We start from the raw sequence: 66,609 nt of genomic DNA, 5'->3' as shown, positions 1-66,609 counted from the left end.
CTGCATGACAACTCTGCACAGAGGAAAGGACCTGGATGGTATTTCTGCCTCCTCCTGATCTCTCCCGCTGCTTTCTTGTCCCAATAGCAGCTGGCTCTCAGCTCCAAGGACTTCTTCATCTAGTCTGGCAGGACCATTAGGCACTGGGCCTTACAGCAGCCTACACATATGCCAGCACTTCCATTACTTGCTGGAACAGACCTCAGTCCACTCCTAGCAGCATCCCAGTGACCTCCAGACAGCCCCTGGAGTGTAACATTTATTATAATCATTTTGTCCCTTAATTAAAATGTCTTAATTGATTTGTAATAGTTCCCCTTTGGAGAAAAAACAAAACAAACAAAATCAAATAGTAACTCCATTAAGGCCATTTTGTTAGGAAGTGAAGCAGCTCTAGTAGCCATCATGTTCCTGGCTCCTCTCAGATGGTGGGTAGCTGCCAGTCTCCAGCAAAAGGAAATAGGCTTAGATGTGAGCATGGGAACTGGCAGCCAGTTGGTGGATGAAATGGAGAAAAAGAGAAGGGAGTGTCCACTGGTGTGGTGCCAGGACTTGGGTACGGAAGATAAATGGAACAGGCAAGCCACAGAAAAGGCGATAACAAGTGATAAGTAATGCTGGATAATCCAGGTTTAAATCCCAGATGGGTGGCAAGGAGGGAAAGTACAGTCACTGAAAGTGTCCCTGGCAGTTGCTGTTTCCTTGGCTGACCTTACTCTCCTGTCAGTGGGGCTTGCTTAGGGCTGGCTGCAGCACAGGTGTCTGCCAGGGGGTCAGACTCTGCCAAAGAGGCTGTGGCTGTGCCACCTTCCCAGGGCCCTGCCTGTTCCCCTGCTCTGCTTTCCACTGCACCCGCTGTATGGCATGGCTCTGGGCTCCTCTCTCCCATCTTAGAAGCTGGAGCTTTCCCTTGGTCTTTCCAAGGCTGGGGAAGGGGTGTTGTGGAGGTCTGAGATCACCCTTAAACAAACCCAGACCTTAGAAAATCCCCCCATTTTTTCCTCTGCTTCCTACCCTCTAGCAGTAGCTACATGATGTCCACTATCTCACAGTGGCTGAGCCCAATAACCTCATTTACAGGAACCACTGGCATAAATCAGTCCTCAGAGTGAAATGTTAGGCAGTAATTGGACATGGAGAGGGAAAGAGTGCCAGCAGGGATGATTTTACTGCAGGCAGCTCTTCTGCTGGGCCTCTGCAGAGTCCTGGCTTTGCAGCCAGCCAGGCAGATTCCTGGGAGCAGCTCCTGAGGGGGAATCACAACCCTTGCTCTGAGGAGGGCTGACAGGACAAGCAGACGTTTTAGTTTAGGTTGCAATGTAATTGCAAAGCATTCTCTCCTCCCAAGGACAGGCTGTCCTTAAACCTTTGGCTTTCATGGGATTTGCAGGAAGCCCACCAGCACCCAGTCAGCAGGGCTCACATCTTTTCTGGGACAAACCCAGTGGAGCCTGAGAAGATACCCAGCAGCCTGCCTTTAATTCCTACTTCATTTGAGCCCTCTGCCCCCCTTCCTTAGTGAAAGGGCATTTCCCCTCTCTCTGCAGGTCAGAGAAAAGACAGTGCTTTGCTGACCTCCCTGCTTGGGCACAGTGATGACTTTTGCTCACTTCTGTTTAAGTCTGCAGTGGGAGTGGGGCCCCACTCACAGTGCTGGGGAGAGGGGATATGTGAGAGGCCACCCCTCTCCACATAGCCCACAGCAATTCTGAGCCATGGAGCCTGAGGAGGAGCCAGTAACAGAGCTGGCTTTTCTCCTGCCGTGTTTGGATTGTATGAACACCCTGCTGTGACAACACTCTGCCGTTCCAGTGGCACCTAATGCCAGCCAGGGCTCCAGGCTGCGTCACTTGTGGCCCCTGGGGCTCCCTGCTCCCAAAGCCATCCCACGCAGGCATTTGAGCACCACGTGGCAGGAGGCTGATGGATGCTGCTGATGGATTCTGGGGCTCTGGCTCTTGGCCTGTCTGTGCCTGGATGCTCAGCAGCAGCTCTGTGGGAGGCTTGTTCACAGCTTCAGTGGTTTATGCCCTGTAGGAGCTCCCTCCTCTGCTAAGCCAGCGGATGCCTGGGTGTCACCAACACTGAGAGGACAGAGAGGTTCTTTTAGGGATCCTTGGCAGAATGAAGATGGCACTAAATCATGGTGACAGTTAAAGCTTTGTTTCTTTATCAGGGTATTATGATTAGTGGAGAGCAGAATTTATGATTGAAACAGCACAGGATTTCTACAAGCAGAATCAACATAGTACAATCTACAAATAGCAAAATACAGAATTTATAAATAATTTATGATTTCTAATCATGTAAGTAATACGAAATTTATAATACAACTTACAATTTATAATCATCTGGACCCTCTCCAGATTGGGAAAAATCCTAATACATGGTTTGTTGTATCATTGTAACAATCATAATCTAGAATCAAAAATTCTATAAAAGAATATGAGCCACTCACTGAATCCTTGGAGAAAGCACAGGATGGTGAAGGTGTCTCCTGGCCATAGGGTCCATGGGTCTCACTGTCCAGTAGTTCATTACTTAGGACTTGTAACTGTGCTCTGTGTGCTGTCACACTTCCCTCTCCTGTGATGGGGACATGAACAACACCTGGGTGTTGGGTGGGTGCCTGTGGCCTTCAAAGCCAGCAAGGAAGGCAACAACTGCCTGATTCCTGGGAACCTTGAGATTGGCAGGGGAAGGAAGAAGAAAACTGGTTTGCCTAGTTGGTTCACAGGACCTCAAGGGCCTGATAATGAGGGCCAGGGAATGACTATGTGACACATTGGGTCATAGAGATTGGCTCATAAAATGGCACTGGTTGTACTACCCACATTACTGGGAGGGACAGCAGACACTGCTGGAGGGGATTGGACGGTAGCATCACTATCAGGAACAGTGGCAGAAGCTTGTACAGAGGCAGGGGGACAGATATTTTCACCTGGAGAGGTAAGAAATAAGAAACAGAAAAAACCTGGTGCATAATCTAGAAATAAATAAACTGTTATGGGGAGGTGGAGAAGGGCACCTTGACTTTAAGATGCCTTGTTCCTCTCCTTTCCTAGTTCTTAGGGTGTTAGGGAATTTTTGTAGGCAAGTAAATCTCATTCAAAGATGAATGTAACCCATGCTCTCACTTCTGCTATGTCTGTGTTCCAGACCTCCTTCATCTCCTTACAGAAAGTATCAGGCCAGGCATGGGACCATTGGAGGGAGCCAACAGCACATTCACCATGGAGAAGACAGCATTAGATGAGAACCTGCCACATGTCTGGCATGCCAAGGACTTTGTCACTCCTACCCAGGATCTCTCTGGGTCCCGCAGTGTCATGATGGACAGCACCAAGATCCTGGGGGTCCAGGTCATCCTGATTGCTGCCTACTCCCTCATCATTCTGCTGGGGTTCATTGGAAACTCCCTGGTCATCTACATCATAGTGAAGTACAAGACCATGAGGACTGTCACCAACTTCTTCATAGCTAACCTGGCCCTGGCAGACCTGATGGTGGACACACTCTGTCTGCCTTTCACCCTAGTGTACACCCTGCTGGATGAGTGGAAGTTTGGAGCTGTCCTTTGTCACCTGGTTCCTTATGCTCAAGCTTTGAGTGTCCACGTGTCCACTCTCACCCTGACTGTGATTGCCCTGGATAGGTACCGCTGTATTGTTTTCCACCTAGACAGCAGGATCTCCAAGAGGCTCAGCTTCACCATCATAGCTGTCATGTGGCTGGCAGCAGCTGTCCTAGCAGGGCCTCTGGCCATCTTCAGGGAGTATCGATATGAGGAAATCCCATCCATTAACCTCAAAATGGCTGTTTGCTCAGAAAAATGGCCCTCTGGTAACAACAGAGATGCCACCATCTACAGTCTGTCCATGCTCCTCCTGCAGTATGTTCTTCCTCTTGCAATTATTTGTTATGCCTACACCAGGATCTGGTTCAAGCTGAAAAACCATGTCAGTCCCACTTCTAGGAATGAAAACCAGTGCCGGAGGAGGAAAACAACCAAAATGCTCGTGATGGTAGTTGTGGTATTTGCAGTCTGTTGGCTTCCCTTCCACATATTCCAGCTTGCCATCGATCTTGATCTGGTTCTTATCTTCCACGAGTACAAACTCCTGTACACTGTCTTCCATGTCGGGGCCATGTGCTCTACGTTTGTCAACCCCCTGCTCTATGGATGGATGAACAAGAACTACAGGAATGGCTTCCTTATGTTCTTCCGTTGCCAGAACAAGCCCGAAAGCATCCACACTGAAGGGTCAGTTAGAGGGAGGTCTTACATCTTCAGGGCCAACACCCTAAATGGGAGCATCAAACAGACTCCTGGCAATGGAGCACTGCCCACAGAGGTTTAGGGATGGGACATTCACCTCCAGCATTGAGGCTGGCTGGGCCCAGAGACATTCTTGGGTGAATGCTTTCATTTGGCAGAACATTGTGCTGCCAATTATAGCTACAGCAGCCATGTAGAAATAAAAAATACCCCCTGTATCTCTCAAAACAATAAATCTGGTGCATTTTTGTCTGACCAAATATATTAATTTTTCCTTTCACTGCGATCAAGTTATGCATGGAGACACAAAAAAATAGCACACAGAGAAGGCTTTCATTTAGCCAGAAAAATACACCCTTCTTGCTATTTCCATTTGCCAAAGTGGGTTGCTCAACCTTTTACCCCCTGACACATAACACATTACAAATGTGCAGCTGATACTGTGTGTGATTGTTCATCTGTACGTCTCCTACCCAAAAGCCTTAATGATCCATCTTTAGCTAATGCCTCCAAGGGGAGGGAGACCTGCACTCTGTTCTGCAAACACCTGCTTGTTAGTGCCATCACTCCTCTGACCTGTGGAGAGAGTGGGCTGGCACAGATCTAAGCTGGGCAATCTGTGATCTCTTGCCCAACATTTGCATAAATCTGCATTTGCAGCCCACGGGGATGTGCTCAAGTCCTCAGAAAGCCCAGGAGGTGGCAGTGGCACTACTTACCACAGTCTCCTTTACAAGTGCAGAAGCAGGGCTTTGGGAATGCCTCATTAGCCAGGGCTTGTGTGCCAGCACCCTGGAATTAGCAGGGAGGAGAGCAGGAAGGGAAGCAGATATGTTCAAGTTCAGCCCTGTTTATCAGCTGCCCCAGCTCTTTCCTTTCCTAAGGGATTGGCAGAGGCAGGCTGCTAAAGACCCTAAGACGTGGCTCCTGCCATGCAATAACTTGATATATGCCAACACGACCAGAGAGGCAAAAAACTGCCAATGAAACCATTCTCCAAGGCATTCAGAAGTTTAAAGCTTTCCCCTTGCTGAGGCTGAAGGTACTATGGGTCTGTATATGGGTGCTTCATTTCAGAAGACAGATGTAACCAGCTTGCATGGTTGTCACAGATGTGGCAGAAGACATGGAGACTAAGGAAGATGTATTCTTTCAAACCAAATTCTGTGTTCTCCTCTTGAAGGCTTCTGTCAGCTGGGGAGTGTATTTTTAGCTCTGCCATCAAAGAAGCCTTGATTGCTACTGTGATCTTGGTGTCATCTCTAAAAGTCAGTGTTCATCAGATTGGAAAGTAACTCCCAGATGCAGGAAAGAGACTCAACAGACCTCCTCATTAAAAATGAAATGAAAAGAAGAACTTTGATTTGTAGGTCTTCACTGAAGCAAGGGCAAGAGGTAAGAGGACCTACAGTACTGAGTACACGGGCCTGCATCAGGCTCCTGGGCTGTCACATCTGGGTCCTCGAGAGATCAATTGCCAAAGTCTTATTTGAAATTCTTCCTTCTCTCCAGCTTGACCTGCCTCTGGCCTTTGTTCTCCAGCTCAGCTTCCAACTGCCACACTAGATTTTAAGTTCTTTGTTTATTTCTGCTCTCTGATCCTCTGCTCCATTTTCCTAAATAGGTATAAGAAAGTTGTTTCTGGTTCCTTCCCAAGAGACATCAGTGCCAGGGAGGGGCTGCAGACCACACTTCTCACTTGGAACCATAGGCATGTTGATGCCTAATAACCTCCTCAGCACCTGACCCTGCAGATCACAGCCTGGATTTCTATCCAGGGAGATTCAGGATCTGTGAAGATCCTGTCAGGAAGTCATTGGTGTTCTAGTAAACACATCATCTGCTTCCTAACAGGTCAAGACATGATGGGAGAACCAAGACACGTGTGAGTGCTGTGGAGTGGCAGTGGGAGTTTGCTGTTTCATCCTGATGGAAGGGGGAGGATATTCTCCTCCACAGCACTGGTAAATTCTGTCCCTACTTAATGAGCTGGTCATTTCTACAATCCATCCTCCTGAGGAACTCTCTCCACCTTTCCATCAAGCTCCAAGATACAAGGAAATGTTTATGTTTCAAAAGTAGCTCAAATGCATGGAAAGAATTCAACTATTACCAATAAACACTTCAGAAAGTGATTTAACACTCAATAATGTAAGTCAGAGTAAAATAACAAATTTAGCAGTGCAAGCTTGGAAGCCAATCATACTGCCAGGCAAGATGGATGAGGAGCTAAATTGCTCTTCTAGAGGCCACGCCAAAGGTTTTGTCCTGTGACACCACACACAGTATTTAACTGCAGAGCAAGGCAGATAATGACATTATGAATGACTGTTTAATTTTGAGCCCAGATTTTTAAACTAAATATGGATAAATAAATAAACAGATCCAAGTTCTTAAAAAATTAGTACTGGCAGTGGCATGTACAGGGCAGAGGGAATTTTATGCTGGAGCAAACTGAGAGGGAGAAACTATTTACTTGAATGGTAACAGCAAAGTTCTTGTTTGCTCTGTTTAATACACTTGTGCAGCTTCACTGATAGATTTGTGCCAGTGAGCTCGCTGTTTTTTCCTTGCCATTGGAAAAAGTTACAACCTTCCCCATCCACTGCTGGCAAGGAAACCAGTTCTTAGTTGTGCATCCATGTTCCTGTGGAAAACTGTGATGCCTCTATTGAAGGAAAGAGCACATTTTGAGGGAAAGAGTACTCCCCACCTTCTCTTGTTTTGTTTAGTACTTGGTGTCCAGTGTCCAAACAGAGCAAGAGAAGGTGGGGAGCAAGGAAGCAAAGCTGTTTAACAAAGGGTGATCAGAGCAGATAAAGAGTATGTTTAACTATTGTGACTGCATAGAAGACAAGAATTAATTTGTTTCCATGAAACAGAAATCTCTTGGAGATGAAGGTTCCCCAAATATTAATGCTCTGCTAAAGATGGTCTTATTGCCATGATCAGTTCCATGAAACCAAAGACTGGCAACTTTTTAAGCTTTTGAACTATTTAGAGCTCAGGACAGGGTATGACCCTGCTCTGTGGGTGTAAAGGACATATCCTTTAGCAGTTAGAGATAATCTTGGAGTCATCTTCCCACTGCCTGTTCCTTGCCAAAGCCACATCTGTGACTGCCTGGCCAGCTGGGCTCCTCTCTGCAGAGCTGGCCCTGGCATTACTGACACAGGACAGAACGACTCCTGTCACTGACACAACAGCTGACAGGAATGAGGTATGTCATTACAGAGCTGGAAACACGGTAACAGAAATGAAAATGAACAAGCATTTCATCAAAGCTTATCTGGAAGACAGTTGTACCTGATGGCCAAATGAATTTCCTCTAGGCTCTTCCTCATTCTTGCTGACATCCTTCTCAATATGCTGCTTCTCTGAGCTGACCTGAGGATATGTCACAGCTTTTAGGAGGGAGATTCTGAATTCCTTTAGAAGTGCTCTATTTCTTATGTTACCACCCTCCTTCCGGTCACATCATACAAATCTTGTATTATAAAATGTACCACTGAACAGTTCTTAATTGCCTAGAAGATTATTAACTTTGAATAGACACAACAGGTGGCAATGCTTCTAGCTATTCCATGCAATCATTCTTCACATGCCAGTCAAATCCAAGAACAGCTGAGATGTGACAACTTCTTAGTTTAAAACCAGCAGCATCAGTAACTATAGTTCCTTAGAACAGGATGCTCTAAGAGCTCTTGAGAACCAGAGTCTCCTATCAAACTTCCAGCCTTAACAAAGCACATTGAAATTTGCAGAGGACAGGCTGTGCTTTGGACACAGGAGCCTTTCTGAGCACTAACATTTTTGCCTCTAAAACACTTAGCTTGTTATGAAAATCCTTTCCCATTTAATTTTCAAAGCATACACACCTGTAATGAGGTAATGCATGTACAGAGAGCAAAGGTTTGGGCTTTTTACTTTTCCTTGTATTAAGGCAATATATACAGCTGGCACTTCAATCAATGCAGGGTGAGCTGGGTCCTTTGGTCATGGCTCTCTCAGAATCAAAAATGTGACATGCTCCTGCATTTGCCTGTGCTTCATCCTGCTTCTTGATAGGCCAGATTCAGCCTTTCATGGCTCTCTGCCCTCCCGTAATAGGTGCCTTCTCCCATTCTCCATGGAAGCCCAAGCAAACAATGTCAAATGGCACATGTTTTATTCAACATACCCACAAATGTATCAGCAGAAACACTGCTCTGAGCTTTGTACAAAGGCTCTATAGGGAAATACATACTAGTCCAAGAAAGAGGGCATTCCTCTAACATATGCTAATATGCCAGAGCTTGTGTTCTGTTGAAGGAGGTTTCAGACAGTTCAGCTCTCCCTTGATATCAGGTGTTAATCTTATCATTGTTACAGCTAACAGGGTCTGAAATCAAATTAGCCTTTGGGCAGGAGCTGGGGAGTTGGCACTGGCTTTGCATGCCTTTGTCTTTCTGTTCTGTTATTGTGTGATTCCACTAGGGTTTCTGAATGTGCTGGGTTTTAAATAAGGCTCCATAATTAGCTACTCTGGTGAAAATCAGGAATTACTGCAATAATCTGGAAAAAAAAGAAAGGATTCTGTGTTCTTATGGGTAAGCAGAATTTGGTCACTCACATTTGAAAAAAACAGAGCTTTGTCTTCCTTTCAGTTTTTCCTTATCTAGCTTGAGATTCTTTGAGTGCCAAAAATAATATTCCATATTACTGCCAGAACATTTATCTTCGTTTTGAGCTCCTTTGAGAGACAGAACTTGTTCAGGAGAGCCTGGGAGGGGACAAAGGCTAGGATTTTAAAGCTCATGCTTATCTCTAGTCTCAGTGTTTTTTAAGTTAAAAGACAAATCAGAAAAAGACAAAGTCACTCACGCCAAGGGAGATACCAATTTATCTTCAGACAACACAACCTCTATTTAATTTTCCATCCAGACACCCCATCACCCTTTGCCAAAGTGTTGTATGTACACGGGGCTGGATGAGGTTGGGGGAGGAAAGCATTTTTCTGCTGCTAATAGCAATACCTTAGTGACACTCATGATTTATAGCCAGCAAAGAATGCTTTTTCTGGTCTATGTTCTGTTCACTGTAATGAGTTCAGAAGGAATAGTGCAGATGCCTCATGGAGCTCACAGGAGGAAATCTTCATTAGTCCAGTCCTCTCCAGTGTGGAAGCAAGGACTGGGAACATTAGAGGAGAAATCCTCTTGTTTATAACTAGCTTATTGAAGTGCACAGGCATGGAGTTGTCACTGTGTTGCTCTGCTAATGTGTCACAAACTTTCAGACACTGCTCATCTTCAAGATTCACAAGCAGCTCAGCCACATGGTGCTTCTTGCTGGTGTGTGAAAGGGAGAAGGAAATTTGGGGAGAGAACAAGATGTCAAGATATTCAGGAGAAGATGAACCTTGGACGAAATCTGGAGGTTATGTGGTTCTTTATGTAACCTGTGGTAGATTGTTGGCTCTACTGGGAGCAGGATCAAAGGGGAATGAACTCTGCCATGGTGCAGGAAGAACAGAGCCTCTATCAAATTAGAGACAAGTAGGAAATAACAGCAAACCTAGATCCATCATGTCCAGTACTCTGTTGTAGATTGAGGCAATAAAAGATGCTATTTAGGGAAAGCATGCCTGCTTGGCCACTTTAGTGGTCCATTTCCATCATTCCTCTATCAACAGCCACAATTGTTGTATCAGCTATGTTAAAGTGGACATCCCTGCCTAGGGCATTTAGTGTCCATGTCTAGACTTTTTGCTTGTGATTTTGTCTAATTGCTGCCTGACTCTGACAATTCTGTCTGCTTCCCAGGGCAGTCAGTTCCAGAAGTTTACTTGCACAGTGTAAAAAAGCACTTCCTTTTATCTGTTAATACCAACTCCCTATTAGATTCAGCAAATGCTCGCTGGTTCCAGGACTTCCTGGACAGCAGCTGAACCAGAGCTTACCTAGGTCCTTCTTCATTTTACAATCCTTGGTGCTGTCTTTATTTTTCAGCATTCTTCTCTGCTGGTTCAATTCACGTCTCCTAACACAGTTTCTTCATCCCTCATCATCTTGTTTGTCCTGTGGACCTTCTTTAGTTCCACAAATACTACAATGAGCTGAATTTTGCTCCTAATTCCTGTGAAGGAATGCGATCTATCAGCTTTGTTCTGACCTTGCTTGGGATCAACCATAGGAGTGCTTTTCAGTAGGTGAGGAGGAAGGACACTTCTTGAAAAATAGTCAGGCTGCCTCTCTCTGGCTGCAGTGTTGTTGTATTCTTAATGAAATCTCATTACACTGGTCACTGAGTCAGTTCAACGAATTGTGAAATGCATCCCCAGTTTTGTTTTTGAAGATGAGAGACAAAAGTGCAGTCAGATCCCTTCCTCACCCTGAACTCTGTATCCAATAGATTTATCCAGAGGCAAGACTGGAGTCTAAATGATCCTGATACTGAACAAGTGTCGAGATTACAGCTTCATCTGTCCATTCCATGATACTGAGAAATGAGGAATTATGCATTTCAGGAAAAGAGTGATGAGGTTTTGTTACTTGGCAACTGTAGCTCCCACATATTTTGGAAAAAATTGAGAACATCCTGTACCTCAGAGAAATCAACCAGCTTAGGTGAGGAGGAAGGGAGCTGGCAGCAGATCTCCAAAACTTTGAGCTGGAAAGATCTCGTGGGGCTTGTGAAAGCAAAAATTGCTTTATGTCTTCATGCTCCTCAGCTTGTCTCCTCAACGTGACTGTCTGCATCAGTTTCTGGGCTCTTCATGGTGAAATAATCCATTGTTCTGCCATTTCTGTCTCGCAGAGGCATTTCACAGCCATCTGAATGGGCTCTAATCCACCTGCCAGCTGCAATCAGCACACAGCATGGCTGCACTCCTGTCAGCCAAGATCTGAGGATCAGAAACAAAAACCTTCAAAAGAGGAATCAGCAAGAGATCTACATGTGAAAACTGGGGAGGGGGAAATCAAACTTGAGGGCTGGTGAGTGTACACACAGGGATAGCAAAGCCAGGCAATGAGGCCAGGGTAAAGTTTGACTTGCCCTCTACAGTGGCAGTTGACATCGGACAAGAATTCAGACATGACTATTAAAATAATAATTTAGGGCTTCAGTTGCTGGGAGCCAATCTCCAAGGTTGAGCTCAGCAGATGGCTGTGTTGCTGGACACCAGATAATGCATTTATGCAGTGGTTCAGCATTTTTGGTCCAGTTTGTTACTGACAACTTTGCTGTGTAAAATCCCATTTCTCTTTCCTTGGTTGCATATAAGAATCCAGTGGTTTCAAAGAGCAGATCTTAAGTCTCCAAGACAACCCTGCAGTAACCAATTAAGTAAAAGTAAGATAACAAAACTACCTTGGCAAGAAGTGATTGAAACAGTCTGTTGCTTCAAGGAGCACAGCAACAGGAGATTGCTACAGTGACAAAGATATCTCATTGCAGTCTTTGTAAGGTCTGCCTGGCACTGCAGTCTGTTCTGTGAAATTCCAGTTGGCTTCACGTAGAATCAACGACAGTTGAGTTGTTAATACCCAGTAGGGTATTAGCTGTGTAGTATCTGTGTAGGTATAGAAGAGATTACAGGTGACCTGGCCCCTGATAGGTCACGGTTGTGCTAATTACCAAAGAAGAGGAACAGCCTTGCCCTTAATGGGTTGCAGCAGTGACTAATAAAGATAAGTGTGATAAAAGGGGCAGATTGGCTGGTCAGGGATGATCTTGGAGAGAGAAGAGTCTGAGGAAGGATCTAGAGAGATACAAATGAGAGTTACTGCAGTGCATATCTACTATGAGGTTAATCTGGGTCTGATGGAGTTAGATCTTGCTGTTGGGCCCTGCAGTCATAGTTGTGCTGGCTGAAAGCCTGTGTTCAGAGTCTGCAAACCAATACTTGCAGTCACAGTCCAGCAGGAAATAGCCAGCAGTCGGTCTGCAGTTGGATCCTACACCAGGAGCTTGCTGTAGTCAGATGTAGGATGGCTAATCTGTAAAAAATAATGAACTGGTACCCTTTTCACATTGTTAAATGAGAGTCTGTGTCTTGGTTTATTTTTACCCCTAATGAGAGGTTTGCTGTGACACATCTGGAATCCTGTTTTTTCTAATTATGTAATGAAAAGGACATTAGTTAATCTCATTGAAACCCAAGCAGCTAGAACAGCCTGGCAAGAGCCTGTCTATGAGACAGTTATTAAAGCACTGCTCACAGGTCTCACAGAGAGGGGGGAGAGGTTCTGGAGTATTTTCATCATGTGTGTAGTATAAGAAAAGATCACAGGAAATAAATGTGAAGGAGATGGAAGTTATTTAGCTAAACCATTCCTGATCACAAGGTGTCTCATCTCTTCCAAGGCTCCTGTGATGGTGGTTTCATCTGCTACCCACATAGTCTAATGTGAGCCCTTCCTAATTGTAACCAATAAATCTCCCTTACAGCAACCTATTGCTTCTTGCCTCCTGGAAGACACGGATAATAGTTTATTACCTTTTATACTGCACTTTTACCTATTTGAAGGGTATTATCATGCATCTCTTCCACTTTGTCCAGACTAAATCAGGTCGGTTTTTTTCTGTCTGTCCTTGCAGGGCTCATTTGCTGTACCTCTGGTTGTTCTTGTCACTATCCTCTGGACTCTCTGTGTTCAACAGCCAGAAGTAGGGGCTAGGGGCCAGACAGGGTGCTGCCATGATGAGCACAGAGCAGGTGACTTGCAGACAATACATGCAGGGAGTGTGTCGGGAGGCAAAAAAGTGTCTGTTCTCACATGATTTGCCTACAAGCAAATCCTCTGCTGTCTTCAAGTACTAGCAGAAGGGACAGTGTGTCTGCAATGCTTGTACAGGTACAGGTGTGATCTGATGAAGCTCACAGCCCTGGGGTGAGCCACAGCCACTGTGCTGCCCCTGGCAGTCCCCCACAGCCCCTGAGTGTAGCCCCACCATGACATGGAACAAGCAGAGTAAGAGGATGCTCAGGGACAGAAATCTATGTGGCTTGAGTGAAGAGCAGCAGAAGTGCCCTCAGAGTTGTGCTGTGCTGCAGAGACTGGAATAATAATCTGGAAATGAAGTCCCATTACTACTTGGAAGCAATTTGCAGTGGACTGGAAGATCTGGGAGCTCCTGTGGTGACAGGAAGCAGCTGTGTCCATACATGGTGGAGGGAATGTGGCACTTGGGACAGTGCTGTCTGTACCTCCATGAGGTCGTGAGTGAGACGTGGTCTGCAAGTGCTTCACCCTTTCAACCAAGAACAGAGGAAGGCTCATAAGATGATGTGCAGGGCAATATTTGAGCTTGATATGGAGAAGGCCTTTGCTTTCCAGGCCAGTCAGGTCAAAGCATCTATATGGAAGTGCTGTGTGAGAAACCACCAGCCTCTGAGAAGAGGTTTGGGACCCTTTCTAACTGCAACCACATGTACTTCTTGTCCTGCATCTGGCAGTGGAGATGTGCCAAGTAGTTCAAGAAATCCATCATCAAGTCTTGTCCAGAGTGCCAAGTAATATTCAAACTTGTCATTCTCAGTGTGTACTGGGTAGAAAAACAGAAGAAAAACGAGATTATTATAGAATTTAAGCAGAGTGTTGAAAAAGCCCTGCAAGCATTTTGAAAAAGGCAATGTGCCAGTTTGGATGAAAGTGTCTTTGGAAGGAAGTTTTGCAGGGAACAAAAGCACTGAAGGAGGTAACAAGGTTCTGCAGAAATGTTAGGTTCTCTGAGCAATTGCTCTGTATACTGGAATGCACAATTGGGAACGACTCTTTTTCCAAACACAGTGACTGCCTCTACACTATGGCAGGAGACCAGAGTCTTTGTTTTGCTGTCAGCTGAGGTGTTTCCATGTTCTGACTCATCCATGGCTGTTTCTACAACAGTGAAAGCAGCAGCATTTGCAGCATTGTTCAAGTCCTCACAGGTGAAAACAATTATGAGGCAAAAGTTGTCTTACAAGTTGCACCAGTCATGGAGTTTTTCACTTTTCCCTTTGTGGGTGTTGCCTTGTGTGCAGCTCTGAGTATGCTCACAGAATGACCGTGGTTCTCTAGGACAGAGGGACACAAATGACAGGAGGCCACAGTGATCTTGTCCAAATCTGTCTTTCCTCAGGCACCTGGTGCCTCATAATTTTCTCTGAGTCAACTTCAGGACTATTTCTTGTGCTGCCTTCATCCTTCTGCACTCCCCATCCTTGTTGTGAGTGCAGCAGTCACTTCCTTCTCACTGTCCTGTGTAGCTCCTGTTCAGGCAACCTTTACTTGCTACTTCTTCCACCGTCCCTTGAAGAATAGCACTTACATTACATTTCCTTGTGGATAGAAAATATAATTATTTTCAGCTAGTTCTCTCTTCCAGTTTTGTTAAATCCCTGATGAGTTGATTTTAGACTGCTGAGCCTTGGTTTCCTCTTCTGAGACAGGACAAGTGCAGCACCCAGAGGCTTGTAAATTCTGTCATCTGTACTGCTGCAGCAAAAAGCATTGTCATTGAACACATCTTAGAATGATTGTGTTGCCATCAGCTGGGGATCTAGGAGGCAGATCTCACTTGGAAAATGCTGCTAGATACTCAGAGAAGAGCAAATCTTGAATTCGCAGGCTCTCAAAGATTCTCAAAAAAGTAGTCATTTGTGAATCCAGGTGTGGGAGGGTTTTTAGTGGTGACAGTGCCTGGAATTGTTCAGCAGCTTTTTTTTTTCCTCTTGTTGAGACTTCTCATTAACAAGAACTCATGGTCATGGCAGCAGCTACACGGTGTCCTGTCAGTGCACTCATTAATGTTTTGTCTCTTCAAGTTCTGTTTCAAGTCATGGATTCACCTTGGGTCCTTATGGGGCCATTCCACGGATGAATGAGCAGCTGCCTTCTGATTCTAAGCACATATTTCCCCTTTGTAACAGTGTTCTCATCTTGTCTGGTCACACTCCCATGTATTCTGATATTTCTGGTACCCTGCACCATCTTAGGAGAAATAAATTAATGAACTTGTATGCACACCTTTCCCTGTGTCCACTTAAAAAAACAGTTCTGTGGCAAAAATTCTTCAGTTCTGCATTCAGATAACTGGTGATCTACAGTGAAAGCAAGTTACAAATGAGGCTCCTAAGCAGAATTTAATATAACGTTGTTGCAGTGACTGTAACACAGTGCAAATTTGATGTTTTCAATCCAGAGTTACAAGGGCGTGCACTCTTATCAGTCTATTTGATTATAAGATCCTTATCTCTCTTGTACTCTAGGCATCGGGGTAGCTCAATTTGCTGGTTAATAAACTCTCTTGGATATCCCTTTTATAACATCTAGGACTTCTTGAGTTTCATAGTCACCACAGTGCTATATAGAGCTCATTCCTTCTATTCACAGGTCAATGTACTAATAAATATGAGATAGACGCCTTTGGGCATTCATAAACAGGTGCAGCCCTACAGTGTGACAAGGAAATTATTGTGTCTGGGACTTTCCAACAGTATATTATTAGAGGGGACTGTATAAACAAGTCAGTGCTTGTTGGAAGGAAGCATGGGTATGGGACTTCATTCCTGGCTGTCATCCTACTTCACAGTCCACAAAACCTCTCTAAGACGATGGATCTCTGAAGGCTGGAAGCAGCTTGCCTATGTCTCTCTGTGCAAACTGTGCTACTGAGGGTCTGTTCAGGGACCCTCCAGAGTGATGAACAGGCCAAGTCACTCCAAGGTATTATATGAAAAGAGACCCTGGAACCAAGCACTGCTTGCCAGAGGCTTGCAGACATTTAGAAATGCTGTCATGCAAGCCAAGATACAGCTCCAAGTTCTTTTAGTTCCTGCAATGATCAGACAACTGCTGAATGCGATAAGGCAAGGATTTCAGCTCAAAATGGACTAGGGGAGAGAGACAGTAGATAGATACCAAGTAGAAGGTGCAGGTGTTAAACTTTGATGTTCTCCCCTTCAGCGGAAAGAGTGGAGCCGAGATTAGCAGCATGGTGCTTAGCAATGGCATTATGCTGCTCAAAACACCGGGAGATGCAGTTGTTCTGAATGTCACTGTCAGGATACTTGATCCTCCACTCAGTTTGCTCTGCTTGAAACCAGATTAATATCTGAGACCAGGATTGCACGTTTTATACTTGACAGTTGGAGCTGGTTATTGTTTTCAAGTAAAGTGCCTGCTTGCTGGAGTGGCATTGTCCCAGAGCAGTTGTGTGATTGTACTGGTTTGAAAGCAAAACCAGTGAGAGATTCCAAGTCAGTAATAAGAAAAAAAAAAAAAAAAAGAAAAATAAAATGCATACAGTAATACAAAAGAAAACCACTGACAGAGTCAGAATACAACCTGACACCCTGTCAGTCAGGGTGTTGGCAGCAGTCCCATTAAATGGTGGCTGCATCCTCCTGGATGATGGATGTGGTTCAGTTGAAGCAGTGCTCCTGTAGAAGGGTGCAGTTTTCCTCCGAAGGTCCAGTGATGATGTGGAAAAGGTCTGACTTTCCTCTGGGATCCAGTGGAAAGAGGCTGCCTTGGTGTTCCAAACCTCAGTTTTTATCTAGGTAGGAAAGGCTTGGCTCCTCCCCCTGGCTGGAGCATCTCCCAATGGGATGATGTAATTTTATCAGTCATACAATAGGACTTAATGACCCATTAACAGAAGATATCTTCTGGAGGAAGGATGGGTTATGGAAAGATAATGATGACTGTCCCCCCTGATTTTTATCAGATGATCCATCAGCAGAGGATATCTCCCACAGAGATAAGGATCACCACCCTTCCCCCTTTTAACAGATGGTGATAGAATACACATCTTTGCATTATAACCCAGGACAGTGATGTAAGCCAGCAGCTCCCACTGAAGGAGAAGCTAGACCATTTCTATCCTAGCTGTGTGTGTGTGTCCAGCCCTGGTGCAACTGTCAGCATCCCAGACATACCTCAGACATGACACTGGACAGCATACCTGAGTCTCCTTGTTTTCACAGACACGGCAGAGCAGGAGCATGAGCAAGACCCTGGAGAGATTCAGATGTGTTCTGTATATCCCAGACAAGCTGAAGCCGTAAATGAGCTCTTTCCAATGTAGCACTAAGTGATTCACATCTCTGCTGTTGCTCATTGCATCTCCAGGGAAAGATGTGAGTGCAAGGAGTAACTTGTTCTAGTGGCTATCTCTAAAAAATATGTATTTAATTATCTTGTAGGAGGCAGATTGAAAAAGCAGTCTCGCTGCTCTGGGACCAGAAATCAGTGGAATTTATCATTTATCCTGTTAATTTTGCATTCTGAGATCAGCTTTGAGATGACTCTGCTGTCTCCTACCCAGTCAAGCTCTACCGTTATTGTGACAACCAGCTGTGCTGTGCCAGGAGAGAAGCTCTTGGCTTTTGCTTTCACCCCTGACACTGTGCTGCCCTTTGCTGCTGCAGTGGAAAGTGTGTCCATAACTTCTGTCAGCCTTTTGAAGAAGCTTTAATCAGGGAGGAGTGAGGACCAGCACTGCTGGGACATGGTGAGGCTCAACCTTCCTGAGGAACCTCATTCTGTTCTCCCAGAGGTCCTTGCTGCTGCAGCTACACAGTGACCAAATCCCTACCTGTGCCAGGTAATGTGCAGCCGTGTGTGTGATGTGCGGGCCTCATGTCTGCACTGCAGGGCAGAGACTTCAGATAGTGTCAGCCAGAGAATATGGGTCAAGATCTTGACTTGAAGATTCCCTTTCCTTGCTGGCTCTACATTCCTGAGAAAAAATTAAGTTATGCTGTGTGGTCACCCTGCAGTCCAGCTGTTTTGATTACAGCTGTGGGGCAGCTGTGCTGGAAGATGCAGTTTCACAGTGACAGAAATAGATGTTAATCTCAATCCAGTTCACTGGTCTTGGGTTGGAAATATTTTAGGGCATCCCAAAAGTCATGCCTGACTATTCTGAATTTTCAGGGATGCTGAACAGTGAGTGACTCTACAGGGTTTGAGAGATAACCATCTTCAGGTATTCTTTTTAATCTCTCTATACCTCAGTTTTCTTATTCATTCAGGTGGGGAGAGAGAAGCAGCATTTACCTGCCTCCCATCACATGCATATATACTGTTGTTGAGGAAGCTTCACTGCTGCTGCTGGGAAAGTCTCAGATCAGAGCTGCACCCTCAAGGGCCAGAGCTTTGGGTAGCTTTTCCTTCAAAAACCATGTAGATCAAGTCAGGCTTGTCACAGTGAACAGGCTCAGCACAAAGCAGACTCTAATTCCACCTGGTGATGCCTTCATAAGGGGCAGCTCGTTATTAATGAATGAATTTCCCATTCAGTGAAATACATTTCTGTACTTCACAAGCTGTAAAGGGATCTGAGCAAAGACATGGCATTGGGAACAGTGAAAAACACCCAACATGGATCAAAAGTATCAACATGCTCATAAAAGGAAGGAGGGATTTATCCTGATTCATTTCAGGAAGATGTGAGTGTGCCACAGACCATGCTCAGGGCTCCACAGTGGTTTGTTCAAGTAAATAGAGAACACAACTTACAAACAGTGGGAGAAAACTCAGAATCTGTTTATTGAGGTAAGACCATTTTTCTGGCTCACTGGGGAGAGATCCAGCCTAATCAGGGATAACAACACGTTATTCCTGATGTTCCTGAGGAAAGAAATGAGCAGGACCAAAATGTTTACTTAAAGAAAATATATCCTGGGTCCTATGAAGAGTCAGATTGCATCAAGACTTTGCCTTTAATAGCCACCAACACTGTATTCAATCCTCTCTAATACACACTTAGGGTGATACAAAGCCTTGGGGAACATTTCCTGGTCTTTTAGACAGTGATGAATTTATTCTTTAGACAAGAAGTTGTTCAGCTCCTATGTTTTTCATCTTACACAGTTTTTTAGAATGCATTATCCATGGGAAGTTTTAGTGGGTTTTGGATACTTGCAGATATCCTATGCTGCTCTGTGATCAACTGGCAGTAAAGCTGGAGGTATTTCTTCCTCTGAGCTTTGAATGGTTATGTTTCCATTTCACCTTCCAAATCTGAACAAAATTAGAATTTCCAATTTCAAAAGCTCTCCCCTTTCCTTTATCAGCAATAAAGAAGAAATGGGAACACTTGCCTGGCCTGTTCTGCACTATTCATTATTTTATACAAATGTATCACTAGGTTTCTCTTCTTCATAAAGTCTCTACAGACAGGCTTTTAAACTGCACTTCCTGTGTTAGCTTTCATTATTTTCAACACCTAACATATAATAATTTTATGTCTCATTTAATAGAATACTGTAAAGATCAAATTTCCTTTTAAAATATGAAGCCTTGTTAACAGTTTTTTTGAAACAACTAAAATAGAGAAGTCATATGAATCATTGCTTCTCTTCTGTTACTTAGGAAAAAAAGAATAAATGTCTAGAAAATGTTTTCTGTAACCTTTTTGAAATAAACATATTTCACTGACTGTAAAATATGTGCTTGTTTGCCTGCTGAGGAAAAGATTGGTTGGATGGTGACTCAGGAGCCAAAGCAATTTCAAAGAAGAGAGGTGGGTTCTGTTTCATAAACACAGGAATCCCAAGTGCTGTGTATGGCTAGAACAGCCTTACAGAGAAATTGAAATTTTTATGATCTTAGATTAAATGAGAGATTGGTGCAATAACTCTATTGGTTTAATGCATGTTTTGTTTTGGATAACACAAGAAGAGATCTTTTACTGCCTAAATCGAATGTAGCACTTTTGGTCCCTTTTCTTGTTGATTTTGTGCTGTGAGTTCAGTAACAGCCCAAGTTTTGTTTTGTTATTACCACCCCTCAAAACCTGTGTATATAACCAGAAACACTGAAAATGTTAACATTTCTGAGATCCTTAATGTTTGTTCTTGCAAAGAGCTCCCAAACAGACCAGAATTCATCAGAAATACAACAAATCCCTTTGTTGCTTTTCCACTGGTGCCATTTTAAAAATAGTAACATCTTTATTGCAACCTTTCTGAGGGAAAGGGGCTCCTTTACCCTTCAGCAGTCAGACAGATGTTCCTTCTGTGTCTCCAGTCCTTTGGCTGCTGCTCTCCCACCGTGCAGTTACTGTCAGCACAAAGTCCATGGACGGCACGGTGACATGGGAGCTGTAGCAGATGTGTGCGTAGGAAGAGGGACAGGTTCAGTGTGGTTTTACTCTCAGAGGAAAGTCCCCACAGTCACCAGTGCAGTGTCAGAGCAAGTCTCAGGGAGGTTTAAAGCAGCTTAGAAGGACTTACGGAAACTGTTCGTGGTGAACTACAGCTGACAGCAGCTCCACCTGGCTACTCCTAAGTCCCCTTTACCACAGCAGGTCCCATGGGGCTTTAAGCTCTCCACCTCCACGGGGAACACGATCCCCCAAGCCCTGCAGGGTTTTTCTCCTTGCTGCCACGCTGTCGCAATCTCATTTGGCTTTTGTTTCAGGGGATGGAGTGATGAAAGCCTCCTAGAAACTGGTGCTGTTCGAGGTGATACAAAGAGATGATGTCAAATCACACTCGGAGACGACACCTCTGTCCCACAGCACTCATGCGACAACATTGTGGTGGCTGAACTGGAGCAGGGATGAAGCCTTGGAAGGCTTGCAGGTGGGGGAGCTGGAGCCGAACGAACTGTTACTGAATAGCTGAATAAACTGTTACAATTCATCGTCTACATAAGCAGGCTCTGAAGTCAACTCCTCAGAAGTAAAGGCTGGTACCTGCTGCAGTTCTGTGTGCCTGCCTGTCTTTTGAACTCCTTCAAAGCGGCCCTTGTACTTTGTCAGGAAAATGAAGAGGGAGATCCCTGTGTAATCTCTATCAATACCTTTCATTTCCCGAGGTAATGATGCATGAAGTGTCCTGGGGAGAGAGCGCCTTTCCCCTCCTTCACAGCGGGGGCTCCTTTGTAAGCGCCTCTGGCTCACAACAGACACCTCGACACAGCTGCTTCCCCTGCTCCTCGAAGTGCTATCACGGTGTAGTTAAAATAATTTACATGTTGTCAATGTAATTTTTTTTCCCCTGAGCCATGTAAATGTCCATGGAAGAGTCAAAACGCCCCATGTAGGAAAGAATTTGTGTTTCTTATGCCATCGACAGCATTGCCCGTTGTCAGAACTCCTCCATGAGCAATAAGAGAAACACGGCTGTTTTCCTTCTAGTGTTTTTCTCTTAAATTATTATTTTCTGTTGTTCATTAGTCCTGTAAAGTCAACTAGCCTTTTTGTTCCAAATATTTGGCTAGGTAATAATTCCAAGAAAATTCTAGTGGTCGTGTATTGATCTGAATGAAAGTATGGAGCTTGGAAAAGTAGAGGGGTTGGACGGAGTGTTTGACACAGAACAGACAGCTTGCCTCCAAGTATCACAAATAAACTCTAACAGAGCACAGAAATGGCTGCAGAACTTCTGGAGAATAAATAACCATTTGCAGATTGAATACTGGCTGTTGTATCACTGCTCTTTGGGGTTTATTAATGACTGGCTTGGCGAGAGAAGCCCCTTTTTCTGCTCCTCCACAATCAGAGGAGGCACGAGATATATGTGGTTTACATTCATCTAAAGTTAGAAGTCATGATGTAAATCGCAGAAATAGACATGAATACAGAAAAAATAAAAAATGTCTAATTTGAAAAACGTGTTCAATTAATAGCTGCAAAATATCCAGCTTTCCAAAAGGTTCAACGGAAGGGGGTTATGGGTAGAGAACCTAATGGGGCTGTTTGTTTCCAGGGGAGTAAAGCACTAATTTTTAACGTTCATAAAAACCGAGAAAATGATTACTTTGTTGTGTATGGAAACTTATTCAGAGAGAAATGCTGATAAAGAAATGCTGGTGTGAAAAACGAGATTAAATTTCCTGGTAGATTTTAAAAGGTTTAATAAAAGACAATAAGAGACAAACAATAAAGCAAAAGGCTATAACTTGGCATTTAGCCAAGAGCACACCTGCTGTTTTGGCGACATCCCTTAAATTCATCAGCCGTTGCATATTCATAGACCTATCACGCATTTTCAAATTTTTCTATAAACTCTTTCCATATTCCAGGAACTGTTTTATATGGCTACTCCTCGAGTCTGCCTTTTTAGAGGATGCGTGTTTCTTGGCTGTGGTTTTTTTTTTTTTATCAGTCTTAATTTGGGCTGTGGTCTTTAATTTCTACAGATGGTCGGTGCTGTTGTATCAGTAGCAGGTGTTTTCACTGGGTGTTATCCAACCAAGCAGGTAGTTCACTTAATACAAAGACACTTTATCAGCCTATGTTACTCCTAAAGAAAACTATATCTTAAAAACCATTTCAACACCACACATATAATTTCCACTCTAGTATTTGCAAAAAGCCAATACCATAATAGGTATTTATAACACTGGGATCCAAAGGTCCTGAGTGGCTGCAGTACCTGGGGTTATTCCCTGTTTCCCAACAGGGAGACCTCTGGCAAGCCTCGTGACACAGTGGTGACACCCAGCACTGAGCTTCTCTGGATTTCCAGCTGGATTGCTGCTTGTCACTCCAGCTGCCTCCTCAGTGGGGCTGGGAAGCTGGACTGACTCCACTGCTGACTGCAATGGACTGACTCCGGGCCCCTCAATTCAGGAAGAATTTGAGGGGCTGGGGCGTGTCCAGAGAAGGGAACAGAGCTGAGAAAGTCTGGAGCACAAGTCCTATGAGGAACAACTGAGGGAGCTGGGTGTGTTTAGTCCAGAGAAAAGGAGGCTTGGGGGTGACCTTATCTCTGCAAGTCCCTGACACTTGGAGGATGAAGCCAGGTGGGTGTCAGCCTGTTCCTACGTAACTGTTGGAAATGATTTAACATTCCCAATTAATTGTTTTGATTAGCTTTTCTAATTTTTTAAAAAATTACATATATATGTATTGCAGTGACATAATCAGCAACACAACAAGAGGACTTAGTCTTAAGCTGTCCCAGGGAAGTTCAGGAAATTTCTTCACAAATTTAGCAATTAAGTTCTTCTAGCCCTTTTCTAGCTTCTAATTTTCAAGTAGATTGTTTCTGCTTCACCAGTCAGGTTTCAGCTGTATTCTTACTGGTTCTGCTGCTTTTGATTTCCCTGGAAAACTATTTTATTAATAGCTCTGAGATCTTATACTAGCCTGTATCCATTAGTATGTGGTTTCTTTACAGGTATTATATTCTGACTCACGTTCCTCTAGTAATCCATGTTGAACAAATTTTTTTCAGAAAAAGGGTGATTAGACATTGGAATGGGCTGCTCAAGTAGGTGGAATCACCGTTCCCAGAGGTGTTTAAGGAAAGACTGGATGTGGTACGCGTGGTCTATTTGATGTTGGGTTATAGGCTGGATCCACGATCTCAGAGGTCTGTTCCACCCTAAATGATTCAGTGATTGCTGGGACGAACCACCTAAGCTTGGAGCAGCGCTTTGCCCCGGCGGTGCTGCACTCCACCAGGGGAAGGCCCAGACTTGCACCCGGGCGCTGGAGGAAGAAGAAATCCGTGAAGAGGGCGCACGCACTAATGAAGCGAAGAGCTCGATGCTGTTCTCGTAAGACGCACTCCTACTGCCGCAGCCCGCGTCCTTTGCTAGGTAAGCGCTAATTAAACACTAATTGCCCCGCCCTGCCCTCGAGCGCCGCCGCCCTCACGGGAAATGGCGGGAACGTGGCCCGCGCGCCGTCTCCTCGCCGCGCACGCGCAGAAGAGTGACCCCTGCCGGCCGCCGTCCCGCCCCGCCGTGCCCCGGACGCCGTTGCCGCGGTCACTTCCGGCGGAGGCGCCGGCGCGGAGGCTCTGGTGCAGCCGCGCTCTGCCCGGGCCCGGCCCGCAGCCGGCCCAGCATGCCGGGGCGGCCCGCCCCGCACAGCCCGCCCGCTCCGCACGCACGCTCCCCTCTGCGCGGCCGGCCCGTGGCCCCCACGCTGCCTCCTCCACGCCGCCGCGCCCCGGCGGGGACGTGACCACAGCTCGCCTCCTGTCCGCGTGCGCGGCCGCGGAGCTGTCCGGTGAGTGGGCACACCTGGGAGGGGGCACGGAAACATTTAGCAGGACCGGAGGGAGCTGCGCTGCTCCGCTTGGCCTCAGGCGGTGTGGAGGAGATGGGGCTCGGGGTAACGGCCTGAGGTTCGCCCGGGATCACCGGCTGCGCGGGGCCGAGGTGCGGGCCATGCCGGGGCTGTACCTGGCGTAGGCGGTGCTGCCTTTATCTCCTATGTCCTCCCGGTGCCTGGAGCTGTCCGTCATCGCTGTCAAGCGAGGAGCTCCGGAGAGCTGGCGGTGGGTTAGGGGATTGTGAGGCTTCCTGCTCTTTCAGCCTCTGACCTTGCTTTTGTAGCGTGGCCGTAATATGACACCTTGTAGCCAGACAGCTGTTGGCTGAGAGTACGGCTCCCTCTGGGTCACCAAAGGTACCTGAGAGTTCCCTGTAAAACTTCAACTCTGGAAATGCAGATGCAGTGTGTTTGCACTGAACTGATGGTATTGAGGTTATAGATGTAGAAGTTTCCTCCTAAAATTAGATAGAGAACACCTAGATAGTAACCTTAATTTAATTAGAGTCAAATTAGATACCAACAGTGCTGTCAGTTTAATAAAGTGATTAAAAGTGCTGTTTATTGGGAGAAATGTTGTATAATTTGACAAGAGAATAACACAGAATATGTATTCTAGCCATGGAGGCTCCCTATGATGGCACTGAGGTAACTGTGGTGATGGAGGAGATAGAGAGCACTTACACTTATGCATCACCGGTGCCATCCAAGAAGAAGAAGAAACATAAAAGTACTGGTGATCATGGAGAAAAAGCCAAGAAGCCTCGGTAAGTTCTTTCTGCCCTCGTTTGGTTCCTTTGTAGGGTCTGAGAGCAGTTTTCCTTGTTTCTGACATGAGTGGACTTTGCAGTGCACTTGGAACACTTCATAGTGTAAAACATTGTATATTAAATGTCAGCGTGACACTTTGGGCCTGCTCAGACAGTCTTTACAGGTGCCGCTGTTGCTCAGTGTAGAGTTTGTTTACCTCAGAATAATTTGCCTTAGGCTGTTCCTCAGAGGGAGAGTTTTCATTTGGTTAAAAATGCATTTACAAATAAAATTAAATGTAACTTGCTTGTCACATGACCTTGAGACAAACCTAAACCTTGTGGATTTATTTTTCCTCAAGGAATTTATATAGAACGACCTTAATGTTTCAATTTCTGGTTGTGTTTCAGATCTGCTTACCTTCTGTACTATTATGATATTTACTTGAAAGTACAGCAAGAGCTTCCACACCTCCCTCAATCTGAAATCAACAAAAAGATCAGTGAGAGCTGGAGGTTGCTCAGTGTGGCTGAAAAAAGCTACTACTTGGAGAAAGCCAAGCTAGAGAAAGAGGGACTGGACCCGGTGAGTTGTCTTTGTGGAAGTTCTTTAACTGCTGAAGAGAGAGGCAGTTACCTGCTTGTAACCCACAGTTACATAGCACTGTGTGGATGAGTCGTTTAACTGCAGATTTACCTGCTCATGGCAGTTATTTTTTGTGTCTTTTCATCAGAGTGAGCGTTGGTAAAGTGGGTGATAAAACCAGGACTGAGAGGGGTTCTGCAGGCTCACTCATGTGGAGAAATTCTCAGCAAAATACTTCATATACCATTTTTACCTTAGGCACTAAAATGGCAGGCTTGATAACTGATTCTCTTCCTTTTCTCATATTCATTTTTTCCGTCCTCTGGTTTTGCCCACAGAACTCCAAGGCACCCACTCGAACTGCAGTAGTCCCTGACATTCCAGGCTTTCGTAAGATTCTTCCTCGCTCTGATTATATAATTATTCCCAAAACCACTCTTCAGGAGGACAGGAGCAGGCAGTCTCTGGAGCTGTGTGTGACGCAGAGCCCAGCAACATCCGAAGGCTTGGTGGCTCCCAGGAACGTCAGCAGTGTGTCCCATGATGCCGTGCAGAACATCCTGTCTGTGGACTCGGGCCAGGCCACTGTCTCGGAGCAGTGCATTGCCATCGAGAGGCTGGCAGAGGACACCGCAGCCTTTGCCCAGCCCGAGCCTGTGGAAGAAGCAGCTGCCTCCGAGGTTCTCTCTCATTTTGTTGGGCCTGTGACAGAGAAAGTGGCTGGAGACATCCTCTTGGATGAGGCTTCTTTGGAAATAGAGGGACAGCAGTACCAGACAGCCCGAGTGGTTATTGAGGAGACTCTGGTTAGCAGCTCCACAGACATCTCCAACGGGAGCATCACTGTGGCCCGTCCCCAGGTGCCCGATGGGGTGTCTGTGGTGACCGTGGTGACCGGGAGGGTAAGTTTTTCCAGTGACACTCAGACTCCTGACACATCTCACCTGAAACATCTGAATGTTGTTTCCCCCATTTTACTTGAGATCCTCAGTGGGTGCAGGACAGCCTCTGATTACCCAACTTGCTGATGCTCAGTGCTGAGAAAAACAGAAACTTTTGCAATCAATGATAGAAAAGTAACTCCGTGACTAATTTGTCTCTGCTTGCAGATTGACTCAGCCGTGTGCTGATATCAATTGTGTCTTAACATGACTGAGTTCTTTTAATTGTTTGTTACTACAATGTTTGGGGTATTGCAGTGTCAGTAGTTGGGTTCTGCAGTTGCACTGCAAGATTTTGGTAAGAAAAAATGCTACTGCTGCGCTCCTGATAGCTGTTTTCCTGGTTGCAGAGTGGTAGAAGGGAGTAATTTTAAGCTGAGGTTTTAGGGATTAGTCATAGAAAACCTTAGTTTGTGAAGAGTTGGATTCTCTGTTTTCAGTTTTAAAGTGTGAGGAGTTTGGTAATTTCCAGAGTACATCTGGTAAGGCCATTGCTTTTGAAATGGTTGCTGCTCTGTCCTGTATTCTGGTTTCATTAGTCCTTAAGACATATTAATGTTCATGAGAGGGAGGAATATGGGTCACCGTGTCTTTTGTTTTCTGCATGTATTTTCCCTTCGACTTCACTTTAGGATACTGAAGAGAGTAACTCCTCCACACCTGCAACACAGTTCATCATGTTACCTTTGCCAGCTCATTCTGTTGTGGAGAACCCAGCATCAATTAAATTGGTAAGAATTTCAGAGTCTTGTATGGTATCTTAAGGTTTGGATGTATTGTCATAGATTGGTCTTAAAGATGTTAGAGTGACAGAGATTTGCTCATGGTTCAGTTTTTAAACATAATCCAATTTGGAGTTGCCATATCAGTTGATGTATTTCTTGTCCCTTGTGTTGTGTCTTGCACAGGCTAAGAGGGTCTCTGACTTCCTACTGTGTGTTACAGAGCTCATTTCTTCTCCCTTCCTCCTCAAGGAATTCTTGTAAACAGATGGAGTAGATAAAGCTATCATACACAACACATCTGGCTGACAGCAGTTTCTGTGTAGCCATCTACATCCACTGCTTGGGTGCATATTTGTCTTCATAAAAAGCCAGTGTCTATCTCTTTAAGGGCAGGGATCTGCTCTTTTGACAGGAAAACAAGCTGCAAAGCTCTTGCTTTGGCTGTGTGGCAGGAGGGGAGCAATGATCTGAGGTTTTGAGAAACCGTATAAAAGGCTGTGTAGCCTGTTGCATGAGGAAGAATAATATTATTTTGCTAATGTAACCACTCCAGCCACCTGTGTTTTTGTAGCCATTTTGGGAGTTCACTGTACAGTCAGTACTGCAGCTCCTTCTGTTATATAAGCTAGCATCAAATCCTGTTTTCCAGGTTCTCTGTGCTTCCAGCTGGTGGAACACTGCGGATATTTATAGTGGTGCATAGTGTGATGCTCTTCCAGTTGTCTTGGGGAGAATGGAAATACCTCAGGTTCCGGAGAAGGATCTAGTTTAAATTGACTCATTTCTTTGACAGCAGCACTTACATTTCTAGAAAAAATCTGTACCTAGTTAGGGGGTTACAGTACAACAGCTCTCTTGGGAGTGTTGAGAACAGGATATTGTGAAGTGCTGTGCTGACAAAAACTCAGATGTGTTGTTGCAGTTGTCCTGGCAAAGATGACAGGTTCTACTTTAGTTGTTCGTATAAACAGTACCTGGTGATGCTGCTTGTATTTCAGTAGTTCATAGCAAGTTACAGTGAAGGACCAGGGAGCACTTGAGCATCCCATACAGCAAGAAATTACTGACTAAACTGCCTGTGTTTCATGAGTGTTTATCTTCAAGTCTTTTTGTTGTGTTGTCGTGTTAACCACATCTTGTCTTACTGTGGATTGCTGTTAGAAGCATTTTAATGCCATCTTACTATGACTTTTTCATGTTCAAAAAGAACTGTGAAATCACTGTAATTGCAAGATTAGCTTCTCCAGGAGGTTACGTGCATTGTTCATCTCTGCTCTGCAGGTTGATCTAAATTCTGGTAATACCAGAATCTGAGCATTTAGACTCGCAGTAGTTATGGTGCTGTCTCACCCTGACCCAGCTGTGTGGTGTTTGTTCAGTAAAATGAATAATAGTAGAAGGCTGGTGATTTGCCAAATAACATTTGTAAAATGCTTATGAGGAAAAAGGAAGTGATCAGCACAGCTTTGTGGTTTTTGGGTTTGTAGACAAATTCTTGACAATTCTTGTTTCAGACAACCACCTATACTCGCAGGGGACATGGAAACTGCACCAATCCTGGCTGTTCCTTCACTTATGTCACCAGGCATAAGCCACCAAAATGCCCAACGTGTGGAAACTTCCTGGGAGGGAAATGGATCCCAAAGGTAAATTTGTCTTTCCTTTCCAGACTTGGAGGCAAAAGGCGCTGGTTGCTTCTAGACCTGTAGATCTAGCACAGGAGGTCAAATACACCAGAAATGATCCCTGAACTTGTGTTCCAGTGCGTGTGCTGGAGCAAGTCACCATTGCAGGGGACACTTGGCCAAGGTGAGACCTGAAATCACCTCACCTTGGGTAAAAATGCTACTTGCATCTGTTAGAATAGATGGGGCTGCATTTGCGAACTCTCTCGTTGTGAGGATACACATTCTTCTGGCCCTCTGCCTGCACAGTTCCTGTGACTGGAAGGCATTGCCTGTTCTTCCTGCTACCGCCCCAACTAAGCTTGGGAAATTGTTTTGTGGTAATTAATAGCAGCATTTGAAATTCTTCTGCAAATTTAGTTTTCTGTGGTTTTTCAACGTTGTTTTTTTAACAGAGAGAAGGAGCAGCTCTCGACTATAGGATGTGTGTGATCCTTTAGAAGCTTGTTGAGAAAGCTGATCTAGTGCAAGCTGAAGTGCTGTTGGGTATTGTTGTCTCATGGCCATATGTCTGATCATGATGTTCTGACCTCTGACTAGAAGGAAATTTCCAGGTGTTGGTAGAGTTGTGAAGTTGTCTGAGTGGAAAAGTCTTTCTCTACATGATGCCTATTCTGCTTAAGTTATTGGCATCTCTGCTAGCTGTGTACAGAAAAACACACTTGATCCTTAAACCTTGGCACTCTCCTGCTAATTAGTCAGCTTTGAACAGATGTGCATTTCTGTCTGAAGAAAGACTCCTCAGGCACAATTTAAAGTATGTTCTCATTGTGAAAACTGGCATTGGCATTCAGTGGCTTTGTTTGGATTTGTTCTGAATCTCCTTTACTTTGTGTCTGGGTCTATTAAACATTCAGGGATGAGAACTCTTTTGGGCAGTTAGCAAACTCTGTAGTGTCTGAGCTGAAGGCTGAGCTTCCTGTATGGTAGGGTACAAATAGTGATGGTGACATCTTCACTTTTGTTTTGTAAACTTGTTGAGGTAGAGTGAGACGGCTTAATGCAAAAAGTATTTCTGGATTCTGCCTGAACATAAGCATGTCTGCTGCTGTTCAGTCTTACCCTGGTTAGAATAGAAAGATTTTAGAAGGAGTTTTCCTTTTTGTCTTTCAGACTTACTCTGTTCTGCTGGATTCGATTTCTGATATATTCTTCCATATTCCAATTCAGTGTTCTTTGTACCTTTGTTGACTCTGGTACAAAGATTTCTGTACCCATAATCTTGGAAGTAACATTTTTCTTAAAGTCAAAAAATCTTCCTAAGTAATCCTGTTTTCTGGTTGGCTCACATGCTTGCTTTTCTGAAAGCACGTATCCAAAAGATGCAAATTCTCTGTCCTAGCTCCCTTTGATTGCTCAATAATGTGGAAGAACAGACAGCATCAAGAGAGCTGGAGCCATGAAAGAGGAGTGTAGGAGGTGGGCCCTTGCTACAGAGGGTGGTGGGTGACTGTGGTTTTCATGCTAATGGTGATATTTAAGGGAGTTTAAGAAAGATTGATTCTTCAAAATAAACAGTGTCTAAAAATATTACATGAAGGGCCAAGAGGCCAGATACAATGTTAGCAGGGCCTTTGCTGTTGTAGGAGGTGCTGTCTGTCAACTCCCATACAATTCACTGCTTAAACACTTAGGATTTTGCTGTTTGGATCCAGCATTAAATAGGCCACGGGAAACGTGGCATATGTGCAGGGGACTTGTTTATCTGTGAATGCCGAAAGCTCTGAAATGTGACTCTCTCCTTGTTTCCAGGAAAAGCAACCAAAAAGCAAATCTGAGCCAAATTCAAGCACCTCTCTTAAAACTCCAGCAGCTAAAAGAGGTCAGCAGTCAGCCCTCACAGAACCCACGGCCATTAGCGAGAGTTCCTCCAAGTCCACCTCAGAGAGCTCTGAAGCTGTCAGCCAGCTGCTGAATGCTGGGCCTGTCGGAGGGCAGATGCCTGAGATGGAGTGGGAGGAAGTGATCATCTCTGAAGACCACTTTCTCCCAAATAATGTGCTTGCTGAAGACAGGAGGAGTGCTGTTGGAGTGGTGCTGGGCCAAGAGAGCCAGCGGCAAGCAGACACTTCTTCGGAGCAGGCAGAGAAAGGAAGTGCAGGGCTGGGGATGTCGACGCCTTCTGAGGTGTTGAGTCCAAATGCCTCTGTGAAAAAGCCAGTGGTGGGGTGAGTCAGTTTTCCATGTGTTATGGGAGTATATGATGTCTATTGAATGCTCATGAGACTAGTCCAAAAAGTTGAAGGCTGTTGTTTGCTATCTCTTTTGTGCCAGTTCAGGATTGTTCCTTTGAGTCTTTGTCCATCAGAACTAATTTTTTTTTAAGTGACTGATTGTAGTCACAGGGCAGACGCAGCCGTAGCACTGTCTCTCTCTCTATATTGCAACAGCTGTGATTAGTGTGCTAACAAAGCACAATTCAGGGAAAAGAGGAAAGCTGAAGCTGAGGGGAAATCGATGGAATATTTTTTCACTTGTAACTCTTGTTTTTCAGAACTGATGCAACAGCTGCTACACACAAGGGACAAGAAGTAAAGAGTAAACCAAGACCCAAGCCCTCCTTGCTGGCTGCAGCCAGACCCATGCGAGCCATTCTGCCTGCTCCAGTCACTGTGGGGAGAGAAGCCAGCACAGAGCAGCCAAGCAGCAGGCAGGCCTTTGCAAGTACTGGTAAAAGCAGCATTCTCTGTGTGCTTTGGGAGCTGTTGCCTTTCCTCACCATGCTGAAGTGGTGTCTGCCAATAAGAAGATAGGTTTCAAGGGAGGTGGTTATCAGTGCTAGGAAGAAAACAGTTTGTCTCTGCCTGAGTGCAGTAAATGGGCCATGAAACACCTGCTTGGGTTATTTCAAGCTCAGAGCAAAGATATCACGTGACTACAGTGGCATTTACCAAAGATGTCAGAAAGAAACAGAACCTGTTTTCTCACATTTAACCTGGTACATCTCTTTCCTCCTAGACAAGCATTCCCCTGTGAGAACATCAGGCTTGAAGCCCAGTACACTGAAACAGTTGGGCCAGTCAGTTCTGCAACCACCAACTGCTGAGGAACGAAAGGTTGTTCTTCAAATGCAAATTATTTTCCTGGATTTTATGGGGGAAGGGTTTTGTTTGTGGTTTTGGTTTGGGTTTTTTTTGTGTTGAGTATTTTCTCCCAGGTGAGTGATTTGACCTGAGTGAGAAATAGAACAAAAAATGTAGCAGCCTTATGATGATGAGATCTGTGACTGGCTGTTTTTATTATATAGCTGGGGAGCAGAATGACTGCTTGGTGGCTGAATGTAGGAACTGAGCTGAGAGATGCTGTTGGACAGTCGTGCTGTTGGTTACTTTGGGAACCTCCCAGCTACTTTCAGAAGATGTTTTAAGGATCTGCTGGTGCTTTGATAATCTGACATGAAATACTGAATACTGAGCTTTTCAACTGTAAAATATGACTGAGTATGCCAAGGTGCTGAAATGAATCTGTGAATTGTAATGCCTTCCCATGCAAAATACTGTCTCATGGTATTATGGATATTAATTAAATGAACATTAATTAATCTCTTGGAGGCAGGAATGCTAATAGATGTTGATTATTGATGCATGTATGTATTTAGTAGTAGGTGTCTGATGGGTGTTGTTTTTTCTGCTTTCGATCTCTAGCTCCACAGTTCTGTGACAAGCAGGGCATCTGAGTTTAAAATTGTGGAGGTCAAACCAGACATGTTCCCTTCCTACAAGTACAGTTGCACCGTAACTTTGGTGAGAATTTTTCAAATAGTGTGACTTCTGCCACAGGGAGTGTCCTCTCTGGGATGAGAATGTTCTGGGACTTCTGTTTTACTGACTTGCCCAAATACGTCTCATTTTTAACATGAAATAATCTGTACTTTGTGTCATCTCTAGACATAGTCCAGGATGACTGTTCTCTGTTTTGCAGTTATGTTTGGGGCCTTGTTAAGAGATGGATTTTAACTTGTTCCCATGTATAATCCTCATCCCTTCCTTGAGTTCTGCAGGGAGGATCAGGGGTTTCTGAATAAATTTAATGTGCTTCTGGTCTGGAGAACTGGCCACGAGAATGTGCCACTTAAAGGATTCTGTACAAAGTGACCGGACTTGCTATTGATGTTTAAACAAGATGTTATAAAGTGGAGATAAAACATATAATAATATTCTTTAGAATCTTGTTGGCTTAGAATCATAGAGTCATTCAGGCTGGAAAAGACTTTTAAGATCATGGGAGTCCAACTATTAAAGGTCAGCAAACATCTCTTTTATGTTGTTCAGGATTTGGGATTAGCAACATCACGTGGCAGAGGGAAATGCAAGAACCCCTCCTGCAGTTATGTTTATACAAACAGGCACAAGCCACGAGTCTGTCCAAGCTGTGGATACAACCTTGCCAAAGACAGGACTGAGAAAACAGCAAAATCACTGGTAAGGTTCAAGCTGGCTTGTTTTATCACATGTCTGTTGTGAGCTGGGCAGAGAAGTTTAAGTTGCAAGTCCCTGTGGAGACATGGTTTGGGCTTTTTTTTTTTTTTTTTTTTTTTTTCCCATTATGATAAACTTTTCTGGCAGAATGGTTCCTATTTAAAATAGCTGTGATAATGTTTGTTGAACTCCTGTAGCAGTGGTGCATCAGGCTGCGAGTGAGTCTGAGCACACCCGGTGCTACCACTGGGTGTCTCCTCAACTTAAAAATGCTTCTGTTGTGCTAGAAAAATCAACCCTGAAGTCACAGCATTGCTGTGTCAGCTTTGTTGAACTTCAGACTTCATCAAGAAACTCCCAAGTATGCTCTGCTTTGTGAGCAGTTTGGGGCTAGTGTCAGTTAAGTTAGTACATCTTGTATTAGAGCTTCCTGTTTTTAAGGGTTTGTAGAGAAACTTTACTTCCAACTTGAAGTTATTCTGGATGTAGGGTTTTTTTGTCTGATGTATAAATACCTTTTCAGTTGTCTGCTGTTCTATGTGGATGTAATTAATTCTGGGGTTGTTTTTTGGGTTTTTTTGCCCTTGCAGTCTCAAAGGTTAGCTTTTCTCATACTGAATTGTCATGTTTTTCAAACAATAAAAGAAAAAATGAGCTTTCCTGCTCTTAGCTGAAATGCTTACTCAGCAAATAGACAGAATTTTAGTCTGTGTAGTAGACTCATCCACTTGCCTTTTTTTATTTTGAAGAACATAGCTTTGTTTAGTGTTTTTGTTTTTTCTTAAAAAACACAAACAACTGAGATGTCCTGTGTGAAACTCACAAACAGCTGTGTAAGGAGCAGCAGTGTGCTTAGCTCAGCTTGCATTCTGAGAGGCGTGTGGCTTGTCTCATCCTCATTTAGTGTTTTTCTTTTTTTTCTGGTTGTAGATCTGTTTAACATTCCTGTCACACAGTTCATTGTTGTCTCTGGGCTTTTGACTGATCATTTGTCTCATTGCTAGAGTAGTCAGAAAACCAGGTTGAAATGTTGACAGAAGAGTTTTGGGGATTAAACAAATCAGCCTGGTTTTGTTCTCTCTGTTCTCCTGGGACAACCTGGAGTTTGGTTCTCCTGTATTTGTGCATTTTGTTGTGATAGTGTGTGTGTGTTGGAGAAGGGTAGACTGTAGCTAATTAATTGTTATTGATTAGTGTGTTCTGTGCATCACAGCCCCCAGCTCTCTGTTAGTACTTGGTTCCTCCAGCTTCTGGAGGACTGTGCAGGCTGCCCTGAGCCTGTGTCTGATAACCTGTGGAGAAAAACACTGATGGGGGTTCAGGTGATGAGGGTTATTGAAGTGTTTATATATACCTGTTCGTGGTTATCCTCACCTTCTGGATTCCTACTCCCTGCACTTAACAGTTTAATGGCCAATCTGTGATGGTCTGGCAGTGCAGGAGTTTCTGAAGGGCTGGGAACTGGTTTTGTTAAAGTAATTTGACCTTGAAGCTCCTGTGTGGAGTCAATGATTCAGCAGCAGAGTAGAAGTCAAGTTTACTGAGTGCAAAGCCTGCTGTGTTTCTGCTGCCTTTTATGACTTCTTTGGGCTTAATATTTCATCCCCATGCTTGCCTAGTTGGATGTGTTGCTTTCTAGGAGGTCAGTCCAGGTCAGTCGGACGTGCTGAACACCAGCGAGCCCCTAACGCCGTCGCAGAAGGAAATCCAGCGTCAGTCCACGCTGCAGCTGCTGCGCAAGGTGATGCAGATCCCCGAGAGCGAGTCGGAGCTGGCAGAGATCTTCACCCTCATCCATGAGCTCAACAGCTCCCGGGTCATCCTGTCCAACGTGAGTGAGGAGACAGTGACCATTGAACAGACCTCCTGGTCCAACTACTACGAGTCTCCGTGTGTGCAGTGCATCCTCTGTAACAGCCCCTTGTTCAAAGGGGGACAGAAGTAAGATTCTGCTTTGGATTTTGACTCTTTCAAACTGATGCTGATTTTCTTTGTTCTGAGTCTGCCTGAAATATTTGCTTTGGCCCCTGGTAGTGAAGCTGGTGAAAGTGACACTGAATAAGCTAAATGTGTGTGGAAGGGGTTTAGCAGGATCAAAGAGTGACTGCAAAGTCTAGTTGTAGCTTTTTCTTATTGAAACAGAGTGTTTTCATTAGTCATCCCCTCTTTGTTTTCCATTCTGATGCTTTGAGGTTGAGAGAGAAAAACTTGTGTGTTTACAAGTGTGCATTGTGTGATTTCCTTTTTCTCTCTCTCCCTGTTCTGAATATTTCCTGTGTGGATTTTTTTGCTTATGATATTTTCATTCCTTCATTTCTTAGTGTGTGCTTGAGTGGATGCTTTTTTTGGAACAAATATCCGAATTGAAACCTGAGGGACTTTCAGAAACTTTTAGTACATAGGCTAGGTTGCCTTAACTAAATTTGTATGAAAGCCTGTAGGATATCTCCTTCCTGAGTCTGCCAGACATCTTCCTGTTTCTGGAAACATGATCTAAAATTTTTCATACAGCAAAATGTTGGGGAGTTTAATGGTGTGTTTCTTCCACAAAAACTTCTTGATACAAATAATGAATATTTGCTTTGGTCAGGCTGGGACCAATTGGAATCTTTTCAGATGAGACACTTTTTATGCTCTGTATTTTTTTCAGAACAGAGCAGTCTCACACCCTGCCCATCACCTTGGGACTTACCAATCCGTGCATTGTAAATCCTTGTGTGTACCTGGCTGCTTTACAGTGCTCTGTGGGTGGGACTCTCTCATGTACCGGCACGGGCTCTAATTGAGGCCCTTCCAGTGGGAAGGACGTGACTTTGGCTTTGATTCCTGTTTTCTCAGGTGGACAGCAGTATTTCAGCCACAGTCACTCTCCTGTCTGAACTTCCCTCTTGGCAGTTAGAGTGTAGAGGAGCAGACCTTTCTGATCCCTGTGTGCAGGGACAGGCTGCTGGGTGGAATGTGTTACTGATCGCCACAGCTATGGTACAGACACTTCTCCCAGAGCAGATGGGGCCATAGGTTTTCTCCACCTCTCCAATAGTAGGTTCCCAGTGTATGGAGCTGGAGGGATGCTCTAGTGCTGTTTAAGAGAATGTTAGCAGTGGCCTGACTCTGCCTGGGAAATCTGTTTTAAAATGTAGCCTTTCTTTTCCTGGTGTGATACAATGTGGTGACTTATGACTTATCTTAGATTTACATAATAATGAATTTACATCAACTAGAATGTCTAAAGTTACTCCAGGACTGGACTAAAAAACCCATTGGCTTCACTCAGAGTTTTTTTTGTTGTGTGTTGCAGTTCCCTTGCTGGTCCTCAGGAGTGCTGGCTGCTGACAGCCAATCAGTTACAGGTGGTTACAGCTCAGGTCAAAGTGTGCTTGAACCTGCAGTGTCTGGCCCTCCATAGCTTCACTGACATTTACACAGGTAGGAAAGATGTGAGCATACAGCATGACTACAGTCTGAAGCCTTAGGGTTGTATCAGGACATTGTCCAGGCACAGAAAAGCTTGTTCCCTTCCCCAGTGTACTAAATTTGAATTATTTTAAAATTTCTTCTGCTTATTCTGCAAGTAAATCTATATTTGTGAGTGAAAACATATGAATGTTCTGGTGAGGAAGATTCACGGGTATAGGTCTCTGTGTGAATGTTGAGTTCTGCAAGGCAGCCCCTGAGATCATAGAGACATCTCTGGAGAGTGCTGTTTCATGGCATTGGCTAGTGAGATGGATTGGCAGTTGTTCCTTGTAGCTTCTAAAATCAATAGACAAGTCTGTGAAAGGAGCTGATCTTTCAGTAGGGAACTCTGCATTTCAGAGGTGCAGAAGCACTGTTTGTGTTTCCTTTATTCTCTAAACTGTACTCGTGTGAGTGTGTTGTGTATCAGTAAGGAATATATCTCTTTGTGAGGGAGATCTGGAACCCTACAGACAATAACTGTCTTGTTTTAACTGCAGGCCTTTTCAATGTGGGTAACAAATTGTTAGTGAGCTTGGATCTTCTGTTTGCAATCCGAAACCACATTAAACTTGGAGAGGATCCCAGAGTGGCTGTTGGCAATATACTTGACTCTGTTCAGGAGCAAACTGGTGGGTTTTCCTTCTTGCCTTTTCCTATAACATACCAAACTGTGACCTGATGATGATTGTTAGGTTATAAAAAGGCAAACCTCACCTATTTTAGTGTGGTATGTTTCTATTAAATCACTTCCTAAACCAAACAGTACCTCTGTGAGCAGTTCTTTGTAACAATTCTCTGGAGGGCAGGTTTGGTTTTATCCTGCATAGGAGAGCCCAACTACTTCTCCACTGGCTTCAGGATGTGAAAACTGTAGTACTGGCATTGTTCTCTTTTCAGAAAAAAGCCTTAGCCCTGATGAGCAGGGTCAGCTGCAGGAACTGCTGTGCAATGGCTACTGGGCTTTTGAATGCCTGACAGTCCGGGATTACAATGATATGATCTGTGGAATCTGTGGCATAACCCCCAAGGTGGAAATAGCCCAGAGGAATACAGAAAATGTCCTAGCACTGAAAAATATAGAGGTAGGTTTTTCCCACAGCTCACATCCTGTTCGTGTTCAAAGCAGATCACAGTGATTTTTTGCTGACTCTGGTCTTCATGATGCACAACAAATACACAAGATCTTTGTGAGTGGTTTTCTGCTGATGCTTGACAAGAGGATGTGGCAATGCCTGTGCTTCCTCTTAGAGGTGTTGATGTGTAGTTCAGGGAAAACAAGATCCTTTATCCCTGGACCATAACTTTTGTCCAGCAGCCTTGGGCAGTAGGAATCTTGGATGGAAGTTGTTGAATTTGGTCTTCCTTTGACATGAACACATTCTTTTTTTCATGAGGTGCTGTCTTCTCTCATGGGGAAAAAAAGCCCTAGTAGGAGAATGTAGCATGTCTGGCTTTTATGTCAAATACATCAAATTTTGAGTATTACCTGATGCAAAGTGGTTGTGGGAAGCTTTGTGATATTTGGGCTGAGCACTGTCCTGGATAAGTCCTCATACTGTGAGTGAGACTGACACAAAACTGTCAAATGAACTGTGCTTATTTGTGTTTGACCAATGTTTCTTTCTCTCTGTAGTTTACTTGGCCAGAATACTTGCCATCAAGTGAAGTGAATGTAGAAGACTTTTGGTCCACAATGGAGACGGAGGTGATTGAGCAGGTGGCTTTTCCTTCTAGCATCCCCATCACAAAGTTTGATGCCTCTATTGTTGCTCCTTTCTTCCCTCCACTGATGAGAGGAGCAGTGGTGATCAATACAGAGAAGGATAAGAACCTGCATGCACAGCCAGTGCCAGGTAATGGTTCAGGTTGTGCTTAAGGGAGTGCTTGATGTGTTGGTGACTTCAGTCTTGGTGATGTTTAGCATTAAGCATTGCTGATTGCATGACATTTCAAAAGTTACATGTGCTGAGAAAAGACAGGACCCTTGGGGTGATTTCAGCTGTTCTCAGGCTATTTTGCTGCTTGAGGCTTGGCTTTTACTGTGAAGTTTGGATGCACTGGTGTGCTCTGATGCATTTGAGACATGGGGACATTAGAGCATTGCGCCCCAGGTGAGATAGTCTGATTGCAGAGGAGTGCATGCACATCTTGAATGCCAGTCAGTGTTTGTTTCATGTTAGGCTGATACTTGGAGTGTGGAAGTTACAGGTAGTGCTTGGTATTTCAGTGTTACAATCTCAATAAAGGATGAATAAGTTTGTATAGAACTTGAGAAAAAACTAGGAGAGTGGTGTGATGATCCTGATCAGAGTTGTCAACATTCAGTACATCCACTGCATATTGACTGCATGGAACAAGAAACAGTGAGAGGAATATTGTCAGATCTGAGAGCTAGGATCAGGTAGCTCCCTTAAGAATTTAGGTATTGGGTGTAAGAAGGAAAACTGGCTTTGCAAGCTTAACAAGTGTGTGAGTTGGCTTTGCAGACAGGGCTGCAGCTGCTTCAGAGTTGAGCTGCAGAAGAGCTGTGTGGATTTTTGTGGAAGTGGAGCTCCAGAGAAAGCACCAGAGAGATGTGAAGGCTGAGCCTGGAGCTTTTCAGTCCAAAGGCTGCAGTACCATTTATCTCTGCTCTTCTTCGCTTGGTTATCCTCACATTAGTCATTTAAAGGTTACACATGACAGGATAGATAAGTGTTTATGGAGTCTGCAGTTATGCTGGGCTCAGTCTGGTGACCTCAGCAGTGAAGGGCTCAAGACAAGTGTGGGCTGTGACATGCTTTGCAAGTAGGACTGTTCACAGCTTTCTCTTGCTGGCTGTGGGTTGTGCAGTCTGCTTCTGTAGTCTTCGTAAGAAATTATTTTGGTAAGTTCCCTTCCTGAGAATGAGTGCTGAGACCTGTTTCCTGCCTTTGCAGGTAATGGGAGTGCCTTGGTGAGGCTCCTTCAGGAAGAAGTCTTCAGGCCTGAGCTGATAAACTCTTACAGTGAGGAAGAGCTGCAGAGCTTTCTGACGCAGTGTGGCATCCCCTGGGAAGCATCACATACAAAGGTAATGGCTTGTTTGCCCACATACAAGCCTGCAGGAGTGGAGCTGTTCTTCACTGTCTTTCTCTCATCCACTCTTGCCATCCTAGACAATTAATTTCTCATCTGACTGCACTAAGGGCAGGGATGGGTGACAGCAGGTTATAGGATAATTTACACATGGTGAAATAAATTGAACCTTCGTGGGCTAGAAGAAAGGAAGCCTGTAATTACCTTGTCACCAGCTCAGCATTGTATAATTGCCTGTCATCCTCACAGTGCTGAGTGTGGGATTAGGAAGTTGTTGGCTGAAGTGCAAATTAGGATTTGGGAGACCTTGCATGCTGCCTTTTCCCTCTCTGCAGGAGTCTGATAATTTTAGTCCCTTTCTCTGTCTTTTCTAGGATGAGCTCTGCTACTCTCTCCTGGCTCTCTATGAGTTTGTACAGAATGGGACAAGCATTACACCACCTTCTGCTCATCACACAGGAGGGAAAATCTACAAAGTGTGTCCACATCAGGTAAGGAAGACTGGAGCCACCACGTTTTTTTTCTTCCTTGGCTATTCATTATTTGACTTAACAGTGTGGAACTTCCTTATTGAATTAAAGCAATGGAATGAGCTTCTCTGAGCCTTAGGAATGAAACATGTTCCTTGGGGCTTGGAAAATTCCCCGAGACAAGGTGAATGTAAATGAGGAGGAATGTGTATGAGTATCTTTAGAGAAAGTAGCTGTCTGGTTACTGTATAGTCTGGAATACCTTAAAGGAAGTTGAATTTTTTTAAGACTAGATTTTTTTTTCTGTAAGTTTTCAGTTTTATTGTGCTGCTGATGCTAATACTTTTTTTTCTAGGTTGTGTGTGGCTCAAAGTACATAGTAAGAGGAGAAAATGCTCGGGATCACGTGGACTTGTTGGTATCCTCACGTCACTGGCCTCCAGTATATGTTGTTGATACAGCCTCTTCAGTGGCACTATGTGCAGACCTCTGCTGGCCTGGCCTGACTTCACAGATGTGGGGGAAGAACCAGGGCTGCTTCTCTGACCCCATGGAGCCTCCAACGGTTAGTTATGTCCTTGCTCTCTGCTGTGCCAGTCCAGGATGGAAAAGTTACAAGAGAGATTAAAATTAACCCCCTCTCCCTAATATGTAACTTACATTGTGGCTCAAGATAATTTCGTACAATCGCAGAGTGGTTTGGGTTGGAAGGGCCCTTAAAGCTCATCCAGTTCACCCCCCTGCCACAGGCAGGGTCACTTTCACTAGGCTAGGTTGCTCACAGCTCCGTCCAGCCTGGTCTTGAACACTGCCGGGGTGAATTTGACCTGTTAATTATTTCCTGATTTAAGCTTTGCCAGTACATCACTCCTAAGCATAGCAGAATGTATTAGATGTTGCCTGGGGATTGTGTTTGATTATTGTCCTTAATAGGAAGAGCTGTGCTGGCAGTGCGTTGTAACAGTTCAGATCATGAACTTTGGAGCACGTCACTTATTTTGACACAGCAACTCACTTCTTTCAAACTACTGCTATTCCTTGAGAAGTGGGAGAGGAAGATGGTTCCTAGTGCCTTGAGATTATCTGAGGGCATACAAGTGAGGAGGGAGCATGCATACCATCTTTGTGGCTTGTAAGGGAAGCCCGGATCATTTAGCCCTCCCTCTGTCCTGGGTCATAGTGTTGGTTGGAGTTTGGCCTGCCAGTAGTTCCATCTTCTCAGCTGTGGGGGGGGGGGGTTACTTGTTCTTCTACCTGATGTGTGTGTGTCTCTCCCCCAGTACGTGTCCTGCCCTGAGCTGCTGGACCAGCACTACAGCGTGGACATGACGGTGGCTGAGCACTCCCTTCAGCACCCCATCACCAAGTCCTCGGCACGCCGCATCGTGCACACGGGCTCGGAGCAGAGCGGCGCCTGGGATCCCACGGCTCGGCACCGCTGCATCTCCCTGTGCCGCGAGCTGGAGCCCTACGGCGCCATCATCACCGCCATCAGCGACAGCAAAACCAGCAACGTGCGCCAGAGGCCCATCACCTTCGAGAACCCCACGCACTATTACCTCTACAACCGCCTCATGGACTTCCTCACCAGCAGGGAAATCGTCAACAGGCAGATCCAGGAGATCGTGCAGAGCTGCCAGCCGGGGGAGGTGGTGATCCGTGATGCGCTCTACCGGCTCGGGGTGGCCCAGATCAAAACAGAAACGGAAGAGGATGAGGAGGGGAAGCAGGAGGAGGATAGAGGTTGCTGAGTAACAAAACAGCCTGTTGGTTTCTTCCTCTGGTTGTGTGGATGGGTGGGCTGAGCCAGCTTTTGCAGCTGTCCGGCTTGAGAGTTTATTTTTACAGGTTGGAGCTGTGATGCTGGTGGCTTTGACTGCTGTTACTGACCAAAGAGCTCTGTGCTTCCATAGCATCGTGATAGCTGCTGCGAGCATGGGTCTGTCACCGCCTTGCAGAAGGCTGCAACTGCCTCCAAGGCATGTGATGGATCTGCTGTTCAGGGCCGTGGGATGTTACCCTCCCTGCAGCTGGAGAGGATAGAGGAGTTGCTGGTAGCAGGGAGCGTGCATAGTCAAGCACGTGCAGGTTTTTTCATTCTGAATCTTGCTTGCTGACTTCTTTGTGCTTATTGGTGGCAGGGCTAGGGGTGTGGGACCAGGCATAAAAGGTAGATGGCTACAATGATTTCCCCCAAAACATGCCGAGTAGGTGAATTTAGGATACTGACTCCTGCCTGGTAATCTTGCAGAGCTCTCATAGGCATTTGCTGCAAGGAGTCTTGAGGAGCTGTGCTTCTTTAACATGCTGTATCTGGAGAGCCTCCCTGGAGGCTGCACTCCTGGTGCAGGATTGTGGGTGCTTTGGCTGCAGGGAGTTTCTGGAATTGTTTGTCCTGTCACATGAGCACTAATAGCTTAGAAGCCAAAAGGTGCAGTGAGAGGGGCGTGTTCTGTGTGGTAAGGTAAGAACTGAGCTCCAGGAAAGCCGAGGGGTTGGAGGATGGTTTAAGTGCTGTGCAAGGGTGGCTGTGGAGAGGGGAGGGACACTCAAGTGCTGTCTACGGGATCAAGGAGGAGCAATGAATGCAGTGTCACCAGAGTGAGCAGAGTTCTGTATTCCACCCCTGTGGAAGTGCTGGGAGAGCTGCGCCCACATCTCATCACTTTGTCAGGTGTCACACCTGCCCTGACCATGTTCTCACAGCCGTCTGAGAGTTGGAGGGGTCTCCTGCTGCCCAGGTTGCTTTGTCAGCCCCTTGAGAGGAGTCATGATGAGACCTCTGCCTCTGCAGCACACCTGAAGAGCACCTGGGGCTGAGGGTGCAAAGCTGTGCTGTCATTGCTGCAGCTCCCTTTGGCCAGGGCTAGTTGTGAAAGTGTTTGGTGTTTGCTGTGACCTGCAGAGGAGACAAGCAGGATGCCAGACTGCTAAGTTGTCATCTTGGGAGTTTATTTTGTCTGAGTGAGCAGTGGGGAAGATTCTGAGGCCTGCGGTGTGGTTGAAAACTCCCTTCTGTGAAGGGGAACCTATTGAGTACCGTACTGTTAAAGTAAATGTATTGAGTCTGAGCAAATGCAGTAATCATGGCTTGGGGTTTTTCTGTTAAGAACATTAACTTATTATAAGAGACATTAGTGACTTTTTTCAGTCAGTGATAAAGTTTAATAAATTATCTCCAATTTTTGGGGTGAAACTGTGGTCAAGTGACTTGGGTTGGTTTTTTTGGTGTTTTTGTTTTTTTGGGTTTTTTTTGTGTACAAGACCTGGATGGCTTCAGGGGGAAAGGCACAAACACTGCTGAATCTCTTCTGCATTTTCCCTGCCTTTGGCATTGCACTTGCCCCAGAGCCTGCTGCCATGGTGACTTGTCAGATGGCCCATCATCACAATTGAAATTACATTCCATTATATCCATACACAGGGACTACTTCAGAGCTTTAAAACCTTGCTTTTAATAAGTTTTTTGCATTACACAAGAATGAGTGGTTTTGAGAACTGAGGTACTGAGGAACAGAGTTACAGGGTGAGTGGGTAGGCCAGTGCATCACCCATACTCTGAGCTGTTCCCCTCTGAGAAGAGTCCTTAGAGCCCTAGAAGAGACTCATTTTGTTAAACATCTCATTTTTTATAATGCTGACAGATAGAGTTACATTAGCTTTTCATTTAGTAAGGAGGAATGAATCACTTGGTGTTAGCATAAAACCGGGTTTAATAAGAATCAGAAATGGCCCACAATGAAATTGTTCAGTGTGACAAAAGCCACCTGCAGTGCAGTTGTAGTTTGCCTGAGCCCTGTCAGTTGCAGTTTGCCTGTACCTGGAATAGAGATCCTTTACCTACCGAGTCAGGTGAAGCTAAGAAGGTTCTTTTGCTACTTCTGGTAGGTACACAGGACTGGGTGGCTGGGGCAGTAGTAACCCTGAGCAAGAGCTAGCTGAGAAATAGGTTGAAGGGCATTAGGCCCTAGCTTATGAAAAAAATCACCTCAGTTGCACTATTTAAAGTACATTTAGGAAATTTAGTACAAGTCTGTAATAGTGACAAAGGCAGTGATTGCTACGTGCTCAGTAACTCAGAAGTTCTGTATGATATGTGTAATACTGATAATTTCTAGACCTCTTTAAGCTGCCATTCTTTCCTGGATTTGAGTTGTGTTCAGTGCTCTCATGGAAGAGCACTGTTTTCTGCTGTGTTTTTCCTGAGAAAGAGCAGTCCCTCTGTCCTGTTAGTGAGGTACAAGTTCACATAACCCTGGGGTTGGCTCTGTGGCTCACTTCACCCAAACACTCCCTGCAAGAACTATCAGCTGCAGAGAGGTGGATTGCACGAGGAAGTGAAGGGGTTAATGCGTATTTAATGCTATAGAAGCTTTACCTATATCTAAAAACACAGTAATGTCCAGGGTCAGACTGACAAAGGGAAGAGAGCAGGACGGTCAAGAGGGTGTGTGGAGCAGTTCCAGTGCCAAGACATATTTCAAGATGTGCTTATAAAACACAAAGGTTCAGTAATGTGAGTGACACTTGAAAAAGTCTTACTTGGCTGTGACTAGTATTTTTTTTAAAAACCCGAACTCCCACAGCCTTCTCTGGGGCATGGGGAGGCAGGTAGTGGGGACTTCTGTGTACCTTGTAGAGATGGAGCCTGTTACCATCCTAACAGCTCTATGCTATGTGTGAGATGAGACTCCAAGCACCCCACGGTGACTCCTTTGCTCTCCTTTTGGTGAGAGAGTCCGTAACACTCACACTTCAGAAAGCACAGAGGCGGCCAAAGCAGAAGGTGTCTGTGTCCTAGGGTGAGCTCTCTGGAGCCAGGACAAGGATCAACCCCAGGGTGAAGGTCCCACCTAACAGAACTGGTAGTTGTTGCCCTTGAGAAGGGGCTGCCCACTCTCCTCTTGCTCGCAGGACTCCTCACAGCAGCCGGAGGTGTCGCAGCCACTGTCTTCCTCAGCACCAGAGGGGAGGTTGGTGTAGTCCTTGAAAGAGAAGGGAGAAACCCAACACCCCGAGTGTGTTTTGGTCCCTTTGATTGTGTATGACACCTGCTCCCGTGTGAGTGACCAGCTGGGGATGTGCTCACTCCACATTACCACCCTTTGCCGTGCCTGCGGGGTATGACTAACAGGCAGGGCAAGCATGTGTCTGTGCTTTTGTGGACAGCTAGTCCTGAGAGAATGCACAACAAGTCCAGGGGAATGGGGCAGTGTGCTGTGACTGCCTGTCACAGAGAGGTTTCTGCCAAGAAGCTGTGCTTCCTTGTCCAGCCCTCTTCGGCTGTGGTGGGGAGTGACTTAACCCTTCAGCTGGATGCCTCTCTGCACTTCTACCAACACTACACTTCTCCCATCTGCTAATGGTAAAGGATATCACAGAAAACGTGTCCAGAAGCTGTGTTCATGTAGGGGGAAAGACATCCTTCTCCTTCTCCAGAGGTCCTCACCTGCTCCTTATGCACCTCCAGCTCTTTCTGGATGAAGCATCCAATCTGGTCGAAGGTGGGTCTCCGTGTGGGCTCCAGGCTCCAGCACGCCTGCATGATCCTGTACCTGCAGGGCCAGACAGGAACAGGGAGGTTGCATGGTGCTGCTGGAGGGTCTGCAGCCCCAGGCTCTTCCCTGCAGCACTCTGTGTCAGGGACACAGTACTGAGCAGTCCCTGGTGTTCTTCCAAAAAACCCACAGTGAGTGCAGTGCTCCAGGGAATGGTGGGCGCTGGAGTGGATGGAGGAAACTAATCAGTGAGAAGCTTTATGCCACGAAGACTTCAGGCTTGCACTTACTACTCTTCTGTAGCCTACTCAGGCTTGTCTCCTCATAATCAGAGTCAAAAGAAGCTAACTAAAAAAAGAAGAAAACCCCACCAAGTTCAGGAATGTAGAGTGTAATGCGAGTGTTCTCATCCTCCTGTCTCTAAACAGGAGATAGACTGCCCCAGGCCTTGTTTTCCTTCAGGAGCAAGGAGCAGCCTGGTAGGATCCACCCTTAACCTCAAGGCAGGCACCTGGGAGCAGAAGGCAGACCTGTGGACAATGTGCCATGTCCCTGACTGGTGCCATGTCCCTGACTGTTGCCTTGAGGCAGCTCCAGCCCCCCCCGTTGCTGCTGTGTGAAGTTCAGTGCATCCACTCACATTTCCAAAGGAGCAAAGTCAGGCCTGGCCATCTGGTATCCCTGCTTCACCATGCTGTAGAACTTGCTGTTCACCACCATGCCAGGATAGGGGCTCTTCCCTGTGACAGTAAAAGGAGCAGAGGTGGCTCTCAGACCAGAGTGTCCAACACTGCAGCTTTGAAGGGTGGGAAGAGGCAGCCTGGAGCATTGACTGAGCCAGTGCTACCCAGGGAGGTCAGAGTTAGAGAAAATGGTGTGGGATTCTTTGTTTTGAATGGTCCCTCTGGAAACATAACACAGTGTTTTACAGCCCTGATAAACCGAGATTTCTGTCAACCTTCCTCCTTTCTTGGAATTTTTTTCTGCAGCTACATTAGGGTAGTAGTGAGCCACGAGAAACAAAAGAGGTTTGCAAGCTGCTTCTTTCTTACCAAGGGAGAAGATCTCCCAGAGCAGGATGCCGTAAGACCACACATCACTCTGCACTGTGTAAATGCAGTCAAAGATGCTCTCTGGGGCCATCCATTTCACGGGCAGGCGGGCCTGGAAGAGCAGAGAGTCCTGCAGACTGGGACAGTTTATGCTAGACCCTGGCTGTCCTTCATGCTCCAGCCCCTCCTACCCTTGTACCTTCTCTTGTGCCCATTTTTATTACTTACATTGCCTTTCACAACATAATTGGAGTCATTCATGATGTCCCGGGCCAGGCCGAAGTCACAGATCTTGGCTACCCGTCCATCTGATATGAGCACATTCCTGGCTGCCAAGTCACGGTGGATGCACTGGGGAGAAGACAGCACAACTGAGACCCAGTCACTGGCCCCCAGCAGTCCTAAAAAATTCCTTACAGCCTAGGCCTGCCACCAAAACAATGCTTGTAGGGGTAAGGGAAACACGTACGTGTTGAAGAGCCCCTGTCTGAAGCACTATGTCATGTACAAACTACATGTTTATAGCTCTTTGAGAAAAATATTAATTTGCAATGTTAAGACACCGTGACATTAAAGACTCTGTTCTTTAATCACTCATGGGGCTGTCATCTTCCCCACAGCGGGAGGCTCAGAACCAAAGGCTGTTGACACTGTGTCCTCATCTTTGAAACAGTCCCAGGGTGACTCTGACACTGAGCCAGCTCTGGCAGTCAGCTCAACAGCCACTTTCAGTTCCTTGTCCCTGAGGTAGCAGGGACGCTGCCAAAGCGAGAAAGCTTCACAACAAAGTTCATGATCTCGTGTAAAAGCAGGGGAGAAAATGTTGAGAGCAGCATGATGCACAGCCCTAGGTTCCCCCTGTAACACTGCCCTCCCAGGATGGCTATGGGAGCCCAGGGCTCTGGAGGCAGCACCAAACACCAGGGCCCAGCCTGTCCAAACCCAACAGACAGAGCAGAGAGGCCCATTTCCAGCAGCAGTTTCCTTAAGCTTGGCTACCCCATCCAAAGACATCCCAAGCCTTCTGCAGCCAGGATGGGTGGCTCCTGCTTGGCTGGGCTGGTGTTTCCCACTCGGTGTGCTGGGGGCAGTGGTCCTCTTGGCACTCACGTTCTTTGATGCGAGGAATGCCATGCCCTGGGCCACCTGGCTGGAGAACTGCAGCAGGTCAGAGAGGTTGAGGGGACGGAGATCCTCCCTGGCCTCATCTTCTTCCTCCGAGCTTCTCCCTGAAATTCAAAGCAGAGATTTAGATTTGCTGCAAAGCTGGTAATGCAAACTGTGGCATGGTGTGGCTCCCAGAGCTAAACCAGACAGGATGGCCAAAAGAAAGAAATCATGAAATCACAGAAATGAGACTTTGACTCACCCCTGAGTTGCGCAGAATCTGATGCTGCTGAAGACGATGATGACGACACAGGCCTCATTTCAACATATGTTTCCAAACCCTGGCTTGAAAAGCCACTGTCACTGAGCAAGAAGCAACAGAGGGGGCAGGCTGTTAGAACCCTCCAGCAGTACCTTCTGCCCTGCTCCATACCCACCAAGAGGAGAAACCACATGCCTGCCCGCTGAAGGTGACTTAGACAGGGCTTAAGGGCAAAGGCAAACTTGAAGCTGATTCAGAAAGGGGACTTGGGGGCCCTCTGTATTATGGGGCTCCAAGTACTGCTCCCCTTTTTTAAGCTCTTGGCTGATGGGAAGCAGTCAGCTTCATCCTACCAAACCCACGTGCCCAATAGTGCAGGAAGCCAAAAAATTTTGTTTCTGAATTGTGGAAGGACAGGCAGAACTGAAACCTGGATTTATTGTGGGATATTCAATGACTGCTGTCAAAGTCTTTGAAAAACTGAGAACTATAACCAGGTCTAAACACATGCAATCCCAGTGGCTTTTACATCCTGATGTCCCGACCTCTGCTCCTACCTGCGGATGTATTTTTTCTCTAGCTCAACGTTTTTGTAGTCAGCAGCACTGTCTAAAGAGGTGTCCAGGGCAGAATCCTGGATAATTATGGATTCAGATTTCTTCCTCAGGAAATTCAGCAGATCTCCATAGCGACAGTACTCAGTTATGACAAGGATGGGGCCTGGAAGAGCAGCAGAAATTGTTCATTTAGGAATGATGTTACTGTGACCTGTCCTGGGGATTGCTTTCCCTGGGAGGGCAGCAGAACCCACACAGCTATGCCTCAGAGCAGGGGCCCTGTCACGGGGGGCAGCAGGGCTGGGGGATCCTACCTCCACAGGTACATGCCCCCAGCAGGTTAACAATGTTCTCGTGGTGTCCCAAGTGACTCATGATCTTCAGCTCAGACATGAGAGCCTCCTGCTCATCCGTGTCTGCTGATGCTGCGAGGTGAGAGAAGAACTGTGTGAAGGAGTGAGGGGGGGACAAGGGGGAGATAAGGGAGAGGACAGAAAAAGGTGTTGACAGAGTTATGGAACAAAAGGAGGAGACACAGAGTGAAAACTGTCTCCTCTAACTGCGCCTCTGGCCTGCCCCGTCCACAAAAAAGGCAGTAGTGTGATTCCAGCATCTGGCACTTGGCACAGAAACAACTTTAAAAAGTAGCTCTTGCAGCCTGTGAGCACCAACATGTGGTGAACACACACTACATCCTGCCCAGAGGAGCTTGGAGGATTTCAGCCCTTGCAAGTTGCTCTATGCTCACACTTCAGCATCTTCACAGCCACTTTAAGCACCGAATCTTCTTTGCCCAGCCCAAAAGCTGTGGCTTCTACCACTTTTCCAAAGGCTCCTGCTCCAAGAGTTTTTCCTGCAGAGAGAGAAAAAAAAAAAGTAATACATTTTATAGAAAAGGATTGAGCAGCTGTATTGCACACAGCCCTGAGGAGGATGTCTGGTGGATGGGAATTCCTGCTGGGCTCACACAAGATGACACATTCTTTAGTCAGGAGCTGGCAAACATCTGTGGGGAGCAAAGATGGTGTGAAAGAGGCCAAACTTTGCCTCACCAACCTTGTGCCTTAGGAATGACCCCACATGCAAGAGGAGGAACATGACCCTTGCAGCCTTCCTTGGAACAAGGGAAGAGGAAGGCAGGCTGCACCCTACCACTTGCCACCCTGTGTGGAAGAGGGCAGCAAGGCCTGGTTAAGGATGCTGCTGGAATGTCTGGATGCAGCTTTTGATACCACCCAGAGCTTTGACTCTGACTCTTGAAGTATTTCAGCTCTGTGATGAGCTTCATGTCACCAGGTAAGCAGCAGGGAAGGTTTCTTACCAAACTGGAGGTTGTTCCTTGGAAACTCCCATTTTTCATTGTATGGCAGCTGAGTGGGATCGATAAAGATGTAATTATTGCCTTCACAGGCCTCAATGATCTTCCACCGCACCTGGTACTTGGGTTTCTGGAAGGAACAGACTCCAGTTACTCTGTGTTTCCTAAGCTGGGAGGGTTCTCCAGCCCCAGCATCCACTCAAGTTCACTCTGCAGGTGCAGAGGGAAGATACAGATTTCAGCCCATCAAGTATCTTTTGAATCTGGACTGAGTGAGAGAGGCTTTTTCTGGACAGCCTGGACTCTGCAATTATGAAGTCCCCCCAAGTCATCACCTATGACTGAGGGAGGCTCTCTTGCCCCTGGAAGCAGCCTGTTGCCATCATTTGGGATGGCAGAGCTGGGAGATCCAGCATGTCCCACCAGAGCAGTGGCTGACAGTGCCTGGCTGGTGCTGGAGGGAGATGTGATGTCCCCACCGTGTCTCCTTCCTTGGACCCCTGGTTGCTGAGCACAGCAGAACAGTGGAGCCGGCCCAGCCCCACTTCCCTTACAGGGGTAAAATAAAAAAGGAGAAAGAGAAGTAAGCATTTCTCTTTTCCAAGAATGTCATGGCAGAAGTAAACAGGCAAGGCAGAGAAGCAGTGCTGGAGTCCTTGAGCAGAGAAGGCTGGTACTTGTCTGAGATAGGTAACTATGTTATTTATAGACATGTCCTGCGTCTCTTGGGCTTGCAAGCCTTTCCAAAAAGCTATTTGTTTCAGATCTGTTCTTACACATTGATCCATCTTTCTCTGTCTCTGGATCACTGTCCAAAGGCAGCTCTGCCTGCTAAGCTGTAGGTGCATGTCTGAGAGAGGGATCTGATGGATCTTCTGACACCCAGCACCAGAACTTTGCTGCAAAATCTTCAGCCTTGATAGGCTGTCAAAGGAAGGGTGCCAAGAGGGAGAGATGAAAACCAGGAGATTTTCACCCACTGGTGAAGCAGAGGTGGCTGTTTGGTTCAGTTTGTGGAAAAAACAGAGAAGCAATCCAAATGCTGGAATGAATTGCAGAGAAAATGGGGCAAGTTCTTATATAAAAATAGTGACCAAGTCTTCCTGGAAACAAACTTCTTCTAACATCATCTTGTTTCTCCATAAAAACAGTTTTTTTATAAAGCAGTGAGCAGAATAAAAAGTAGATGCAAACTGCCACATTTTTTTTTCTCCCTTAATTCAGTCCATGAGCAAAACCAGCTGCAGCTGACAGCACAGAATGAGCGCCTTTGTCTGACACCAAATAATAACCACACTGACCTGTGGGGTACAAGATTGAAGGACCAGGGCAGGGGAGTTATTGATACACTGGGTTGGGTTCATGAGCTTTGCTCTGCAGCAGGATACTCCAGGGGGAAGCTGGGAGGCAGGGAGGTGCAGGAATCAGTTTGCCTGGTACCTCCAAGCTGAATGGTCCCTGCAGCAGGGAATCTGACCTGGTTGTATTTGTAGAGCAGGAAGAGGAGTAGGAGGAGCAGCAGCACCAATGCGCCTATGCAGGTGGAGAGAACAGGGTTGAAGAGCTTGTTTGGAAGGGCCATGACACTACCTGGAAGAGGAAAAAAAGGAGGATGAGTAAACAATCGTATTTCAATCCCAACTCTGGGAGCATTTTGCCCAGCTATTCACTTTGGATTCCTCTGTATGCCACACACTCCAGCACAGCCCTCAGTACATCCTTTTGGGAGCTGCTGGGAGCTGAGGGAAGGTCTTGATGCCAAACTCTAGGCAGCAATGGTTCTCCTCATGCCCCCCTATTTCCACACAAACAGCATCAGGTGCAGGCCAGACTGACTGGGGACCAAGATCTGTGCAGCAAGAACAGCCCCAACAAAATACAGGGTTTCTCAGCCCCTGTATTTTTGTGGGCTCAGAAATTGCTGGATGCACCATGCTCTGGAGCTGAGTACTGCAGTTATAAGGTGCTCATGATGTGGCTCAGCCTCTGTGTCCAGGCTATAACTCAGCCAGAAATTCCCACACAGCTCTTAGGACTGGCAAACGCCAAAGCCTCACACCTGTGAGGATAAAGGGCTTGTGGAATCTGCTCCAGCTCTCTTGCAAGACAGTGGGGATGTACATAGATAATGTCATCTCAAAGCCCCCAGATTCTGCCCCACTCTTCCAAGCTGATGGTTTGTATCTTACTGGTGATGGTGAGTGAGTGAAACATGTCAGAGGTGTTTCCTTCCCCGTTAACGGCCACGCAGCAGAAGGTGAAATTGTCACCCAGCTCCTTGAAGAGGATGATGCTCTCCACCTCCACCTCTTGGAAGGGCAACATATTCACCACCTGGGGTCTGGAGTCATTCTGTATCAATCTGTAGTCCTCACTGTACCTGCAGGGATGGCAAAAGGACACAGTGAGTGCTCCTCTGCAGCACAGCAGCTCACAGCTAAGTGGGGCTGGTGTCAGACTTGAGAGGAGACACAGGGAATTTGGTAGCAGCTCTGTGATACTCTATACCCAGTTAAGGACCTCTCCCTGAACACTTCAGCCCTGTATAGACAGAGCCATGATTGCCTTTATGTGGCTCAGCATACATAATTAACATTTTATGTGTTCTGTCATCAGCCTCTCCAGTGGGGCTGGTCCTGAGACACAACAGCTCTGTCCAGGCATCTCCAGTTGCTCCCCATGACTCTGTAGCTCAGTAAACCCATGCTTTGCAGAGCCTCAGACCTGTGGAGGTCCTAAAAAGATGATTGGGCCAGTCAGGATGTACCTCTACAGCAACATACACGATGGCACTTCTCTAAGGGATCCACATGTTCCTTGGAAAAGCACGGGAAGAACATGAATCACAGGTGGACAATCTCTTCAAGCTCAGGACTTTAGGAATAGAAAGTGCCCCCTCTTCTCAGGTAGACCCCAAGAACCTCTTTTTCCAGCAGAGCAACATCCCTGTTGCTGTTACAGGCTCTGCTGTATTGACTGCCCGGGAGCCCATGTGGTGCTGCTCAGGGAATGCCAGAATGGCAAGGGCAGGGGCACAGTCCCTCCTGTGGATTTTTTTGTTTCTAAATGCCAGCATGGCAAGGGCAGGGGCACAGCCTGGAGGTGCTCAGTGCCCTGGGCAGCTCTCACCTGTCAGAGTGGACGGGGCACTGGTACCACTCAATGCGTGGGGCTGGGTACCCGATGGCCGTGCACTGAAGGATGCTGGAGTTATTGGCTGGCACCTTGATTTTGCAGACCCTTGGAGAAGCTGTTGGGGAACATAAACAGTGAATGCTGTGACCAGAGGAAGGGCACATCCCTCATGCTCTGTTTTCCTTTCCATGCGTGCAAAAATAAACCAGAAGGAACCCCTGTGCTACACACAGGAAGGGATGGGTCTGTGGGTGCTGAGCTGGAAGCAGCCTGGTACCCCAACCGACTTTTTTTTTCCAACTGGGAAGCAGTCTCAGGGGCAAGCAGGTGAAAATGTTGCCTGGAAAGGCTGACCTGGAACAGAGACTAGACAGAGCAAAAGGGATAAAATAGGTATTTATTGAAAGGATCCACCTTGGGCAGTGCAAAAGCCTGGCTGGGGCTACACCCAAATTAAATCCAAGATGGATCCTGGTCATGAGTTTTACACTTTTATAAGTTTTGGTTCATCTACATCTTGGGGTCAATTGTCCAACCACAGCTCCAGGCTATGAAGTCTCAGCCCCCTGGCTTGCCCCCTTTCCCTCACCATTGTTTCTGCTTTTTGGGTACCAGTTGTCCTTGATTCTCTAGCTTGAAAGGAATTGTTTTGTCACTACCCTGTGAAGAGAACTTACTAACACCTAACATGAAGTTTCAGAGTTAGACACCAAGCAGCAGAGAGTCTGAAAAATATAAAAGCTAAAACCCAAAGCATCAAAAGAATGGACAAGCACTTACATTTCAGAGAGATATTGAAGGTAACTGATTCATTGGTCTCATTGTTGAAGGCATAAAATGTGTAGAACCCTCCCTCTCCTTCCTTCAGGCGGTTCAGGCAGAGTGTGTTGTTGTACCTGCTCACAGAGAGAAACACTGTGAAGAGTACACAGGCCTTGCTCAGTGAGATGCTGGAGCAGTGAACCCTTCCAGCACTAATCCCAGCCCATCAGGGAGCCTGCTAGTTGCTTCTTCAAGGGAAGTAGGGAGGGACTGGTCTTCCTTAGAGGAAACACCTTTTGCCACCAAGTGCACTTCAGCACTTCTGAAAGGGTACATGAATGCTCAGAAATAATTTAACATCTAAATCATTGCCTTTCAAGGGTCAGGGGATGCTGGTCCTCCTGCCTTTGGTAGAATGAGTTTCTTCATGAAGTCGTGCTCCCTACTGCCCACTTCCTTCTGTCCCCAGTGCAAGAAAGAGTTCACCCTAAAGCCATAATTTTTGCCAAGTGGCACAGTCCCTCTTGTGGATTGTTTTTTGTTTCTTAAAAAATGAAAGGGGAATTTCCTAAAACCACAACAAATGGAATGATTTTCTTTCAGTCTCCCCTTGGACTCAGTTGGCTGTAGGCTTTGAAAGAGCAGACCTGTGCCCTCTGTTAGATCATATTCACATAACAACGTTTGTGGCTTCTCTTGTCATGGGGCTCTCTGTGCCCCTCAGTGCACACTCTTTCAACCTCAGAGCAGGGGATGGCTCCAAGGACCAGTGAGAGAATTCATCTTTTTGTACTATCCATCTACTCCTTCAGCTTCTTCTGCCAAGGAGTATACAGAATTGAACAAGCAGATGACAAATGTGATACTGCCTTCCATGAGGCTTTCTAAAGAGAAGGCTGCCAGTTTAGGGGAGGGTGGTGTCCTCCTCGATCTGATCACACTGTGGTTTGCTAATAATACTTGGAAGAGAAAACAGAAAAAAGCAGAACAGTTTCCCCTCTTTAAAACCAGAGTTTTCTGTAGAATGAGGCCTGCCTGTCTCAAGGAAAGCTCTCTTGGACACATGCCATCGCCAGTGCAGAAGACAAAGTGCACGTACCAGTTGTTTCCAGAGATCGTTTCGCCCTTGAATATGGTGGGTTTAGAGCTCTTCAAGGGATTCGTGTGTTCCCAGAACCACTTGACAAGTTTTGGGTAAGCCTTAATGTGGACCTGCAGCTTCACATTCTCTCCCAGAGCAACCTCCTGGCTGGTGGCTTGCCCTGGGATCAGGTGCACGTAACCTTTCTCTGCAGGGTGGAGGAGAGGATGACTGTCAGCAGGCATGTCCAGAGCCCTGGAATAACCTTATACCAGCTCCATAAATGGATCATTATTGGAAAAAGCAGCCTCAGCTGGGAGATTGCAAGAGGGAATGAAATATTACACAGGTATGTTGCCAAAGGAGTACTCTTAAATTACTTCTTTGTCATGGCACCTTGGATTACACTGCCTGAGGAGAGCTAGAAAATCTTAGTGAAGTCTCATGAGGAAATAAGTTTTACATGCTGCATCCTAAGAAGTTATGAGGCTAAAACAATATCTCCTAATTGTTTAACAAAGACAGGCCCTTTAGCTAAAATCCTGGCTTCTCACTAGGAAATAACTCAGACTGAGTGTTCTTTCTGAGCTGTGGTATGCAGCAGCTTTGGATCATCAGCAAACTCCAGCCTGTTAGCTGTGAGGATGAATTTTCCATCTTGAGATACAAACAAGTGTGTAATAGACCTGAATCCTCTTGTGTGGATCTGTGACTGGAAGAGACAAAGATCCATACTCTGCTCGTGTAGCTCACCCTTCCTTCTAACCAGCTTTTCCTGGTCTTCCAGCACAGCCTTGCCCCAATCCCATTTTACTGTTTCAAGGCTGTTTATAAATGCACAGAGACTGAGAAGAGACTGCAGTTTTTCATCCAGAGCCCAAAACATGTCCTCTGGCCCCTCAAGATACAAAGGGAACACCAGTTCCTTTCCTAGCAGCTCTGTAGTTCTCATGTAAGTCCTCAGGCACAAGTGAGAATTATGTGTTCAACAACAAATCTAGGAAGAGGATGGAGGCAGAAGCAGCAAATACTCAAGGCTACACATGATTCAGCCCTACTAGCCTTTTGGGAGAGTACTCACCTACTACCTGAAGCGTTGTTGAGGCGTTTCTGAATCCTACTGAATTGTTAGCTACACAGATGTACTTCCCACTGTCCTCCATGGTCACAGCTGCAACCGACAGGGTTTCATTGATGAAGTAGTTTCCATTTTCAAAGTCAGTCCGTTTAGTTCTCATGACCTGTCAGGCAGAGAGGGAACAGCACACATTGGAAAGGCAGAGCAAATACACCTCACCTGCTCTGGGCTAGAGCTCATCACTGGGAGCAACCTGTGTGGAGACCCAGAGACACATTAAACCCAAGCATCCAGGGCAGATACTCCACAGCAGTTAGGCTGTTACTAATGTCAGCCTTCTGACTGCAACTTGGCCTTACACTGTGTGATCCGAACATACCTTGTGTGTAATTTCATCTCCTTAAAAAAAGCATCAGTTATAATAAGGACTTCTAGCACACCTCATCTAACCATCTAGCAATTAGAAGTCAGCATCACAGAGATTTTGAGATATATTCCCTTTCTTCAGATGTATCTTTTCTCTGGAGAACTCTGTCCTGAAAATGTTTGCTGCTTTATAAGCCTGGCAGGGCTGGATGGAGAAATGTTGCTTTAATAGGTACTGTGGCTCCTGTCCAATAAACTCAGCTGAAACAACACACTCTCCTCTCTTGCAGCATGATTCTGACAATAGGCAGGTGTTTCTTAATCCTGTGTCATCCCAAAGAAAGGATATTCAGATTTCTAGAGCTTGAATAGCTGCTTTGATTGGGGCAAGACAAGGCTTTGCTGTGGGTCTGTGTTCTTGCCAGCCTGTGTTCCCCAGTTTCCAGGAAAGCCCCACACACCAACTTACTGTCTTTGCTGCTGTCACCCATCTGATGTCATACTTGTGGGAAGGAGCAATCACTGTGCAGGTGACTTGGAAAGGCTCCCCCACGATTCGCACGTGGTCGGCAGGGTCCATCACCACTGACACAGGTTTCTCCAGGGCTGCACAAAGGCAAGCAGGGAAAGATCCAGTGTCAGCTTGTCCAGTGATCCCGTGTGCTTTGGAGACTCCTCAGGACCTGGCTACCTCGGGTGGTGAGGCACTGGCACAAGTTGCCCAGAGAAGTTGTGGATGCCCCATCCTGGAGTGTTCAAGGCCAGGTTAGGAGGGGCCTGAACAATCTGATCTAGCAGGGAGCATCCCTGTCTGTGGCAGAGAGCTTGGAACGAGATGATTTTCAAAGTCTCTTCGCATCCAAACTATTCTATGACTCTACTCTATGATCCTACCTCCCCCTTTCCATCCTCTTTAGCCTCTTTACCCCCTGCCTTCCCCTTCCCTAGTGACCACCACTCCCTTTTTGAGCATGGGTCTGTGTGAAGCAGTACAGGTGGGGAGAACACAGCAGACAGGACTGTGGGTTGAAAGGGAAGGAGAAGCTTTTGCCATGGTTCCAGATTGAGCATCGGGGCCTGAGGACATGCAGAACATTGAAGGGATTGGTGGACATTTTTCTCTGCTCTGTGACAGTGCTTGCAAAGATTTGAAGACTGCTGAACCCATGCAAACCCATCTGAAGGAACCAATTTGCCAGAGGCTGATGGAATTTGGCCTCCATTAAATAACCTTTGGAAATTGCAGGTTTAGAAGGTCTTTCCTGCCACTGGCAAGGAACTTTTCCTTAACTATCTACTGTGGTCAACTTAGCTATTTGTGACCCTTAGGACAGCAACAACCCCAGTTCTTTACCTTCTTCCATAACCAGCCTTATTCTTGATGAATTCTTTATTTTTCCATTTATCAGTGCTTGGCATCGGTAAAAACCTTTATGCTTGCTTTGCACGTTGTACAGCCTTACTCCTTTCTCAGCACTGAAGGAGTAGCTGGTCCCAGGTGGGAGAGGAGAGGCATCATCCGTTATCAGAGTCACTCTGGATCCGTACTCGGGGGCCGTGATGAGACAGGGGAAATCAACATTCCCACCTTTAATTCCCCAGACCCGGAATTGGGGGGTGTACCACACGTTATCAGGATCTGCAGGGACAGGACAGGCTTGTGAGAGCGGTCAGAAACGCTCTGGAGCTGAGAAACACATTCCAGCAAAGGCGAGTGTCCAGCAGTGCTACCCAGTGGGAGTTCGAGGCTGGGGCAGCCCTGCCTGACTCAGCCTCCAAACACTCACACGACAAACCCAGCTCCAGCTAAAGCATTTGAGGGGATCACAGCAACCAGCTCACACATGTCCATGGATAAGAGAGGCTGAAAATATGCATACCTCTAATTAAACTTTTCACCATGGTGCTAGTTTTACTTATGAGACCTCCAGCTTCTCTGCTCAGGGCAGCACCTCTGGTACAAGTGAAGGGGTGAAGTCAAGTGGTAGAGCTACCACAGCATAGCTTCTTCTGGGATAAAAGGATATTTGGGGTTCAGGTCATGTCGTGAGGATTTAATTCCTGTGACTTTCTCCCTTATCTGAGGTATTGGCAATACGTTTCTCTGATTTGCAAATCTCACTGCTCATTACCACACTGAACAGACTTACATCCCTGTTTTTTCAAGAAGGGAAGCCACATCAGAAGGAGAGAGAGATCCAGGAGAGATCCACATGTACATGAGACGTAGCTCTGTGCTTTATCCCAGTGCTTTAACCATGGGCCCAATTTTATGTGGGCTCTCATGGTTGTGGCTCTACCAGGAGCCTGCACTGCTCCTCAAGCACACACACAAGCACAGCTCAGCAGAAAGGACGTGTGCAGTGGCTCCCTGGAAGGAGGCTGCTCTGCCTCTGGAGGTGGGAAGAGAGAAGCAGGTTACCTCGCACAAACAGGTGGATGGCTGCAGTGCCCTTGTCACTGCTGTTGACATAACCACAGCTGTAGGTGCCTGTATTCCTGTAAGTGGCCCTGGGAATACTGAGTGTGCTGGTGCTATGGTTACTGAGTGTATTCTTTTTGCTATTCCATGCAACTTCAGACTCTCCTGAGCAGTGCAAGCGGACTGGGTCACCCGTGTTGACAATCAGAGTAGGGAGGGCAGGGCTGATCACTGGAGATGCTGAGCCTGCAAGGGAAAGAGAGAGTTAGGATGCAAAAACGATCCCAAAAGATTCTCTGTTGGAGTTCATGCTGCTGAGAATGGAGTAGCTCAGCATCAGGAAAAGGCTAAGCTTGGGATTCAGACCAGCTTCTTGGCTCACATCCCTCCACCCATTCTCTGTCCTACCAGACCCATATGGCCTGATACTCCAAGGAATGACTTTCAGGGAAGAAACACCACCCTCCACACTCCCCTCTTCCCTTCCACTTGAACGTTTAGAACACTGGGACAGGAAAAACAATCATCTGGAGCTGTTTGGGGCAAATGCCAGCCTGGTAATTGTTCCTGTTGATTTTCACCTCTTCTTACAATAGTTTTCCTTTTGTGGCAGAGCTGGAGCTGCTCTATGAACTGGCTTAGCCCATAGCATCATTTGGTGGAGTTTAAGCCAAGTTTGGTGCATGGGGCTCTCTGTTGCATTGGTGGTGAGTTAGAACAGACCTGGAAGGCTCCTGCAGAGCAGGAAGTCAGTGCATATCATTTGGGAAGATTTTGGCTTTTTGTTACCAAGTACTGGATTTTGAAGGACACCTCCTCATGTGTGTCGTGGAGTCACACTGCAATCTCCTCTCAGACACCAGCAAGGCATTATGAAATGAGACAGCATTATTATTGTTATTTGGGAGAGGAAACTGAGGCGTGGAAAAGCTAAGCAGCTGACAAAGGCCCATAGCTGCAGTTTTTCATGCAACACACCAGTCCTGCAGACATTGGCATCACAACCAGCTGGAGTTCTGGTGCTTCTCTACTTTGAAGATGCCTGTTCTGCTGGCTGAATAAAGGGGAACCAGGGTCCTTCTCCAGCCTCAGTGTCAGAGGGAAATATTTTTTTCCCCGTTTTGCCCTGTCAGCGAGTACTTTGAGTCACCACCTATATTTAGGGTGGGGGGAAGTGCAAAATGAATCAATGCCACGGGGATGGGGAAGAAGTGGAACAGTCACCCCACGCCAGGCCCTCAAGGAGGACAGGAAACACATTGCAAATGGCTATCTGTGCTTGGGGGGCTCTGCACCCCCTTCCAGCCCCTATCCAGGGCTATTCTCCCACTTCTGCTTTCCTTCCCAGTCGCTAACCCAACCTCACATCTTAAAGGGACACACACCCTCATTCAAATAATGCTAAGCATAAAGGGAGCTGTGCAACTTATCAATTCATTGCTCTGTAGGCAGTGATCCTCCTGCCATGGACACTGTCCCTGTAACAGCAGAAGCACGTCCACCCCTGATCACAGCTCTTTTGGGGAGGAAGGTGATGCCCAAGGTACAACTGTGTGTCCTGGGCTACCAGCTGTGCTCAGGGCTGTGCCATCCATGGCCCACACATCAGAGCCCAAAGAGCAGCATTTAAGCCATCTTGGGCTGATGATTCCCTCCATGCAACAAAGGGTTGAGAATATGAGACTCAAACCCTGGAGAGTGTTGCTGCTGTGTGTCCATGACACAGTTGCCATGGGAAAGCTCAGACAAGACCTAGATTAAACTCACTGCGCCTGTGGGGAGAAGCAGAGGACAAGGATCTTTGAAGCATGGGATATTTGACATCTTATCTCCTACTCCATTTCTTTTTTAATATGCTTTTATCTTTCTGTGGAAAGAGGAAAAGTCCAGAAGGGAGAAAAACATATCCCAGAATAATTTACAAAACTATATTTTCCACATATCCGAGGCAAAACATTCTTCCCTTCTTGCTAAGCTGTGCTTTCTAGTGGGGCTTGATGTTTCTGTTGCTTTAACTCTTTGTTACTGGATCCTTTTCCCTCACCTACTCTCTGCTTTGGCTATCCATCCACATCCAGGGCTTTGGCACCATTTCATGGGGAACCAAATTTTTTTGACTCAGAGTTGTATTCTAACTAGTTCAGAGAAAGACCATGTTGTCACTTGTCCTTGGTTTGACCACAGCAGGAGGACAAGGAAAGAAAACAAAATGAACAGGAGTCATCTCACTGAGCATCTTTGTTGTCACCAGCTTACAGGTACACTGAGATGCTGTGGCCAGAAAAGGGTCTGGGCAGGTGCTCTCCAGAACAGGGAGGAAAAAGCCTTCAGGCCGTCACTAGAGACTCACACCAACGATATAAGCACCACACTGGTGGAGTGAGGACAGACAAAACAGAGACACTAAATGCAGGACAAGGCAAGGTGAAGGCCACCCACTCCTTCATGTGTGCTGGGGGAATGAGTCAGAGCAGTGGGTCCTTTTCCAGAATGGGGAAGCAGGACTGCTGGGGGAGCCTCTGTCCCTGCTGACCACTGTGCAATCTTGCACGAAGCCCAGGGATGTCTCTCTTCTGCTCCAGCAGCTTCCGCAGCACTGCCAGTAACTGCTGGCCAGAGGTTTTACCACACTTGGGTTGTGTAACCATGGCCTCTCCTTCCAGCTGCAGACTCTGTCCCTGCCTCTCCTGTGCCAGTCAAAACACTGCTTTCCTCTGCTGAGCATTTGGTGAGGAAGAAGTGAAGGCTGGTATGACAGAAGTGCCTGGGATCTTGAGTTAGTCCTGGGGAGTGACTAGGCTAAGGTGTGGCCCTGAGAGAGACCCATACCAGACCTGAGCTCCCTTTGTCCCATCCTCAGTGACAGCAAGTAAAGGTTTGATTTCTGAGGACCCCTTCCCCAGAGTCACCTACACCTGGGGGATTGGGGATGGAGAAAAGTGTGCTCATCACAGCTCTGCTTGGGGCTTCTACCTCGGAGGTTTAGATTACCCACAATAAGAAAACAAAACCTCCAGGAATATATCTCAAGATGGCCAAGAACACAGATGCAAAAGGATTAGGGTTAAAACATTTCCTCTGCCTGATCTGAGCCCCTTACCCTTCCCCTGCAAGAGCCTGTATCACAACAATCACATTACATCAGCCCTGGTACTCACAGAAGATGCACTTGCAATCCAAGAGGTAGGAGAAGGAAGCCAGGCTCTAACTCCAGCTGGAGGCTAATACTTTGTAGAACCTTGGCATGGTGCAGCTTTGTGCTGCAAATGGCCAGCAGTGCTGGTACTCACACAGATGTTTGTCCTACAGCCTGACATGGCAGACAGTGCCTCATGAAGATGTCACAGCTGGTGATCTGCACTGGCCAGTGGCTCAAGGAACCTTTGGAGAGATCTGACAGCTATTGTTATGATCTCTCACAGATCTGTATTAGACCAGCCTAGTCCCTATTATTGTAAAAAACCACCAGAAATTAAAAACCCTGCAGCCTTCAAAGCCCAGTTCCCAGCACAGCAGACCAAGAAAATTATGCTCAACATGTTGCAAATGTCACTCGATGTGAAACAACAAGTGAGATTTCCTGGGCTGAAAACACAAGTGTTGCAGTGGCCCAAGAAGGATTTGCTGCATACCTGTCACATGCTAAATGCTTTCCCCACAGGCTATCCTCTTACAAGGAGGATTTCACACCACAGTCTCACTGTGTCCCCAAGCATGCTTAAAAGGAATATTAAGGTGAGTGCCACACAGGACCTGAGAGGTTCCCAGCACTTCAAAATGCAAGATTAGTAATGCTGCTTTCCACCTTTTTGGTTGTAAACCTCAGGCTGAGTGACTCTTTTCTGAGGTTGGTGGGTTATCACCTCTTGGCTATCTCTGCAGCCTCAAAAAACACGTGTGTTCACCTTTCCCTTCTTGGCTGGCTGAATTCTGTTTCCATCACATCCTGACTCTACAGCCCTATTGTGTGTGCCGGCACCACCAGAAACCAACAATCCTTAAATACTCCAGCTGGGCATGAAGTGCTTTGGGAGGTGCCAATGCAGCTGATTTTCCTGAGTCCCTCACCTACAGACCAAACATCTCCAACTCTTTCCCCATTTGAGCAAAAGTGTTATATTGGAAAGAGCTTTTCTCAGGACACAATTGCTGCTGAACCATTCCTTCATCTTAAACCCTGTCCACACCCAAAGAGTGGGAAGTTTCCCTTTCCTATCTCCCCACAGCCAAGGCTCTGCCTATGCTACGTGCACCTCTCCATCCTCCTTGGCCTTACCTTGGCAGGGCTGCAGGCAGCCCAGAGCAAGCCAGGCTCCAGAGCCAATACAGACCAGCAACACACCCTTTTTCCACCATTGCCCTCCCTCTCTGATTGCAGCCAGCTCTGGATGACCTTCAGAAAGCTGCTACAGCCAAGTCTGCACTGAATTCCAGCGCTGGTGTCTCTTTCCTGCAGTGCCACAGAACACAGACGTTCTGCCTACCCATGCCAAGGATCCTTGAACCTGCTCCCAGCACTGTCCACTTCAGGCAGCAGCCTCCAGAAACAGAGACCATCCCAGCCCACAGCAGCATTTTGGGACACATGACTGGGAGCCCAGCTTCACCCTCCACCTCCAGGAGCTGCGTGCCTGTTAGTCCAGCTCCAACACATCCATCACTCCTTCTCACCTGAGGAGGAATGGAGCATTCACACCAGACACCCAGGGAACCCTCACCACATCCCCAAACTCCCCTAGAGTGATGTGGGGCTCTGGGAGCCAGTGTACTTACCATGCCAGAAGCCAGCTGTGGTGAGCAGCAGGAGGAGAGCAGGACCCATGTCCCCAGGGACCGTGGTGTCCCCAGCGTGGAGCCAATGCTGCTGAAAGATCCTCCCAAGCAGTGGGTGCCTCGTCTCTTGGGCACTGTTCCCAGAGCTCCCTTGCTGGGAGCTTCTCCTTTCTGAGCTGACCACAAGTTAACAAATTCCCTATTTTGTTTGTTTTTGAAACGGGGGTAAAAAGCCAGGCTGTGCTTTGTCACGTCACCAGTGACAAACCCCATGGCAGAGGTGGGGCCATGTGCATGTTGTTGGGGGTCCTCCTCAGGTCTCAGAGAGGAGTTCACCCCCAGACCATTCCCCAGGGCTGGCAGGGGCCACTGCACCATGCTGGGGTTTGGGATAATCCTGATGTTCTCTGGCTTCTGCCACTCCAGTCCCCAGGGACATTTAAACACTTTCACCTTGTGTGAGGACACAAAGTGTTGTGTCCCCACACTTGCATGCAGTGGATTGTATTTTATTTCAGCAGGACAAGTTTCACCTGAGGCTCAGGGGCTCTTGCTGCCTTTGGGACCTGAGGACCCTCACAGGACATGGCAGGCTCCCTCACAACAGGCCCACAAAGGCAATTCAGCCCAGGGCAGCTCCCAGGAGGGAAAAAGTCTATGAAGATGCCAAATTACTTTGAGTTAACTGAAAGTGTGATCCCTGGTGCAGAGAGGGGTCCTGTGGCCACACAGGATCACCCCCAAGCCCCATGCCAGCTTCTCCACCCTCCCTGGCAGGGGGATGTGTTGGAGTCAAGCATGCAGACCCCTTCTGGCTCCTGCTGGGCTGGGGGGGGCACAGGAGAACCCCTGCTCTTTCCTGTCCCAGTGACCCTGCCACCACCAGGCAGGCACAGGGATCAAGTACAGACCCTTCCTCCCCTGGAGCCCATCCCACCCAGCATCCTGCCTTGCTGGTGGGGAGGATGCTTGGAGCCATGCTGCAATTGACAACCTGGCAGGCACCTTGAAGCAATATTTAAACAGTTAATTAAACAGTTAGCTAATTAGCAGTCTTAGTAATTAAAAATCGGACACTTTGTTAACCCTCCACTGCACCGTGTGTCTTCCAAAACAGTAAACCAGTTCTCCCAGGGATACCCCAGTCTGCAGGATGAGCAGATCCTGTCAGACACAGGGTGCCCCTTGCTCTCTGCTCTGTCTCTGGATAACCTCACATTGCAGTTCAGGGCTGTTCACTGCAGCTCTGGGGTGGGAAGTGACAGCCATCACCTGACAGTGCTGAAAAGGAAGCACAGGAGAGGAAGGTCCAGCCAGGGGCTCTGCCAGCTGCCCCAGCTGCAGCCCCAACAGCAGGGAGGGGACAGGAACACCATGACAAACCATGGGCAGAAAGAGAAGGGTTGTTCCAAAACATCTGCCCAGAGGTGGCTGTTGAATCTGCACCTGAAAGCCCCCACAGCCTGGAGGGGAATGGGCTTCTCCAAAGGGGGCAGTTAGAGAGGGACCAGCAGGACAAGGTCCTGGGGCCAAGGGATGAGAGCACGGCTGACTGTGCTGGAGATGACTAAGAGTCATGGGGATGTGGAGAGCTCTTGGTTTTGGCCAGAAGGATGGCTGGAGAGCATGAGGGAGTCCAGAGAGAAGGAAAGGCAGCTTTTGGCCAAAGAACGTTTCCCCTCAGCAGTTTTTCCTGGCAGGATTCAGGGAAGAAGAACATGAATTAGAGACAGCATAGTGCTCTCGGGGGCTCCTGCCCAGAGCTGGGGGGGCTGTCAGGCAGCTGGGCCACAGGAGATGTCTGCTTGATTATTCTTTCCTCCTTTCGAGCCAAAGGGGCTTTTTAAAGGATGTTTGTTTTCCCCCTTCTTCTTTTTAAGCCTTTTTTTTTTCCCAGGAACAAATGCCAGCTCAGAGAGAACTGACTCACCAATGTGAATAAGTATTAAACCAGACAGGTTTAATAGAGAGAAGGGAAACAATCTCTCAGCCCTCCTTCTTCTCTTTGAGAAGAGATGCTCTTTTGCCTTTGTAAAGCATCTCTGATGGCAATGATCCCCAGGTGACAGCCTGGACACACAGATGCCCAGCCTGGACTGGGCACACCTGGGGATCCTCATTGGAACAAGCATGGGGTCCCTCCCTCCTTTGTGTCCCTCTCTTCCTCCTGCAGGCTGCACCCCAAATCTTATGTGCAATCAGCAGCTCAGCCACAGGAGTGCTGCTGGAACTCAGTGTCCAGGCAGATCTGAGCACAGGGCTCTCAGAGAAGCTGCAACCTCACTTTGAACAACTTGAAACCCAGGAATATCTGTGGAGGCCCTGATGGTTGTGAAAGATGGGATGAGACCTGCTCAGTGCCTGGTAGACTGGCTGGGGAAGGGGGAATGGAGGCTGCTGGGAGCCCTGGTTGGGAGCACTGGGAGCTAGGGCTTGTTTCCCAGGCTGGGAGCCCTGTGAGACCCCAGCACTGGGCACAGCTGTCCATGGTGCCATGCTTGCCTGAACTGCCCTGCAACACTTTGGGGACACATGTGGAGCACCTGTGTCCTGTTGGTACCCTCACAGCTACAGAGTTTGTCATTGCAGTCTCTTTGCTTCCCTGGGCTCTTCCATGGGGTGTCTGTCTCATCACTGCAGAGGAGACTTGTTTTGGAGCGGGGGAAATGCCCTGCTGGGGGTCCCCATGTTGGCCTGCTCATTTCCAGCCCCTTGACCCCTCTCCAGCACATCCTGACATGCAAAAGGTCTGCTAGGTAGGGATCAGTAGGATCCTGAAGGGTTCAGAACTGAGGTCTGTCAATTCCGCCCCCCCGAGAGTTTGATGCAGCCTCTCTGGA

At 46.6% G+C, this 66,609-nt stretch overlaps 3 protein-coding genes and 1 pseudogene across 5 annotated transcripts in view; 3 read left to right on the top strand and 1 right to left on the bottom strand.

The window, feature by feature from the left end:
• The window catches only part of LOC106859555 (neuropeptide Y receptor type 2-like), a 7,413-nt gene extending 2,874 nt beyond the window's left edge, over positions 1-4,539 (top strand). Inside the window, exon 2 of the mRNA XM_014886895.2 lies at positions 3,160-4,539. Within this exon, the coding sequence (XP_014742381.1) occupies positions 3,198-4,361 (1,164 nt within the window). The 5' untranslated portion in view covers positions 3,160-3,197 and the 3' untranslated portion in view covers positions 4,362-4,539. The remainder of the gene's footprint in view (positions 1-3,159) is intronic.
• An 8,298-nt stretch (positions 4,540-12,837) lies between these two features.
• Positions 12,838-20,392, top strand: LOC148221969 (E3 ubiquitin-protein ligase makorin-2 pseudogene; annotated as a pseudogene).
• A 3,686-nt stretch (positions 20,393-24,078) lies between these two features.
• On the top strand, positions 24,079-43,559 carry HMGXB3 (HMG-box containing 3). Of its 3 annotated transcripts, XM_014886912.2 has the most exons (20): positions 24,079-24,223; positions 24,888-25,035; positions 25,429-25,603; positions 25,942-26,505; positions 27,177-27,275; positions 28,784-28,915; positions 30,707-31,122; positions 31,449-31,624; positions 31,913-32,010; positions 32,599-32,697; positions 33,226-33,375; positions 35,012-35,313; positions 36,671-36,798; positions 37,329-37,460; positions 37,729-37,913; positions 38,465-38,684; positions 39,750-39,883; positions 40,263-40,379; positions 40,714-40,923; positions 41,639-43,559. In XM_014886912.2, the coding sequence occupies exons 2-20, from the start codon at positions 24,890-24,892 to the stop codon at positions 42,107-42,109; spliced, it is 3,954 nt and encodes a 1,317-aa protein (XP_014742398.1). In that variant the 5' UTR covers positions 24,079-24,223; positions 24,888-24,889; the 3' UTR covers positions 42,110-43,559. The 3 variants fall into 3 exon arrangements, with proteins under 3 accessions (XP_014742398.1, XP_014742400.1, XP_014742399.1); XM_014886914.2 differs by lacking the exon at positions 24,079-24,223 and having other exon boundaries at positions 31,449-31,618; XM_014886913.2 differs by lacking the exon at positions 24,079-24,223 and having other exon boundaries at positions 35,015-35,313.
• Positions 43,560-43,793: 234 nt separating this feature from the next.
• CSF1R (colony stimulating factor 1 receptor) lies at positions 43,794-63,968 on the bottom strand. Its single transcript, XM_014886915.2, has 21 exons — positions 63,770-63,968; positions 58,997-59,242; positions 57,929-58,213; positions 57,044-57,180; positions 56,212-56,371; positions 55,149-55,338; positions 54,068-54,183; positions 53,282-53,402; positions 52,342-52,532; positions 51,630-51,742; positions 50,156-50,282; positions 49,583-49,687; positions 49,149-49,259; positions 48,835-48,997; positions 48,278-48,378; positions 48,019-48,137; positions 47,137-47,259; positions 46,909-47,020; positions 46,497-46,596; positions 45,808-45,913; positions 43,794-45,343 (listed from the first exon to the last, which is right to left on the bottom strand). Exons 1-21 carry the CDS (start codon positions 63,816-63,818, stop codon positions 45,212-45,214), a joined length of 2,907 nt encoding a protein of 968 aa, XP_014742401.2. The 5' UTR covers positions 63,819-63,968; the 3' UTR covers positions 43,794-45,211.
• Between the last annotated feature and the right edge of the window lie 2,641 nt (positions 63,969-66,609).

Source organism: Sturnus vulgaris, chromosome 15, assembly GCF_052056855.1.
Source record: "Sturnus vulgaris isolate bStuVul1 chromosome 15, bStuVul1.hap1, whole genome shotgun sequence".
Classification (NCBI taxonomy): Eukaryota; Metazoa; Chordata; class Aves; order Passeriformes; family Sturnidae; genus Sturnus; species Sturnus vulgaris.
This window is presented reverse-complemented; position numbering and strand designations above follow the sequence as displayed.

Coding starts and splice junctions, on each gene's coding strand:
- HMGXB3 (XM_014886912.2), top strand. CDS start 24,890: ATGGAGGCTCCCTATGATGGCACTGAGGTAACTGTGGTGATGGAGGAG. Junction 35,314..36,670: donor TTGTTCAAAGGGGGACAGAA/GTAAGATTCTGC, acceptor TGTGTGTTGCAG/TTCCCTTGCTGGTCCTCAGG. Junction 37,461..37,728: donor CTCTGTTCAGGAGCAAACTG/GTGGGTTTTCCT, acceptor TTCTCTTTTCAG/AAAAAAGCCTTAGCCCTGAT.
- CSF1R (XM_014886915.2), bottom strand. CDS start 63,818: ATGGGTCCTGCTCTCCTCCTGCTGCTCACCACAGCTGGCTTCTGGCAT. Junction 56,372..57,043: donor GGGTGACAGCAGCAAAGACA/GTAAGTTGGTGT, acceptor TCTGCCTGACAG/GTCATGAGAACTAAACGGAC. Junction 50,283..51,629: donor TGCTCTACAAATACAACCAG/GTCAGATTCCCT, acceptor TGTTCCTTCCAG/AAACCCAAGTACCAGGTGCG.